This window comes from Phyllobates terribilis, unplaced genomic scaffold (genome assembly GCF_046119375.1).
Source record: "Phyllobates terribilis strain yellow unplaced genomic scaffold, ASM4611937v1 Scaffold_7__3_contigs__length_470593459, whole genome shotgun sequence".
Lineage (NCBI taxonomy): Eukaryota > Metazoa > Chordata > Amphibia > Anura > Dendrobatidae > Phyllobates > Phyllobates terribilis.
The window spans coordinates 145,981,767-146,051,369 of NW_027362767.1; the positions used below are offsets into that span (position 1 = coordinate 145,981,767).

At 42.0% G+C, this 69,603-nt stretch overlaps 1 protein-coding gene across 2 annotated transcripts; it reads right to left on the reverse strand.

The window, feature by feature from the left end:
• Window positions 1-22,288: 22,288 nt before the first annotated feature.
• On the reverse strand, window positions 22,289-59,823 carry TMOD4 (tropomodulin 4). 2 transcript variants are annotated; one of them, XM_073639390.1, is made up of 10 exons: window positions 59,672-59,823; window positions 34,741-34,894; window positions 32,186-32,342; window positions 31,555-31,677; window positions 26,718-26,807; window positions 26,158-26,288; window positions 25,949-26,056; window positions 24,290-24,433; window positions 23,382-23,526; window positions 22,289-22,934 (listed from the first exon to the last, which is right to left on the reverse strand). In XM_073639390.1, the coding sequence occupies exons 2-10, from the start codon at window positions 34,858-34,860 to the stop codon at window positions 22,906-22,908; spliced, it is 1,047 nt and encodes a 348-aa protein (XP_073495491.1). In that variant the 5' UTR covers window positions 34,861-34,894; window positions 59,672-59,823; the 3' UTR covers window positions 22,289-22,905. The 2 variants fall into 2 exon arrangements, with proteins under 2 accessions (XP_073495491.1, XP_073495492.1); XM_073639391.1 differs by lacking the exon at window positions 59,672-59,823 and adding an exon at window positions 38,537-38,689.
• Window positions 59,824-69,603: the final 9,780 nt, after the last annotated feature.

Genomic DNA, 69,603 nt, shown 5'->3' on the forward strand with positions numbered 1-69,603 from the left:
ACAGGCATAGGCAGATTATATTGAGGGCAATCTGGGCTACCTCCCAGGGGCCAATGCTCCGGGTGGCCCATGGCCAGATTGCCCTCATCATAATGTAATGTGCTTAGTAGTGTTGCGTGAGGATGCTCAGATAACCCTTTCACCGAGCACGCTCGGGTACTCGCCAAGTATTTTCAGCGTGCTCGACAGCTATATTCGAGCCGCCATAGCTGCATGTGTCACGGCTGTAAGACAGCTGCGACACATGCAGGGATTGACGGTTTATTAGGCAATCCCTGCATGTGTCGCAGCTGTCTAACAGCCGCCACACTTGCAGCCGCGGCGCCTCAAACATAGTTGTCGAGCACCCCGAAAATACTCGGGCAGCACCTGAGTGTGCTCGGTGAAAGGGTTAACCGAGCGCACCCGCTCAACACTAGTGCTTAGCCATCAGCGGCACACATCTCCGCGCAGGGAGCTTTCCTGGAGCTCCACGGCCGGCAAAACAGAACAGCAGTGCAGCTCCAGGAGAGCTCCCTTCACCTTTTTTGTGACGTGATTCAACTCGCGACAGCACCTGCGTGATGATCTCATCACATATGCGCCTGCATGCATACACTGGCTGTCAAAAGTGGAGCTGCAGAGGATGGTATAAAGAGGTAAGTATAATTTATTTTAATTTTTAAAAAAAAATGAATTAAATAGGGGCCGAGGAGAGCAAATGATGCTGTATTGATTGTGGGGGAGAGCAAATGATGCTGTATTGAGGATGGGGGAGAGCAGATGATACTGTATTGAGGGTGGGGGTAAGGGAGAGCAAATGATGCTGTATTGAGGTTGGGGGAGAGCCAATGATACTGTATTGAGGGTGGGGGAGAGCAAATTATACTGTATTGAGGGTGGGGGTGAGGGAGAGCAAATGATGCTGTATTGAGGGTCGGGGGAGATCAAATGATACTGTATTGAGGGTGGGAGATGGGGACAGCTAATTATGAATTGAATGTGAGGGGTGGGGAGAGAGCAAATGATGAATTGAGGGTGTAGGAGAGAAAATGATGTTGAAGTGAGAGTGTCAGGGCAGCAAATGATGATGAATTGAGGATGGGGGACAGTAAAGGATTATGTATTGATTGTGGGGGAGAGCAAATGATGCTGTATTGAGGATGGGGGAGAGCAGATGATACTGTATTGAGGGTTGGGGTAAGGGAGAGCAAATGATGTTGTATTGAGGTTGGGGGAGAGCCAATGATACTGTATCGGGGGTGGAGGTGGGAGAGAGCAAATTATACTGTATTGAGGGTGGGGGGAGATCAAATGATACTGTATTGAGGTTGGGGGAGAGCCAATGATACTGTATTGAGGGTGGGGGAGAGCAAATGATACTGTATCGGGGGTGGAGGTGGGAGAGAGCAAATTATACTGTATTGAGGGTGGGGGTGAGGGAGAGCAAATGATGATGTATTGAGGGTCGGGGGAGATCAAATGATACTGTATTGAGGTGGGAGATGGGGACAGCTAATTATGAATTCAATGTGAGGGGTGGGGAGAGAGCAAATGATGAATTGAGGGTGTGGGAGAGAAAATGATGTTGAAGTGAGAGTGTCAGGGCAGCAAATGATGATGAATTGAGGATGGGGGACAGTAAAGGATTATGTATTGAGTGTGGGGGAGAGCAAATTATAATGAATAGAGGGTGGAGGTGGAAGAGAGAGAAGACATGACATAATGAATTGGGTGGAGGGGGCATGTACATTTAATGAACTGGGGGAGCAGGATGAACAGATTGGGGGGCATTAAGGATGCAGGAATGTGCCTGGTAATGAATTGGAGGAAAGAGTACAGGTGCTAATTAATTTATATATTTATTAGGTGGAGAAAAGTGGCTATTTATAGTTAGTGGGGGTGCAGTGGGGGATTACAATTTATATTTGAAATAGTGGGTTGCATAATAAGTAATTATATATTAATAGTGGGTGCACACATATCTGGCATACACACACAGGCATAGGCGGATTATAATGAGGTCAATCTGGGCTACATCCCAGGGCCCAATGCTTCGGGGGGCCCCTGGCCAGATTGCCCTCATCATAATCTAATGTGCTTAGTAGTTTTGCGCGAGCATGCTCAGATAACCCTTTCACCGAGCACGCTTGGGTACTCACCAAGTATTTTCAGCGTGCTCGACAACTATGTTCGAGCCACTGTAGCTGCATGTGTCGCTGCTGTTAGACAGCTGCGACACTTGCAGGGATTGCCTGTTTGTTAGATTATGTATTGAGTGTGGGGGAGAGCAAATTACAATGCATAGAGGGTGGAGGTGGGAGAGAGAGAGGACATGACATAATGAATTGGGTGGAGGGGGCATGGAAATTTAATGAACTGGGGGAGCAGGAGGAACAGATTGGGGGGCATTGAGGATGCAGGAATGTGACTGGTAATGAATTGGAAGAAAGAGTACAGGTGCTAATTAATTTATATATTTATTTGGTGGAGAAAAGTGGCTATTTATAGTTAGTGGGGGTGCAGTGGTGGATTACAATTTATGTTTGAAATAGTGGGTTGCATAATAAGTAATTATCTATTAATGGTGGGTGCATACATCTCTATTCAGCGGCACAGTGCAGGGGATTTCTTATTCAGAAAACACATGTGTACATATATGTGACCTTTTTTATTTTTAGGGGCGCGGTGATTAGTGCAGAAAACTGCAATGACTGAGTCCCAGTGTTGGGACGTCAACATGAAAGTTTGACAAGATGAAGAAGAAATAGACTTGAAATCAGACAAGACGTTAGTGGTGAGTTACTGCTGGATACAGATATTTATTCTGTATAGGGGTATGTTTACACAGAGCCATCAGCGGCTCTAAACGACCACCAATCGGTAAACCATTACTGATCGGTAGTCGTTTACTGTGGTCTGTCTGTTTAAACAGGCTATTAATGGGGTGGTCAAAACTAAATTTTATTTAATATCATAATCTAATCTTTTTTCGAATACACTTTAATTAAACATCCTAAAATTAAAATGACTCTTCATTTGAGAATCCCAGTGCATGCTGGGATACGCAAACGAAACGTCAGTGATCGCCGCAACCTCATCCCCCTCTCTGAAACTAAGCGTCATCAGTGATGTCCATTTCAGGGTCTGGGCTAGTCCCTGCTCTACTGAGCATGTGCCGATTGCCTATTACGATGTTTGCTCAGTAGATTCCTGTCACTGTGCACTATTTTACCCAGCCTTACCGTGGCTGCAGAGTCCACAAGAATTGGCCAATTTATGCGCTAAGTATTATAATTTTTTCCTATTATCTAGAGCAGTAATGCAATTCAAATTTTATATATTTAATGTTAGCATGCTATAGCGCTACAGAGTGCTGCTTTATTTGTTAGTTAAAAAAATAAAGCATTTAGATTGTGTAGTTAGGGAAGGATGCAATTTTTTTAATTACAGTATATTGGAACAAAGATTAGATTATGACATTAAATAGAGTTTAGGATGGAAATATAATTTAATTTCGGACCACCCCATTAACGTTGAAGGTGGTTTGCACGTTAATTACCAGGCCAATTTTAACAATTCTGACCAGTGTCACTTTTTAAGGTCATAACAGTGGAACGCTTCAACGGATCCCCCTGATTCTGAGACTGTTTTTTTGTGACATATTGTACTTCATGATAGTGGTAAAATTTATTCGATATGACTGGCGTTTACTTGTGAAAAAAATCAAAAATTTGGCGAAAATTTTGCAATTTTCTAAATTTGAATTTTCATGCTCTTAAAGGGGTATTCCCATCTCCAAGATCCTATCCCAATATGTAGTAGGTGAAATAATAAAAATATTAGCAAATATCTCCCATTAGACTTGTAGTATCGTATTTTTCATTCGCTATCTCTCTTACCTCATGTGCAGGGAATTCAGGACCTTAAGTATCCATGGTTACGACCACTAGCAGCCAGCTAACTAACTATGACTTTATCAGTGGACGTAACCATGGATACCCCATATGTGGGGGAAAACCACTGTTTGGGCACACGGCAGGGCTTGGAAGGGAAGGAACGTAATTAGACTTTTTGAATGTAAAATTTGCTTGAATAATTAGTGGACGCCATGTCATATTTGGAAACCCCCCACAAGTGACACTATTTTGTAAACTAGACCCCTCAGGGAACTTATCTAGATGTGTGGTGAGCACTTTGAACCCACAGGTGCTTCACAGAAGTTTATAACATTGAGCCATAAAAATAAAATGTTCCAATTTTACATTTTCATAAGGGTAACAGGAGAAATTGCACCATGCAGTTTGTTGTGCAATTTCTCCTGAGTAAGCAGATACCCCATATGTAGGGGAAAACCACTGTTGGGCGCACGGCAGGGCTTGGTAGGGAAGGAGCGCCATTTGACTTTTTGAATGTAAAATTTGCTTGAATAATTAGAGGACGCCATGTTGCGTTTGGGGAGTCTCTGATGTGCCTAAACAGTGGAAACCCCCCACAAATGACACCATTTTGGAAACTAAACCCCTCATGAAACTTATCTAGATGTGTAGTGAGCACCTTGAACCCCCAGGTGCTTCACAGAAGTTTATAATGTAGAGCCGTGAAAATAAACAAATCTTTTTCCACAAAAATTATCTTTTAGCCCCAATTTTTTTATTTTCACAAGGGTAAGAGGAGAAAATGAACCCCAAAAACTGTTGTGCAATTTCTCCTGAGTATGCAGATACCCCATATGTGGGGAAAAAACAGTGTTTGGGTGCACGGCAGGGTTCAGAAGGAAAGGCACTGTGTGACTATTTGAACGCAAAACTGGATGGAATCGAGAGTGGACGCCATATAGCGTTTGGAGAGCCCCTTATGCGCCTAAACAGTGGAAACCCACCCAAGTGACCCCATTTTGGAAACTAGACCATTCATTCTTAACTGGTCTTCAGAATGAATGGAGCTGAGGTGCCCTTGCTCTTGAGACCCATGTTCTTGGGATCGGTAGGGATTCTAGCAGTTAGACCCTCATCAATCAGGAAGTTATACTCTATCCATTGGATGGGGGTTCACTTTCAAACTTGACTGCAATAAAAAGTGGAATGTAGCACCTTCTTTAGATAACAAGGAAAAAGAAAAAGAAAAGGCGGTTTGGAAGGAGCGCCAAATAGCTAGGATGAGGCAAATAAGTGGGATTAAAAAAATTTATTTATTAATCACAACGCTTTTCAGCGGAAAAAAACGCCTTCATCAGGTGATCTTCTTTACATAAGCAGGAGGAGTGAACATTTTGAACCCAGAGGTACGACAAAAAATTTGATAACATTAGGTCATCATATTGAATAAGTTGTTATTAGTCTTGAGTGCAAGTGCTCGCTACTTGAGTTTTCATCGGGAGCTCGGGTATGCACCAAGTATCGCAAGTGCTCGAGTGACATGTTTGAGTCCCTGCTCCGCATGTTTCACCGTTATTAGACACCCCCAAAAAAACATGCAGGGATTGCCCGTGCATGGCAGGCAATCCCCGCATGGTTTTTTTGGCTGCATAACAGCCGCGAAACATATGGGGCAGAGACTCGAGCATGTCACTCGAGCACCCACGATACTCAGTGCATACCCGAGCACCCGATGCAAACTCAAGTAGCGAGCACTTGCGCTCAACACTAGTCGCCATATGGTCATCATTTTTTTTTCTTTACTTTTGAAAAAATCCCAACCCCAACACAACCCTAACCCTAGCCCAACCCTAACCCTAGAGTTTATTTTTTTACGCCGTTCCTCGTGCGGTATAAGTGATTAGATGACTTTATTCTTCAGGTCGGTGTGATTACAGCAATACCAGAATCATATCGGGTTTTTATGTTTGGCAGCTGTCACACACTAAAAGACGCATTTTTTTTTGCAAAGAATTGTTTTTGCAATCATTTTTCCATATTTCGGTCGACAGAGTCATGTCACGGCTTGTTTTTTTGGGGACAAATTTAAGTTTTTATTGGTATCATTTTTGGGCAAATTACATTTTTTGATCGCTTTCTATTCCGATTTTTGGGAGGCAGAATAAACAAAAAAGCAACAATTCAGGAATTTTTATTTTTTTTTTTATGTTCCGCGTGTGGTAAAATTGATAAAGTAGCTTTAGTCTTCAGGTCACTACGTTTACAGCGGTACCACATTTATATTGTTTTTTTTTATGTTTTGGCGCTTTTACACAATAAAAACTATTTTATAGAAATAAGAATTTTTTTTTGCATCGCTTTATTCTGAGGTCTATAACTTTTTTATTTTTCGGCTGATGGAGCTGTATGGTGGCTTGTTTTTTGCGGGACAAGATGACGTTTTCAGCGGTACCATTTTTATTTACATTTATCTTTTTGATCGCGTTTTATTCCATTTTTTGTTTGGTGGTATGATGATAAAGCACCATTTTTTGCTTCGTTTTTTATTTTATTTTTTTACCCGGTTCACTAAAGAGGTTAACTAGTGGGACAGTTTTATAGGTCAGGTAGTTCCGGATGCAGCGATACCAAATATGTGTACTTTTATTGTTTTGTTTTTTTTCATAATAATATTTATGGGTACAGTATATGTATATATGTGTGTATGTATATATATATATATATATATATATATATATATACAATTTAAAAAAAAATGTTTTCACTTTCTGACACTTTATTTGCACTTTTACACCTCCAATTCAAGGTAAGAGGGGTGCTCTTACCCTTGCCTGATCTGGAAATGCTGAGATTGACTTCAATCTGATGCAAAAGCCACCAAGATGTTTGCAGGAAGTACATCCTTAAAAACAAACCCTCCTGAGATGTGGAGATGGAGGATTGGTCCGGAGCGGTCACATGTTCCTGAGAAATGCTTTATAAGAAAGTGAAAGAAACTCTTGGAATTCTCTCACCCCCCATTTCTGCCCCATAGTCGAAAGGGAACGGTAGTGCAGGGACTAAGACATTAATTACTCGCTCCTAACAAAAGTTTATACCTTTTTAATTATTTTTTTTAGACATCTTACGGATTATGGAGTTAGATAAGATCAAAGAGGAGCTGAAGTGCCCCATATGTCTTCAGATTTTTTACCAACCAGTGATGATGGGATGTGGCCATAGCTTCTGTTTTCGATGTATTCGGGAAGCCATGAAAAAAATAGAAGAATCCAAGGAAATGCCCTTCTGTCCGGACTGTGGGATGGCGCTGCGAGAGCCCCGTATGATGCCCAGGAATATCATTTTGGAGAATATAACTAATATCTTGACTAATAACCCAGAAGAGAACAACCTCCACCTTGACTGATACCAGAGCTGCTCCTACAGATATGACTCTACTGGTATTTATGTGTTTTTTTTAGTTATAATTGTATTTACTTTTAATCTATTTTTTAAACCGATATTAATTATGGAGTTTACACTTTCTTACGATTAAGGAATTGTCCCCCTCTGATGCCATTTTATTCACCAGAGTTGAGTGCAGATATTTTGGGCTAAAAATTATTTTTGCAATTTTTTATTTTTTTTTTACATTTTGTTCCATCTCCGATGCTTAACAAAGGACTAAACCCTGTATCTAAATACACTGGCCGGAGCAAAGTGACTTGTTGGTGCCCCCCTGGCATCTAAAACCCAAAGGACATACAACCCTGTCCAAGACCACGAGATCCCTGAACACATTAAGACATTTATTTAAAGATCTTGGACTGCTGCAAAATTACTTAATAATCAAGCACGTTATGGGGAGGTAAAAGAAGAAGGCAAAGGCGACTATTGAACGTTTTGATGCCTTTATAATGTGTTTTGTAATGTTGTATGACTCAATTGTGTAATATATTTTCTTTTGAACAGAGTTTCTGTATTTTTATTCACTATTTAGACTTCGTAAGATAAAACCTCCACACAACTATTTGGTGTCCACTAATATCATTAACTGTGACAATTCAATACCATAAAAAAATACGTTTGTCACAATCAGTGAATTATGGGAATGTCTGTAGATTCTCAATCTGGATTTTCGGGCAGAAATTTACAGCATTTTACAGTATTATGCACCTAAATATTATAGAAGTATAATGTATGGTGAGACACCGGTAGAAAATGACTCAAAATGACTCAATACCTATCCACAAACTGCTGGAATAAAAATTGAGTTGGTTCAATACTATATTTTACCGAAATAAAACAAGAGCAGAGTTAAAAATACAGGGAGGATGTAACACAGAAAAAAGCAGAAGCAAATGGGTTCAGTAAAAATATATAATGTCTATCACAAGTGCTGGGTGCCAAGGAGTATATGAGTATATGTATATATAATATATATATATATGTATATGTATATATATATATATATATATATATATATATATATATATATATATATATATATATATATATATACTAGCTATTGAACCCGTTCTATTCCCGGGTGGTGAGCATTTTTATTGGTATATGGTCTCCCATGCTGGTATGTGCTGTCCCCCTCCTGCTATGTGCTCCCCCCCCATCCTGGTATTTGTGCTGCCCCCATCCTGGTATGCATGGCACCCCTCACCCCCTATCCTGGTATGCATGGTACCCCCTCATCCCTATTCTGGTATGTATGGTACCCCCCCAATCCTGGTATGCATGGCACCCCTCATCCCCAATGTTGGAATGCATGGCACCCCTCACCCCAAATCCTGGTATGCATGGTGCCCCTCACCCCCAATCCTGGTATGCATGATCCCCTCACCCCCCAATCCTGGTATGCATAGTCCCCTCTCCCCCAATCCTGGTATGCATGGCACCCCTCACCCCCAATCCTGGTATGCATGGTCCCCTCACCCCCCAATTCAGGTATGCATGGTCCCCTCACCCCCAATCCTGGTATGCATGGCACCCCTCATCCCCAATTCTGCTATGTATGGTACCCCCACATCCCTATCCTGGTATGTATGGTATCCCCTCACCCACCACTCCCAATCCTGGTATGCATGGCACCCCTCATCCCCAATTCTGGTATGTATGGCACCTCTCACCCCCCAATCCTGGCATGTATGGTACCCCTCATCCCCAATGCTGGTATGCATGGCTCCCCTCACCCCTCAATCCTGATATGCATGGTCCCCTCACCCCCAATCCTGGTATGCATGCCCCTCACCCCCAATCCTGGTATGCATGCCCCTCACCCCCCAATCCTGGTATACATGGTCCCCTCACCCCCAATCCTGGTATGCATGACCCCCTCACCCCCCAATCCTGGTATGCATGGTCCCCTCACACCCCAAACCCTGGTATGCATGGTCCCCTCATCCCCTAATCCTGGTACGCATGGTACCCCTCACCCCCCTATCCTGGTATGCATGGTACCCCTCACCCCTCAATCCTGGTATGTATGGTACCCCTCATCCCCCAATCCTGGTATATGTGGCCCCCTCATCTCCCTAACCTGGTATGCATGGTCCCCACACCCCCCAATCCTGGTATGCATGGCCCCCTCACCCCCCAATCTTGGTATGCATGGTCCCCTCACAACCCAATCCTGGTATGCATGGTCCCCTCACCCCCTAATCCTGGTATGCATGGTACCACCTCATCCCTATCCTGGTATGTATGGCACCCCTCACCCCCCAATCCTGGTATGCATGGGACCCTCATCCCCCAATCCTGGTATGTATGGCACCCCTCACCCCCCAATTCTGGTATGCATGGTCCCCTCACCCCCTAATACTAGTATGTATGGCACCCCTCATCCCCCAATCCTGGTATGCATGCCCCCCCCAATCCTGGAATGTATGGCATCCCTTACCCCCCAATCCTAATATGCATGGTCCCCTCACCCCCCAATCCTGGTATGCATTGTGCCCTCACCCCCCAATCCTGGTATGCATGGTACCCTTCATCGCTATCCTGGTATGCATGGTCCCCTCAACTCACAATCCTGGTATGCATGGTACCCCTCATCCCTATTCTGGTATGCATGGTCCCCTCACCCTCCAATCCTGTTATGCATGGTCCCCCTCACCCCCCAATCCTGTTATGCATGGTACCCCCTCATCCCTATCTTAGTATGTATGGCACCCCTCACCCTCCAGTCCTGGTATGCATGGCACCCCTGACTCATCAATCCTGGTATGCGTGATCCCCTCACCCCCAATTCTGGTATACATGGTCCTCTCATCCCCCAATCCTGGTATGCATGGTACCCCCTTATCCCTATGCTGGTATGCATGGTCCCCTCACCCCCCAATCCGGGCATGCATGGTGCCCCCTCATCCCCATTCTGGTATGCATAGTCCCCTCACCCCCCAATCCTGGTATGCATGGTAACCCCCTCATCCATATCCTGGTATGTATGGTACCCCCTCACCCCCTGACCCTGGTATGCATGGCACCCCTCACCCCCAATCCTGATATGCATTGCACCCCTCACCCCAAATCCTGGAATGCATGGCACCCCTCACCCCCAATCCTGGTATGCATGGTCTTCTCTCCCCCTAATCCTGGTATGCATGGCACCCCTCACCCCCAATCCAGGTATGCAAGGTCCCCTCATACCCCAATTCAGGTATGCATGGTCCCCTCACATCCCAATTCAGGTATGCATGGTCCCCTCACACCCCCAATCCTGGTATGCATGGTACCAATTATCCCCAATGCTGGTATGCATGGCACCCCTCACCCCTTAATCCTGATATGCATGGTCCCCTCATCCCCCAATCCTGGTATGCATGGCCCCCTCACACCAAAATCCTGGTATGCATGGTCCCCTCTCACCCCAATCCTGGCATGCATGGTCCCCTCACCCCCCCAATCCTGTTATGCATGGTACCCTCACCCCCCAATCCTAGTATGCATAGTACTCCCTCACCGCCCAATCCTGGTATGCATGGTCCTCCTCACCCCCAAATCCTGGTATGCATGGTCCTCCTCACCCCCCAATCCTGGTATGCATGGCACCCCTCACCCCCCAATCCTGGTATGCATGGCCCCCTCACCCCCCAATCCTGGTATGCATGGTCCCCTCACCCCCCCAATCCTGGTATGCATAGTACCCTCACCCCCCAATCCTAGTATGCATAGTACCCCCTCACTGCCCAATCCTGGTATGCATGGTCTCCTCACCCCCCAATCCTGGTATGTATGGTACCCCTCATTGCTATCGCGTTGCACACACATACAAAAAATTAAATAAAATGGCGCCGGATAGCATAATGCGCATGCGCCGATTCCGACGCCTCACTTCTCCACCCGGCCTCCGGACCAAACAATTCGACATTAGACACCATATGTCTTGTGGCACGAGTAATGTGATCTACTATGCCACTTGTGATTGCCCATTGGTATATATTGGTTTTACATCATGCGAATCGAGGGTAAGTGTGCGTGAGCACGTGCGGCACATTGGTGCGGCCAGGACAGCGGCCGACATCACTGAACTTAAGACGATCCCGAGACATTTTAGGATCGCACATAACTGCGATCCCAGCACCTTTAAAGTCCGTGGGATCAATGTGATTCATATGGGTGCTCGGGGTGGTAATGTCAAAAAGGTTCTGGCTCAAGTTGAGGCCAAATGGATTGTGATGCTAGGTACCTTGACACCAGGTGGTCTCAATGAATCTCTCTCATTTTCTTCATTTTTGTAATGCCGCTAGTGATGAGCGAGCACTAAAAGGCTCGGGTGCTCGAAGCTCGGGTCGAGCAAATTGGAATACTCGGGTGCTCGACCCGAGCAACGAGCCCAATGTAAGTCTATGGAAAACTCAAGCATTTTTCTGGTGGTCCCCCCCAGCGGTCTGCAAAAGGTCAAAAATTGCCCAAATCGATGAGAACAGTGCTCAATTAAACGTCAGGCAGGCAGAATATATAGGCAGACAGGCTGGCAGGGTATATAGGAGGGTGCATGAAAAACATAGCAGGGCACTTGGAACACACTAGTGCCCTCCAATTTTCATGCACCCGTCTCTTTAAAAAAGCCGGCTGGCAATTCATCAGTAGCATTCACCGATACCCGACAATTTAGAACAGAAAGAATAGAGCATCACACATAGATTAGATAGATAGAAACATGTTAGTCACATATATAATAAGTACAGTGACAGTGTTGGTTACTGTACTTGCTATTTAGTGTTAAAATAAAGGAGTTATTAAAAAAATAATAGTGTTTTTGTCTCTCTAAAAAAGCCGGCCGGCAATTCATCAGCGGCATACACCGGTACCCGACAATTTAGAACAGAAAGAATAGAGAATCACACATAGATTAGATAGATAGAAACATGTCAGTCACATATATAATAAGTACAGTGATAGTGTTGATTACTGTACTTGTCATTTAGTGTTAAAATAAAGGATTTATTGAAAAAAAAATTGGCGTGGGGTTCCCTGTAATTTTAGTCTTTAGTCACTAGCGGAGGTTAAGCAGATGGCTGGGGCAGATGTTTGAAGCCTGGGAAGGGGGTAATACCCACGGAGCTTCCCAGGCTACTAATATCAGCCCCCAGCTGAATACCTAGCCTTTACCAGCTATTAAAATGGCGGACCCCCCAAAATAATGACGTGGGGTCCCCCTATTTTAATAGCTAGCAAAGGCTAGGCAGACAGCTGAGGGCTGATATTAATAGCCCAGGAAGGGTGCCATGAATATTGGCCCCCTCCCAGGCTAGAAACACCAGCCGTCAGCTTCCCCAGAAATGGGCACGGTGTTGGGCTGTGAGCACAACCCCCATCTGTGGACGTCGGGCCCTCATACCACCCTCATGGAGTCGGTTTCTAACCGTTTGTGCAGACACATTCACATTTGTGGCCTGCTGGAGGTCGTTTTGCAGGGCTCTGGCAGGGCTCCTCCTGTTCCTCCTTGCACAAAGGCGGAGGTAGCGGTCCTGCTGCTGGTTGTTGCCCTCCTACGGCCCCCTCCAAGTCTCCTGGTGTACAGGCCTGTCTCCTGGTAGCACCGCCAGCCTCTGGGCACTACGCTGACAGACACAGCAAACGTTCTTGCCACAGCTTGCATTGATGTGCCATCCTGGATGAGCTGCACTACCTGAGCAACTTCTGTGGGTTGTAGAGTCCGTCTCATGCTACCACGAGTGTGAAAGCACGACCAACATTCAAAAGTGACCAAAACATCAGCCAGAAAGCATTGGTACTGAGATGTGGTCTGTGGTCCCCACCTGCAGAACAACTCCTTTATTGAGGGTGTCTTAATAATTGCCAATAATTTCCATCTATTGTCTATTCGATTTGCACAACAGAATGTGAAATTGATTGTCAATCAGTGTTGCTTCCTAAGTGGACAGTTTGATTTCACAGAGTTTTGATTTACTTGGAGTTATATTCTGTTGTTTAAGTGTTCCCTTAATTTTTTTGAGCTGTATATATATATATATATATATATATATATATATATATATATATATATATATATATATATATATATATATATATATATATATATATATATATATATACACCTGTCTATATAAGACCTCACAGCTTACAGTGCATGTCAGACCAAATGAGAATCATGAGCTCAAAGGAACTGCCCAAGGAGCTCAGAGACAGAATTGTGACAAGGCACAGATCTGGCCAAGGTTATAAAAGAATTTCTGCATTGCTCAAGGTTCCTAAGAGCACAGTGGCCTCCATAATCCTTAAATGGAAGAAGTTTGGGACCACCAGAAGTCTTCCTAGACCTGGCCGTCCAGCCAAACTGAGCAATCGTGGGAGAAGAGAGAACCTTGGTGAGAGAGGTAAAGAAGAACCCCAAGATCACTGTGGCTAAGCTCCAGAGATGCAGTAGGGAGATGGGAGAAAGTTCCACAAAGACAACTATCACTGCAGCCCTCCACCAGTCGGGCCTCTATGGCAGAGTGGCCCAACAGAAGCCTCTCCTCAGTGCAAGACATATAAAAGCCCGCATAGAGATTGCTCAAAAACACATGAAGGACTCCCAGACTATGAGAAATAAGATTCACTGGTCTGATGAGACAAAAATAGAACTTTTTGGTGATAATTCTAAGCGGTATGTGGAGAAAACTAGGCACTGCTCATCACCTGCCCAATACAATCCCAACAGTGAAACATGGTGGTGGCAGCATCATGCTATGGGGGTGTTTTTCAGCTGCAGGGACAGGACGACTGGTTGCAATTGAAGGAAACAAGAATGCGGCCAAGTACAGAGATATCATGGATGAAAACCTCTTCCAGAGCGCTCTGGACCTCAGACTTGGCCGAAGGTTCACCTTCCAACAAGACAATGACCCTAAGCACACAGCTAAAATAACAAAGGAGAGGCTTCAGAACAACTCTGTGACCATTCTTGACTGGCCAGCCAGAGCCCTGACCTAAGCCCAATTGAGCATCTCTGGAGAGACCTGAAAATGGCTGTCCACCAACATTCACCATCCAACCTGACGGAACTGGAGAGGATCTGCAAGGAAGAACGGCAGAGGATCCCCAAATCCAGGTGTGAAAAACTTGTTGCATCATTCCCAAGAAGACTCATGGCTGTACTAGCTCAAAAGGGGGCTTCTATTCAATACTGAGCAAAGGGTCTGAATACTTATGACCATGTGATATTTCAGCTTTTCTTTTTTAATAAATTTGCAAAAATTTCTACATTTCTGTTTTTTTTTCAGTCAAGATGGGGTGCAGAGTGGACTTTAATGAGAAAAAAATGAACTTTAGAATTTACCAAATGGCCACAATGAAACAAAGCGAGAAATGTAAAGGGGTCTGAATACTTTCCGTACCCACTGTATGCTGAAATTTAGCCTGGTGTCTGTAAAGGGAAGTGTCCTAGGTTGTACATGTATATATGTATCTGTATGCTAGCCATGCTTGCAGATAAGTATACATGTATATATTGGCCCCCATCTCCTTATGTGTTTCAGTCTGTTTGCTGCTGTTGGGGGCAGAATCAGCAAAATGTCCAGCCATATACTAAAACAGTTTTTGCGAGTATGGCTGGACATGTACAAAGACCTTAGCCAGTGGGCGGGGAATACCACCTCATTTCCTGTGCAGGACTAAAAAACCCCAGAGCACTCATGTGCTGGCCCTCTTTGCTTTTTGGACTGTTGGAGAGATGGAGAGATGGACATAACACATGGCTGAGTATCTCTCTTCCCCTGTAACTCTTTACTTACTAGCCCTACATACATTGTACTAACCTTACTATCCTTGTATCTATCTATCTATCTATCTATCTATCTATCTATCTATATATATATATATATATATAGGGAAAGAAGTTAGTATAGTTGGGTGGGCTGATATTGCATGAGTGATTAGGAAACATGGGTGGAAAATAGGTAATTGGGAATTGTATATTGTTATTATATCCATATTGTGTACTGTGTTAGTGGGATAAATAGTAGTATATTAACTGTCGACTTTTGTGTAATAAATACCTTTTATTAGCACACGGTTTTGTCTCAGTTGGTGTATAGTATAAGGCACAGATAACGTTAGTGGATATTAATTATTAATAATCAAGTTTAATGTTAATAGTTAATATCGGACCTCAATAGAGGTGTAGGAGAGTTCCCCATTAATTACTGATATTTGTGGAGGGAAAACCTCGCCCTTTTACATTGGTGAGCCAGGCCCAACTGTTGTGATTTTGTTTTTCGTGTTTTGCGCTGTGATTATCTGTCGTTGTTGTTTGTGAACTGATCAGGCCAGGGGGACATGGACAGATTACATTGATACAGAGTGAACTGTTGTGTAATTCTGTGTGTTCAGAGCACTGAAAGTTCAGAAGAATGACACAGCTTTTCAGCACGAGCTGTACACGGGACAAAATCTATAACAGAGAACCCAATCTTTTGTTTTCTTCTGATTTTAACGTTTTTCTGTTTGCTTTACAATCTTTGAGCATTTGGGGTGATCTATACCAAGGCATTCTTCCAAAGAGGCATAGTCGTTCTCAAGAGAAAGTCCAGCTGGTCAGGAAAAGGCGTTCTGGAGGTAAAAGGACCTTTTTCAAGCAGCACAGAAGGGACCAGGAGGATGACCGTGATGGCTCCAGGAAGAGTGAGTATGGATTTATCCACCCTGAAATGCTTGGAAAAACACAGTAAATTTAACCCAGTGCACCCAAATCTGCAGAATTGCTGTGGTCTGCTCTATTGGAGCAAGCATGTGCTCATGATAGCATGTGTATAGACAGACAGCCTGTTTTGAATAAAACAAGCAAACGGCTCCACATGCTAGCAAAACTGATTTGTGTATATGAGGACTCACTGTGTAAGGAAGATCCCCCAAAGTTTCACTGCCAGTGTTGTGTAACAAATTTGCAGAGAGTTTGTGCCTTACAGACACAACTGGCAGAGAATGGTAAATGTGATATGGATAGAGATAAGCAGATCTGCATGCTTGAATCGCAACTGCTTGAGATGAAAAATCATTGTCTTGATATTGGTGCACAGCTGACTCAGTCTGGGGCTGAGATCAAAGCTTCTAAGGACAAGGCAGCAGCTAGTGATGCCATAATCAATCAGATGAGTGTTGATCTTGATACTAGATCCCAACTGATTAAAAATTTGCAAAATATCATCAATGATTTTTCAAACATGGTGCCGGCCTTCTCTTTGTCTCTGAGACCAAGGCCAGATTCTCTACCAATTGTGCCCTGTGCAGGGCAAAAAGGGGGGAGTGATGGATCTAATATTTCATCAAATTTTGATCCAATCAATAAATGTAACGACAAATGTAAAATAATGAGAAAATGCAAACGTAAAATTGTTAAAAGTGCATCCCTAGTGATGGAACAGTTTAAAATATCCAAACAAAAGGAAGTATGTTCTGTTAGGGGCCCTACATCAAGCATGGCATCCATTAGATGTTATACCTGTGATGACTCAGGTCATATTGCCAGGTACTGCAAATTGTCAGGTACAAGGAGAGAGGGGAAATATTGCTCTGTTAAATGTTTTAAATGTGGTCACTTTGGACACATTGCAAGGAATTGTCATTGCACAATTAATTGTGAGAAGTCCAGCATGGAGAACAGACATTTACAGAGACAAAATAGTATTTTCTCTCAGTCTCATGTGCCCCACCATGTGCAGATGTGTCAAAATGGCTGACTGCAAGCAAGGGATGAAAGGGTAAATTTTGCTCCCTAGTAAGGCCTTGATTAAACTCAATCAGCAGAGTTTCTAACAGACCTGTACTGTTCTTTATGTATACAGTTGTTTGTCTTATTAGTTTATTTTACTGTTCTGTTGGTTACTAGGTTTGTTCTTTTAAAATTTAAATATATCATTAGACCTGTGAGGCTCCGAGAGGTGGCAGAAAGGCTTTATATGAGGCTCAATGTGTATGCAATGTATAACAGGATTTGTTAGTATGCTGGTTGTTTTCTGTTTTCTATCAGACCCCCTGTCAAGTAAATGAAGTTTATTTGCTGGTACTTTTATTTTTAGCTCCAGTTTTTCCATAGAATTCATAAGGTTAAGAGTAGCACAGATCGCAGGAATGTGTATTTTATTTTTTTTTGTTTTCATTTGGTAATAGAGCCAGATCCGTGGATGAGCTGGTTTTTCGGCATGGACTAAGATAGGTAGAGAGGTGTGGACAGGTATATTGTGCACCTAGGCCTTGAAGTTCAGGCGGATAATTTGTTACGTGAGCTAAGACAGGCAGAGAAGCATGGACAGGTAACTGACGTACACGATGGAGTGTCGTGTTATACTGTGTGCTTAGACCTTGAAGTTTGGACGGATAACCTGGTTTTGTTTAAATCTTGATGCAGAATACAACTTAAAACAGTGAACCTTAGTTTGACATTTAGTCTTCCTAAGCGTATTAACATTTTCCCTTTGATAATAGAGCCAGATCCGTGGATGAGCTGGTTTTTCGGCATGGACTAAGATAGGTAGAAAGGTGTGGATAGGTATATATTGTGCACCTAGGCCTTGAAGTTCCCGCTGGTTGTGGTTGCCTACATATCTTAATAGGTAGTATGTGGCAACGGGGAGCACCGAACCCAGGGATGGGCAGTTTCATGATGAGGCATGAGGCTGGCAAACTGGGATGTTACTCCAGAAATCCTGAATTAGTTCAAGCCAACTATACACGATGAGCCTTTGTCTCTGTGTAGTCTGTTTGAAGCTATGTATAGGAGAATAAGTAGCTGCGAGGGCTGTGTGTTACTCTTTTGTATTGTGAAAAACTGGAAGGGGTGTCTGTATAGGAAACAGAGGCAATTGACTAGGAGCATACTAAAGAAAAATTGCATTCATTTTGTGGGGTTCAAGAGAGTCAAGCCATTACCTATGCAATAGGAACTTGCTAGGCAGCTCAAGAAAGGTTAACAGGGGGAGGTCACCCTGAAGGAACGGGAGTTTGATGGGACAGGGAAGATCAAAATAAGGGAGGTTATCCAGTGTCAGGATGTTGAATAACTGCACCGGGAGAACTCCCAGGAGCGTATTGTTCCCTTAATCCCATTTTAGGTATCGATGTAGCAGAGCATAGTGCTGAAGAACACCTATCACTCCTGAGAGAAGTCTTGACCTTCACCCAGATACCCCTGAGAGACGCCAGAAGACCCCTCTTGTGTTGGCACAGAGCTGAAACATCTCTCATATTTCAGCCATGAAGAGGAGACTGTAATAAAGCCCCAAAGCTGCCTCTTCCATTCATTGTCTCCTGGTCGTAATCCTATATATTGGACTGTTTCTGATTTGCAGGAGGATCAAAAGACTGTCTGCCCAACTGCACAGAAGTCAGGCTGGGCACCATGAGCTCAGCCAGAGACGGGGGTTAAGGACATAAGACAAACACAGTCCTTTACCCCAAATCCAATATATGTTGTGTATATATAATTTAATGTAAATTTAAGTTTTACTGTATACTGAAATTCCATATGTGTGCATATAGACACTTTAGGTGTAAGTGCAGAACTACCTGTGCATGGACATACTCAGTCCACAGTAAGGGTGTTAATGTGACGGTGTTCATGCATTTGCAGATGGTAGTTACTCCAATTGCACATGGGTCAATGATCTGCATGTGTTCTGTGGATCAGTTAGAACACATGCTATTTTAGCTCAAGTCTGTATATGCATTCAAACCAAAAGCTTATTTTGGAATGGAATTGTAATGAGTGTTCTGTGTGAATGGGGGAATAGAGTTAGGTTTCTCTAGGGACAGGTCCCCTCACTTTATAAGGTATTTGCCACTTCAACCCTAACAATTGTGAAGTTCGTAAGGGATGGATTGAATGTCTGTTAGAATCAGACGGTGTTTCTTCCCGCAGTCAACTTAGGTATTGTGACATCACTCCCTACTCGAGAAATTCTGACCTGCCTAGTAAAGATCTGCGTATCTATCCATGGAAGAAACTCATCAACGATCTTCAATCAAGACTACAGGAAAATTGCCTGATGAAAGTCGTGCCTGAGGGATGTCGTGCCTCTACTGAAAGACCACGATTGACTGTACTCCAAAAAGAAGGAGGTGCTCAAAGAAACTACGTGGTGAGGCCCAACTACACACTGTGACACCCAGCAGTCTCATCACGCCAGGAGAACTCATAACCCCGCAGAAGCAAGCTGCGGGAGAGGACTAGAAAGACTGGCAGGGTGAGGGGTGTACACAAGATAGTGACTCGGGCCAACCTATACACTGAGGGTAAAGCAATCCCAGAGTCTGACCAGCAAGACGACTTTGGGGTAGGCAGATACCTGAAGACTGGCAACGACAGGACCACAGCAAAAAGACTTTAACAACAAAAAGACTTTGATTAAAGACACAAGAAAGAAGCAGAGTGTATTCTGTGGAGGGATGCGTTGGATTACGGTGAAAGGCAGGGAAGAGTTGATGGCCGTAATGGCTGATGTCTAGGTACCTAAGTGCAGTATTATACTTCATTCCATCCTGAACTGTCACAACTTATAAATGGGGCTTGAGTAGGCAAATATATCCCAGTACAACACTTCCCTCAAATTTCATTGTCGTGTTCTCGACAACAGGGGGATTGTAAAGGGAAGTGTCCTAGGTTGTACATGTATATATGTATCTGTATGCTAGCCATGCTTGCAGATAAGCATACATGTATATATTGGCCCCCATCTCCTTATGTGTTTCAGTCTGTTTGCTGCTGTTGGGGGCAGAATCAGCAAAATGTCCAGCCATGTACTAAAACAGTTTTTGCGAGTATGGCTGGACATGTACAAAGACCTTAGCCAGTGGGCAGGGAATACCACCTCATTTCCTGTGCAGGACTAAAAAACCCCAGAGCACTCATGTGCTGGCCCTCTTTGCTTTTTGGACTGTTGGAGAGATGGACATAACACATGGCTGAGTATCTCTCTTCCCCTGTAACTCTTTACTTACTAGCCCTACATACATTGTACTAACCTTACTATCCTTGTATCTATATATATATATATATATATATAGGGAAAGAAGTTAGTATAGTTGGGTGGGCTGATATTGCATGAGTGATTAGGAAACATGGGTGGAAAATAGGTAATTGGGAATTGTATATTGTTATTATATCCATATTGTGTACTGTGTTAGTGGGAGAAATAGTAGTATATTAATTGTCGACTTTTGTGTAATAAATACCTTTTATTAGCCCACGGTTTTGTCTCAGTTGGTGTATAGTATAAGGCACAGATAACGTTAGTGGATATTAATTATTAATAATCAAGTTTAATGTTAATAGTTAATATCGGACCTCAATAGAGGTGTAGGAGAGTTCCCCATTAATTACTCATATTTGTGGAGGGAAAACCTCGTCCTTTTACAGTGTCTCTGGACCATAAAATTCACAAAAAGGATTGATCTGCAGGATGGTCGATTTCCCAGCCACACATGATCCTATCTATCTGAACTAGCTGACTGACAGTTAACCGCCTAGCTAACTATCTGACTATGCAGTAGCAGCAGCAGCCTCTCTGCGCTGTTACACTGACAAAATGGCACCAAAACAACATGTCCGCTTTTTATATGGAGAGGGACATGTGACTTCGGCAGCCAATGACACAAGCCCTTGTGTCTGGACGTGGTGGATGGTTCCTGCGCCCTGATTGGCTGCCGGAATCTCCACACATTAAGTTAAGGAAAAAAAATAAATAAGAATAACAGTCGGCCGCTCCTCTGAGCGCTCACCACCCCAACCCCTCATCATACAGCACCGCTATCCGAGCCAAAGTCCTAACATAAGCTTTAGTGGAAAAGTGATCATTTACCGTACTTCGGCCGAATTTTGCTGATTTTGAGTAAAAACGCTCAGAGGTCCGAACAAGTATCCGAATGTGCAATGTTTGACTTTGAGATTGGCTAACGTTTTCCGAACAAGTTCGCTAATCTCTAGCTATTAGTGCCCACCCTATGGGGTTTTTGGGTCCTCTGGATCAACATATTAGGCTATAGGTTGAAGTCAACTGAATTATACCTACCTTCAACTTTAAAAACTATGAAACCTCTGCGGTGGAGGGTCCCCACTACGGCACCCCAGCAGTTTAAGCACCACCCTGAATAGTGAAAGTCATACAAAAAAAATGACCAATAGTTTGACTTAAAAAAAACAATAAAAATAAAAAAACCTTTTCATATTCAAATTCACTTTCCATACTGATTACTAGGCCTAATACTAGCCTCACCCGTCCTCTTCTGTACAGATGGCTTTTCAGCAGTCTCATTGTCATCACAGACAGGATTACAACGACTGATAACATTTATGGAAAAATAGATTTGACATAAAAACCTGATTTAAACAGTACATCATTTTCTAAAGACACATTCCCCTCAAATAAGAGTCAATGCCCTGAAAATGATTTCACCGGGGATTACTCTAGTGTGGTCCTGGCGTTGTGGTGCATCTGTGGACGTCTAGTTAAATCGGTAAGAGAGGATGGGTGAAAGTCTAATATAGATGTCGGACTGAAGAGCTGAAATGGCTACTAAACGGCAGCCCTGAATAGATGTCTGACGTCTCATAGTCTGTGCAGCTTGTCTGTATACTCTGTGAAGGTCGGCCCGTCTAAGAGGTCATTTCTGGACAGGTAGGACAGCTAGTTAATGAAATATATATAAATGTGATAATTGTATCTTTCAGTTTAAATAATAAATGTTATTTACTGGTTTCAACTCTTTGACGGTAAGGATTCTTTTCACTCACAGCACACTACCTGTTACCATCTCCACCAGAAATGGTAATGCCGTCACCACAAAGGTCCGGGAGGGCAATAATGGGACATAGTCATCACCTACAAGTTGAACCAGGTTGGTCCAGTCCTTACTCCAATCCGTGCCACACATTTATACCCCCCTTTACAAGAAGATACAAAATCAGATGTCCACGTAAATCCAAAGAACGACTCCGGCGATACAGGTCAAAGTCACTTTATTTACAGATTTGATTACAATCATTGTAGTATTCTTCCAGTATGGCTCCCGTCCCCTCTGTCACCACTCTCCCCAAGAGATGTACAGATGGAGTCAGATCTTTGGTTAGGGGTAGAGAAGTTTAGATTTCATGTGACGTCACACACACAACCGAGGCGCCATGCTGTGTCCCAAATATACACACATGAAATTGTGGTTTGAAATCCGTCGCCATCGATGAGGATTAAGTGAGATTTACAAAGCTGACCAGGGACGTAGTTATAGGGGTATACAGGTAGCAGTCATACCCCCAGAGCTAGTAAAAAGAAAGGTGGACTGGACGGTCACACTCACAAAATGGCTTTTTTCCAATAGTTTGGTAAATGATGAGTAAAACTTTAAGACAATCAGTGGCAGTGTTACTAAAGAAGAAGGTTGGAGGAGGTATGAGACACTTGCGGAGGAACGATGGAGATAACAAGGACATATAGGGAAGGGGAAAGATCCTTAGATGAGATGTACTGAAATAAAGTCCCCAAAACTCGAGCAAAAAATGGGACATGGACACCAGCTACGAGATGAACCAGGTTGGACCAGGTTTTGGGACACATAACATTATTTATTGGGCAGACTTTTTCTTCTTTCGACCTGTCATGGGGAAATAGAAAAAGTTGAGGTTTTCAGTCAGGGTATGCTACACTTCCATATCTAATAGTAATTGTTTCAAGTCATAACCACTGGGCACAAGGGACAGAAGAATGATCACTGGGCACAAAAAACTGAGGCATGACCACTTTGCACTAAGGAATGAGCCGCGGAGGGACCACTGGGCACAAGGGACTGAAATATGACCACTTGGCACTAGGGAAACTGGTATTGTTTCGTTTTTTTCTTGGCAGACTGGACAGGAAAAGTCATCCAGAGCAAGGGATACTCTTTGTATCTGTTCTCAGCTTTGGCCAAGACATGAGGATTCTGAGTGCTATACGCTATACCTTCTAGAAATTCCTAAAAATCTTTTTTTCTGAACTGGACCCTGGAGCCTTATGTTATTTTTGTCATAGCAATATAACTTTTCAGAAGAATTAAACTTACGTGTCTCCAAATTTCTAGTGATGGCATTTGAAGACCGGGCTCTTGGTCCCTGCTGTGTAAAATGGTACCCAAAGCGTATAACAGAAGGACAGTTCTCCAGCATGGATGCCATCTCCATCTCTACAGTGTCTCCAAGGTTCTGGTGCTGCAAACAATGGGAGGAAGAAAAGATCATGGTCAGAGGTGAAGGTGGACTTTTCCACATCCAAGACTTTAGCAGTTTATATTAAACAGGTTCTTTGAGAAATGAACATAAAAGGGCCATCAATGTATAATTGGTTGGAGTTCCAGTTTTTCGGGTAGCCAATCATTAGTCCAGAGAAGGAACTCCATCAGTTAAAAAACAACAATTGTACATTGGGGTTCCAGTATTGAGGTCCACCAAAGAGCAACCCAGTGAAGAACCCTGCTGGTCAACCACCCACTCATTCAAATATTTGAGGTATTAGTCTTGATGGACACCAATGATCAGCCAAACGACATACCTCTGGTGGTCAAACACCCAATCAAACACTGAGGTTCTAGTCTTGACAGTCATCAGTGACCAACCCAATGACAAACTTCTAGTGCAAAAAGACCCTCTCAAAGTTCTAGTCTTCACAGTCACTAATGATCAGTCAAGTGAACAATCTCTGGTGGTCAAACCATGACCAATCAAACGTTGGGGTGCCAGTCTTGAGGGTTACCCATTATTGGTCTAGTGAAGAACTCCTGATAGTCAAATCCCCATCAAACATTAATGACCTATTGAATGGATAGGTCGTCAACATATTTTCCTACAGAACACTTTATGGTGCTTCAGTTATGGGACCCAGTCTAGCCAATTGCATAGAGCAAGTATTTGTTTGAGTCAGGCTTAGAGATTCAGGCTTCGAAAACCATTCACAACCAATTGATTAAAGTTTTACCTGGTTATCCACCTTAAGTTCAGTCAACGTAGAATTATTTTTCATGGCCTGAATTACAGCCAACATTCCAGCACTAGAGATGAAGTTTGACTCGATGTTTAGGGTCTCTAGAGTCTTATTTTCCTTGATCATTTCGGCCACAGCCTGCGGAGAACCAGAGTATTGTTAGGTAAGGGTAGATGGAAGAAGTAGACGTTCTCACTTTTGGGTGTAATACAGTAGACACAATTGTGCAGTCAGTCCCAAATATGTCCTCATTGAGGGTCAGGTCAATATGGAGATAAACTAAGAAATGAGAATGACCTGGAGGTTATTCTCATCATTACAATCATTATTTTTTTCTAATAATTTGTTGGCTGCACGTACAGATTTTACAACGTAATGATGTTCAGGTTGGGCACTGGCAAGTAAGCAGACACATGGATAGTTTCGGGATCACCAAGTTCACTATTATTGTACCTATTTAAGTTGCACTTCTCCGAAAATCTGATGAGAGAAGAAGGTGCTTTGTCCAGAAGAGACAGAAAGTGGTTTTGATATTTTTGACCACCATTGACCTGATTTTAGTGGCCTTTACCCATCCCGATAGCTCCACTTTCACGTTTTGAGTTTGCGATACCCCGAGAGCAGCCCCCTTTCTCTGGGCATCATTACATAATTTAGGGGGCTGTCTGTCTCACTATGTATGGAATGAGAAATAAAAAAAATTGTTGGATGCTGAAGGCCAAATTAGCCTGCATCTGTTCTCCGTATACGTCTGCTAAGAGCACCGCTTCTAAGATAATACCGCCATATATACGGCTCATAGACCAGCCATACGGCTCACTACAAGGCAGCCGTACAACCTTCCTCCTATCTTCCGTCAGAACATCCTCACATGCGGTCACTCCACATTGTAGAAATCATTATAAACTTGGTGACCCTATGGAATGAATATGTTATTCTGTAGATTTAACGTCATTTACGGCATTAATGGATCTTGAAATTACCCCAGTTTTTCTTTCACACGCAGTAATAGATCATACTTAACCCATCACCATTATGGGCCGACTAATGGACATAATGGACGGAAGACAGATTTACAAAGTGGGCCATTTTCTGAGCGTGGTCCTGTCGTTACACGAGGTACGCTTTTATTACTATGTGTTATGCGCTTCCTTTACGCTTTCTTGTGTTGCTGCAGTTCTGTGCTGCCATCTGGAGGTGGTGTCGCAGTATCGCAGGTGAAGTTGTACATTTCGTCAAACGCTCAGAAACGTAATTGTATGGTGGCGCTGAATTTGAGACGCAGATCTACCAATAATAATTGTCTGTTGGACCAAATGGAGCCAGGCGTAACGCAATTAAAATACGGGTCCTTAAAGGGGGGGGGTTTTCATTTTTTTTTTTTAACTTTATGCCAACTATACTAACTTGGCAAAACAAACATTTTTCTAAATAACATCTATTTAAAAAAAAATGTACCCTTCCGGAGTTATCGCATCTGGTCACCTGACGTTGCGCTTTTAGATTGGAGTATGCTTGTGGTGTCAGCGAGTGTCACGTGACCTGCTCATGCTCTCCCCTCCTGGCCAATGAAATGAGGAAGGTGGGGAGAAAGAGGACGAGGGTGGACCGTGCTCTACATAAAGGGGTGGAATAGATTTCACAACGACTTACATAAGCCACCGGATCATTGCTGCGGGTGGCTACTAAACTCAGCTGCTTTACATGCGTGTTTGCTTTCATGGCTTCACAAATCCCCTTTAACGTCGGTATGGGAATGTCCTGCAAATGAAAGGTACAGAATAGATATAAAAGAGATCCCTTTAAATTCAGGCCATAATTTAGGGTCTAAATCTCCCGATATTCTGTGTAGGGGTAATTACATGGATATTATTTAGATTCACTTCCACCAGGTCTGATGCGTTGCTCTTGATCTTCTGCAGTGTTTCTTCCACGTTGGTTGGATTTGGGGGCTCGTCTGGGATGGGCTTATATTTGTCCGGTTGTACAACGCCTGTAAGGAAAGGATACAGATGCCGCATTGATATGGGTCGTATTAAAAGAACTCATTCCCGTTCTGTAGGTCCATATTTTTGGACTATATTATGTTAATGAGGCCAACTGGAATGGCATAAGGTCTCTCATTCCTGAAGGCTTGGAGCTCCACACAACATCTTCCTGACCTGAAGCCACCAGACTTCACTGTCCTTCCGGTCGACTCTTACGGGCTACCTCTCGCCAAACATTGCAGAAAATGCTCAGACACCCACATGGCCACCATCTCTGCCTCCTCCTCTGTGTCTCGGGTGCTTCTTATAGTCCAAAAAGTATGGCAGCTCCCAATTATTGGCCACAATTTCGTAAGAAGCCAATTGACTTGCTAGAAAAATTTTTGTCACAATGTTCTAGACATTGAAATCTTGAGACTCAGACTTTTACTTACTGTTGATGCCCTCTTTGTTAATAATGATCCCAGAAGTGATGGCGTCGTAATACTGCTTGTTACTCATCAGCGTATACATCCCCAAGATGGCTGAAAAAGAAGAATACATGGTGTCAGTCAGTCATAGGTCCACATAGCGAGACCTCCACCAATATTATAAGCCTTAGATAGTAATAAAATACAAGAAAATCCAAAATTCAGATCTACACCGAGCTTTGTCGTCATCTCTTGTCCTGATAAGCAGCCGCGATTGATATATGGAAGTAACTACTACTTTGGGAATCCATGATTTCCTAGGAAATATACTGGAGGGTCACATTATACCTCTTGGTGGCACCAAAGCTCGGTGATAAAAAAAAAAAAAAAAGGTTATTATACCACGTCCTGATCCTGGATACACAGCGTAAGAAGATAGCCCCTCGGTCTATTACTCTCCCATACTAAATATAGCACTTGACTCAAGTCCAAATCCTTGAAGTTCTGCTGACTGGAGGGAAAGGGTGCGGGCTCAGATACTGGTGCAGAAGAAACATAACCCTCTAACGACTAAAAACCAGACTTACCCACTCTTCGAAAATATTCAAGAGGTTCCAGAGAAAAAAAGAGGAAGCCTATGGTACGTCTGGAAGAGTTCGACATTTCCTATGTACCACCAAAGTGCCCCGAACCCTCACGGAAAGCTTGGAAAGTTGTGTAGAATAGCAACTATGATGTTCCCCCATACATAGTGCACACCAACATGAGGGGCTCCCGTCTCTCTATCTAGCTCATGACACAGCATCATGGAGGACATTACAGAGCAGCATTCAGCAGTGCAGCTGTGAATCCTGTACTGGGTTGAGATAAAAGTCTTACTTGAAAGCAGCAGCATTGAGGAAATGTAATAGCAGTGCTGACCAGTGTAGCTGTGAATACAGCACTGGGATGAGATAAAACACTTACTAATAGCAGTAGCATAATGGAAGACATTGTGCAGTACAGCTTTGAGTACAACACTAGGATGAAATAAAACATTTAATCGAAAGCAGCAGCGTTAAGGACATTCTATAGCAGTGCTAACCAATGTAACTGTGAATCCAGTATGATAAAACACTGACGAGATGAAACATTTACTCTAAAGCATCAGCATGCTGAACATTACAGTCATGGCCAAAAGTTTTGAGAATGACACCAAAATGATATTTTCACATGATCTGCTGGCCTCTGGTTTTTATTAGTGTTTGTCTGATGTTTATATCACATACAGAAATATAATTGCAATCATATTATGAGGACCAATAGGTTATATTGACAGTTAGAATGAGTTAATGCAGCAAGTCAATATTTGCAGTGTTGCTCCTTCTTCTTCAAGACCTCTGTAATCCTCCCTGGCATGCTCTCAATCAACTTTTGGACCAAATCCTGACTGATAGCAGTCCATTCTTGCATAATCAATGCTTGCATTTTGCCAGAATTTGTTGGTTTTTGTTTGTCCACCCGTCTCTTGATGATTGACCACAAGTTCTCAATGGGATTAAGATCTGGGGAGTTTCCAGGCCATGGACCCAAAATCTCTATGTTTTGTTCCATGAGCCATTTAGTTATCACCTTTGCTTTATGGCAAGGTGCTCCATCATGCTGGAAAAGGCATTGTTGGGCGCCACACTGCTCTTGGACGGTTGGGAGAAGTTGCTCTTGGAGGACATTCTGGTACCATTCTTTATTCATGGCTGTGTTTTTAGGCAAGACTGTGAGTGAGCCGATTCCCTTGGCTGAGAAGCAACCCCACACATGAATGGTTTCAGGATGCTTTACAGTTGGCATGAGACAAGACTGGTGGTAGCGCTCTCCTCTTCTTCTCCGAATAAGCTGTTTTCCAGATGTCTCAAACAATCGAAAAGGGGATTCATCAGAGAAAATGACTTTGCCCCAGTCCTCAGCAGTCCACTCCCTGTACCTTTTGCAGAATATCAGTCGGTCCCTGATGTTTTTTCTGGAGAGAAGTGGCTCCTTTGCTGGCCTCCTTGAAACCAGCCCTTGCTCAAAGAGTCTCCGCCTCACAGTGCGTGCAGAAGCACTCACACCAGCCTGCTGCCATTCCTGAGCAAGCTCGGCACTGCTGGTAATCCGATCCCGCAGCTGAAACAGTTTTAAGATACGGTCCTGGCGCTTGCTGGTCTTTCTTGGGCGCCCTGGAGCCTTTTTGACAACAATGGAAGCTCTCTCCTTGAAGTTCTTGATGATGCGATAGATTGTTGACTGAGGTGCAATCTTTGTAGCTGCGATACTCTTCCCTGTTAGGCCATTTTTGTGCAGTGCAATGATGGCTGCACGTGTTTCTTTAGAGATAACCATGGTTAACTGAAGAGAAACAATGATACCAAGAACCAGCCTCCTTTTAAAGTGTCCAGTGATGTCATTCTTACTTAATCATGACTGATTGATCGCCAGCCCTGTCCTCATCAACACCCACACCTGTGTTAATGGATCAATCACTAAAACGATGTTAGCTGCTCCTTTTAAGGCAGGACTGCAATGATGTTGAAATGTGTTTTGGGGGTTAAAGTTCATTTTCTGGGCAAATATTGACTTTGCAAGTACAGTAATTGCTGTTAAGCTGATCACTCTTTGACATTCAGGGGTATATGCAAATTGCCATTACAAAAAATGAAGCAGTAAACTTTGGAAAAATTACTATTTGGCTGAGTTCACACGATGCGTATTTCATGCGTTTCCGCGGCGTTTTTGCAGTTGCGTAAACGCCGCGGAAACGCATGAAAAACGCATGGTAGAAGGGAAGCAATGTTCCCCAATTGAAATCCGCATGTGCTGTGCCCATGATGCGGATTTTTCCGCAGCGTAAACGCTGCGCTCAAAAATCCGCAGCATGTCATTTAATTTTGCGGAAACGCGGCGTTTTCGCCGCCATTGACTTGCATTAGAATGCGCCAATTCCGCAAGACTGCATCTGTACTTGCGTTATTGGCGCGTTCTAATGTGCGGATGGTACCCGAGTGTGGAGGAGAGGAGAGTCTCATCCACACCCAGGTACCATTAAAAAAGCTGTAAAAACAAGAATAAAATAAAAAATATATATATACTTACCATCTGTCGGCCCGCGCAGCGCTCCTGCTTGGTTCCCGGCACTTGCAGTGAGTTGTAGGACCTGCGGTGACGTCAGAATCATGTGACGGGTCACGTGACGCTGACGTTGGCAGGTCTTTCAATTCAAAGTTGCCGGCAGCCGGGAGAACGGAGTGAGCAGGACAGCGCGGGCCATCGGAGGTAAGTATATACACTCTCTCGGGTCACACTATATAAATCCATGCTGTTTGCATGGATTTATATAGTGTGACCTAGTTGTCAAGCACTTTCCAAGTGATGCTAAAATCGCCTGGAAAGCGCTTGTCAATCTGCATGCGGAAACGCATGTGAATCTGAATGTGGATCCGCATGTATTCTGCAGGAAAAACGCATGCACAATCTGCATGTACAATCTGCATGCGTTTTTTCTGCCAGGGAGATGCAGAAATGATGCAGAAATTTTCTGCTTCATTTCTGCATCGTGTGCACATAGCCTTTGTCTCATTCTCAATACTTTTGGCCATGACTGTATACAGGAATTTGGAACAGGTTAGCTGTGCTTCCAGCTCTGGGGTTACTCGAAGAAGTAGCAACACAAAGGAAATTATTCAGCAGTACTGAGCAGTGTAGATGTGTATTCAGCTTTGGATTGAGATAAAACACTTACTAGAAAGCACCAGTATTGTTTGTGCCTCTCTGTGCCCCTAACCTCCTACCTGCTAGCCTTTAATAGGCAGCTGTAATCTGATCCATCAGTAAGCTGGATGATGAATTTTAGCAGTTTTTAAAAGTTAATAATGAGTACGGGATGAAGGGAAGGGAGAAGAAGTGGCTTATAAGTGGAGAAAGAATCAAATTGTCTGTTATATGTCACAAAGTTTGTTCTATTCCATGAGTCCTGCAGTAATTGGGTCCTGAAAAAGCCGGTATAAGACGAGGATACATTCCCAGAATCAGTGCAGGGAATTTGTTTTAGAGTTAGGGGTAAATCTCAGTCACCACCACCCCTTATTGATCAGGTTGAGCTGTGCCAGATGACCAATTTGCTTTTCTTCTCACCGAATGTCATGAGTGAAAGATTTATGTAATCGTCTGTGGGGGCGTTTGACATGAGGCGTCCAAGAGATGGAAATAGCTCCTCAATGAGGTCACACTGGAGCTTCTGACACTTAAGTCTTAAGAGTTGGATCATAAACTGGATTATGACCCCCTGTATCCCAATCTCAATTAATATCATGTACTCATCCGGCACAGATGTCCATAAGTTGCAGAGTAACATGTTCCCAGGCCGCAGCGATCACACAAGAAACCAAGGTCCATGATGTTGAGCTCCTTGGAAGCCAAATTTACGATGGTGACCTTCTAAAATGCATCAGGTGGCAACCAATGTCAAGCCTTGGCTGGTTCTTAGGTCACATGTCACTGTACACACTAAAGGGGGACGCCACTTATCATTTTCCTGCCAAATTTAAGTCAAGAGGACCCAAAATATATAAATTCAGTAGATATTAAATATGACAATATCGATTCTAAACAAAAAGATTTTTTTTTCTAATTTTCCTAAATCCCTTTACGTGTCCCTGCTGCCTCCCAAAAGCACCCGCTAAGCTCTGGTGCTGGTATGATCTTCATTCTTGGCCGGCGCTTCTGATGCAGGCTAGTCCCCGACGCACGTCTAATGCCATTAGTCCCTCACCCCATGTTTGGAAAAAAGCTACAGAAGTTTTTAATCTGGATTTACAGAGGAGCCGATGTGGTCTGCACGGCATCTTACCTGCAATGTCGCACATCTCCGCGTCGGTGGCGTTGGCCAAAGCCTCCTCCAGCTCCGGTTCTAGTGTGATCTGCTCCTCCTTAGGAATTTCCCTTTTTGGATTTTTGGGGATGAAAGGTTTTCCTGTTGATAAAATAGAATAAGACTTGAGGTTTAGTGATTGGTCTGACACTCGTCTCTGGAGCGGCATTCACGATTCTGATGACTCCCTGAAATTCAACTGTCTCCAATTTAGCTGAGGCCCCCCAATACAAAACATTATGGGAGATGCAGGAAACTGTAAAGGGGGCAGCTTATCGAAATGCATATTCCTGAGAGTTAACAGTAAATGAGCAGAGTTTTGAATGCAGCTCTGGAGGCATTTTGGATACATTACATACTGTAGGTATACAGTGTACAAATCCTTGCATTACAGCATGAACTGGTGGAGCGGGGAAGGGTCAGTAAATTCAACAGCACGAATATAGCCTGCACCTGTCTACGCCTGTCCAGTGCTACGGGGGAAGGGAACTGAAGGAAAGGAGCAGAAGCTACGCTCCACAACAGTACAAAAATACTTGGCCAAATTTTTGTAAGCTCGATATACTAGAACGCTGCAGACGAGTCCGATAAAGGATTGCACTTTATTTACCCTTCTTCTCCCCAGTGTACGGGACAAGGTCTTCTCTCTCCTTGGCATCCAGGGCCTCCTTCTCCAGATGTTGTAAGAGGGCGTCTCTGTCCAATGGACCAGTTGCGGTCTTTTTGGTTTGGTCTTTTTGGCGCATTCCAGCCGGGAGGAGGATATTCTAGGATATCATAGAGCATTCATAAATCTGTATGTGTTACATGTATGACAGAACCCAACTAATCATCTCCTCAAATAATAAAGGGCATATGCAGTCACCATCGATATCAAGATAATATGATGGAGAAACCAGTCGTAAATTAACAAGCTAAAATACTATTATAATACTGCCCCCTATGTACAAGCATATAACTGCAATAATACTGCCCCTATGTGCAAGAATATAACTACTATAATACTGCCCCCTATGTGCAAGAATATAACTACTATAATACTGCCCCCTATGTACAAGAATATAACTACTATAATACTACCCCTATGTACAAGAAAATAACTACTATAATACTGTCCCTATGTACAAGAATATAACTAGAATAATACTGCCCCTATGTACAGGAATATAACTACTATAATACTGCCCCTATGTACAAGAATATAGCTACTGTAATACTATCCCCTATGTACAAGAATATAACTACAATAATACTGCTCCCTATGTACAAGAATATAACTACTATAATTCTACTCCTATGTACAAGAATATAACTACTATAATACTGCTCCTATGTACAAGAATATAACTACTATAATACTATCCCCTATGTACAAGAATATAACTACAATAATACTGCTCCCTATGTACAAGAATATAACTACTATAATTCTACTCCTATGTACAAGAATATAACTACTATAATACTGCCTCTATGTACAAGAATATAACTACTATAATACTGCTCCCTATGTACAAGAATATAACGACTATAATACTGCCCCCTATGTACAAGAATATAACTGCTATAATACTGCTCCCTATGTACAAGAATATAACTACTATAATACTGCCCCTATGTACAAGAATATAACTACTATAATACTGCTCCCTATGTACAAGCATATAACTACAATAATACTGCTCCCTATGTACAAGAATATAACTACTATAATACTGCCTCTATGTACAAGAATATAACTACAATAATACTGCCCCCTATGTACAAGAATATAACTACTATAATACTGCTCCCTATGTACAAGAATATAACTACTATAATTCTGCTCCTATGTACAAGAATATAACTACTATAATACTGCCTCTATGTACAAGAATATAACTACAATAATACTGCCCCCTATGTACAAGAATATAACTACAATAATACTGCTCCCTATGTACAAGAATATAACTACTATAATACTGCCTCTATGGACAAGAATATAACTACAATAATACTGCCCCCTATGTACAAGAATATAACTACTATAATACTGCCCCCTATATACAAGAATATAACTACTATAATACTGCTCCCTATGTATAAGAATATAACTACTATAATACTGCCCCTATGTACAAGAATATAACTACTATAATACTGCCTCTATGTACAAGAATATAACTACTATAATACTGCCCCTATGTACAAGCATATAATTACAATAATGCTGCTCCCTATGTACAAGAATATAACTACTATAATACTGCCTCTATGTACAAGAATATAACTACAATAATACTGCCCCCTATGTACAAGAATATAACTACTATAATACTGCCCCCATCTACAAGAATATAACTACTATAATACTGCCCCCTATGTACAAGAATATAACTACTATAATACTGCCCCCTATGTACAAGAATATAACTACTATAATACTGCCCCTATGTACAAGAATATAACTACTATAATACTGCTCCTATGTACAAGAATATAACTACTATAATACTGCTCCTATGTACAAGAATATAACTACTATAATACTGCCTCTATGTACAAGAATAAAACTACTATAATACTGCTCCTATGTACAAGAATATAACTACTATAATACTGCCACTATGTACAAGAATATAACTACTATAATACTGCTCCTATGTACAAGAATATAACTACAATAATACTGCCCCTATGTACAAGAATATAACTACTATAATACTGCCCCCATGTACAAGAATATAACTACTATAATACTGCCCCTATATACAAGAATATAACTACTATAATACTGTCCCCTATGTACAAGAATATAACTACTATAATACTGCCCCCTATGTACAAGAATATAACTACTATAATACTGCCCTCTATGTAAGAATTCGAACACTACATTTACAATTCATAATTAATTTATAATTAGAATTTATAATTTATTTCAATATTAATATGTATTTACAAGCCTCTATAGAAGAGGAAGGTATGGCCCTTTCCTGGCAATAGTGAATTAATTTGGTAATAGGACACAAAGGAGATGGGTCATGAAGGGTCTATTGTTAAGGCAGACAGAAGGGATCGCATTAGTAAGCAGAACACAGCAGATATTTTTGAGAGGCCTGGAGAACGTTTAAGTGTGTGCACCCCAGAACGGATATTTCTCATGCTTCTAGTCATCGGTACCTCAGGGTCCATCTCTTGCAGCTCAAAGTCCAGTTGGGCCAGCTCCTCAGCTGACATCCCTCTCATGAGCTCATCTTCATCTACGTCCCGATACTTCTCCAGCTCCTTCTGGTAAGACATGGTGAGGGAGGTGGTGGTGGCTTTTCAGCCTCTTCTACGAAAGAAGTAACAAAAAAGTTTGAGGGAAAAAAAACACTAGAGGAGTTTCTCCAAAGTAGTCATATTCTTTGGGTCCTTCATAAACTTTTCAAATCGTAGTCATTATCATTTAGTTTGAACATCAGAAGAAAGGTCTCATTATGGGGGCTAAATGGGTTTTACCCCACCATCATGTAACATCAGCTGAGATCATGTTCTACCAGGACTGGACTTCATAAACATGGCCACCAAAAAAGATCAATCACTAGTATGGAAGACCTTAATATGGAGGCTAGATGAGATTTATCCAACCACCATGATAGGTTATAGGTTGAACGCAATGGACTTATGTCTACCTTCAATGTTAAAAACTATGAAACTATGCAACATCAGCTGAGATCTTGTTCTACCAGTTGGGATTTAACCTCCACTATATAATATCAGCTGAGATCATGTTCTACCAGGTCTGATACTCACAAAGATGGTCATCAAAAACACCATTACTTGTAAGGAATACCTTGATCATGGGTGCTAGTTGGGATTTAACCCTCCACCATATGACATCAGCTGAGATCATGTTCTACCAGGTCTGATCCTCTCAAAGATGGTCATCAAATACACCATCACTTGTAAGGAATACCTTAATCATGGGTGCTAGTTGGAATTTAACCCTCCACCATATGACATCAGCTGAGATCATGTTCTACCAGGTCTGATCCTCTCAAAGATGGTCATCAAATACACCATCACTTGTAAGGAATACCTTAATCATGGGTGCTAGTTGGGATTGAACCCTCCACCATATAACATCAGCTGAGATCATGTTCTACCAGGTCTGATCCTCACAAAGATGGTCATCAAATACACCATCACTTGTAAGGAATACCTTAATCATGGGTTCTAGTTGGGATTTAACCCTCCACCATATAACATCAGCTGAGATCATGTTCTACCAGGTCTGATGCTCACAATGATGGTCATAAAAACACCATCTCTTGTAAGGAATACCTTAATTATGGGTGATAGTTGGGATTTAACCCTCCACCATATGACATCAGCTGAGATCATGTTCTACCAGGTCTGATCCTCTCAAAGATGGTCATCAAACACACCATCTCTTGTAAGGAATACCTTAATCATGGGTGCTAGTTGGGATTTAACCCTCCACCACATAACATCACTGAAATCATGTTCTCCTAGGTCTGGTTCTCACAAAGATGGCCACTAAAAAGGATCAACTTCTTATAATGAAGGTCCTAAATGTTTACAGTACAGTCAACCTGTGCATGGGTTGTGTCTGGTATATCTGACGATATCGGGTATATTCCAGCATTAGTAAATTTAGAATGATATTTCTATGTGTAGGCTAGGTAGACCTTGGCCACCATGGAGTTGAGACCTGTTAGCAGTCCAGACCTTAGTCATCTCTCTGTGTTATAGGATAAATCCTGGAGTTGACCCTTTAAGGCTTTATACGTCATACACAAACACATGAACCTCAGCCCTATCTTATCAAGTTGTCCCATGTTATTAAGCCCCATTCACTACAACCGGTGGGGGCATGGTGCCAGTCATCTACTGCCCAAAATGCTCTTCACTTTAGTTTCGCTGCCATCAAATCTCTATAATACAGGGTAGCAGCAGCCGCGGTCCGGCCCTCTCGTAATAATGAAGGGGCACAAACTCAAGTGGGCAGTCACGGCATACTGCATAACATCACACAGAGAATAACACCATTCAGTATACACTGTGTGCAGAATTATTAGGCAAGTTGTATTTTAGAGGATCATTTTTATTATTGATCAACAACTATGTTCTCAATCAACCCAAAAGACTCATAAATATCCAAGCTTAATATTTTTGGAAGTTGGAGTGGGGTTTTTTTAGATTTGGCTATCTTAGGAGGATATCGGTTTTTGCAGGTAACTATTAATGTGCAGAATTATTAGGCAACTTAATAAAAACTAAATATAATCCCATCTCACTTGTTTACTTTCTCCAGGTAAACCAATATCAGTGCACAAAATTTAGAAATAAACATTTCTGACATGCAAAAACAAAAATCCAAAAAATTAGTGATGAATATAGCCACCTTTCTTTATGATGACACTCAGCAGCCTCCATCCATAGATTCTGTCAGTTGCTTGATCTGTTTTCGATCAACATTGCGTGCAGCAGTCACCACAGCCTCCCAGACACTGTTCCGAGAGGTGTACTGTTTTCCCTCCCTGTAGATCTCACATTTTATGATGGACCACAGGTTCTCTATGGGGTTCAGATCAGGTGAACAAGGGGGCCATGTCATTATTTTTTCTTCTTTTAGACCTTTACTGGCCAGCCACGCTGTGGAGTGGTTGGATGCATGTGATGGAGCATTGTCCTGCATGAAAATCATGTTTTTCTTGAACGATACCGACTTCTTCCTGTACCACTGCTTGAAGAAGTTGTCTTCCAGAAACTGGCAGTAGGTCTGGGAGTTGAGCTTCACTCCATCCTCAACCCGAAAAGGTCCCACAAGTTCATCTTAGATGATACCAGCCCATACCAGTACCCCACCTCCACCTTGCTGGCATCTGAGTCGGAGTGGAGCTCTCTGCCCTTTACTGATCCAGCCTCTGGCCCATCCATCTGGCCCATCAAGAGTCACTCTCATTTCATCAGTCCAGAAAACCTTTGTAAAATCAGAAGATATTTCTTGGCCCATTCTTGACGTTTTATCTTATGTTTCTTGTTCATAGGTGGTCATTTTTCAGCCTTCCTTACCTTGGCCATGTCCCTGAGTATCGCACACCTTGTGCTTTTTGATACTCCAGTAACGTTGCAGCTCTGAAATATGGCAAAACTGGTGGCGAATGGCATCTTGGCAGCTTCACGCTTGATTTTCCTCAATTCATGGGCAGTTATTTTGTGCCTTTTTTGGCCAACACGCTTCTTGCGACCCTGTTGGCTATTTGCCATGAAACGCTTGATTGTTCGGTGATCACGCTTCAAAAGTTTGGAAATTTCACGACTGCTGCATCCCTCTGCAAGACATCTCACAATTTTGGACTTTTCAGAGCCGTCAAATCTCTCTTCTGACCCATTTTGGCAAAGGAAAGGAAGTTGCCTAATAATTAAGCACACCTTATATAGGGTGTTGATGTCATTAGTCAACACCCCTCCTCATTACAGAGATGCACAGCACCAGATTTACTTAATTGGTAGTTGGCTCTCAAGACTATGCAGCTTGGAGTAGGACAACATGTATAAAAAGTATCATGTGAGCAAAATACGCATTTGCCTAATAATTCTGCACGCGGTGTATTAAACATAGCCTACAGTTATAACGTCATACAGTTCACAACACTAAAGAGAGAATACCGCCATACAGTACATAAATAATGTACAGTACATCACACCATAGAGTACCACCATACGGTATATTAATACTGAAATGTAATGCATAATCCCATACAGTACATTGATAAAAGCAGCATAAAGTGCATAACACCATAGAGGACAAAGCATCCAAAAGAAGCAGTAAAAATACAGGGCCCTTGGGGGCATATGGTTCACAACCCACATAAAAACAGAAGAAAGAACAACCTTCAATGGCCCCTAGTCTCCAAGAACCTATAACATGGGCCTGCTTATATTACCTACAGACTCGTATACACACCAGGTAGTCCACATGCAGGGTCTTCAGTGAAAGATCTTATTAATCCCCCAAATCTGAAAAATTTCGAGCAGAGACGTCGCTGTCACTATCCCGAACTGCATCTGTCTGCAGCCAACAAACAGTTAATCGTCTCTAGGCAGGACACTGACTCAGCTGGGGCCACCAAAAGCATGGTGAGATAGTCATCTAAACTGCCAGAGGCCAGACTGATACCCACAACACCCAAAATACAGAAGAAATGGCACTGTGCAGTGTATATATACAGATACTGAGAATTACACCCAGTATACAGGACAGGAGAAGTGGTACTGTGCAGTGTATATACAGAATAATACAGATACTGAGGATTACACCCAATATACAGGACAGGAGAAGTGGTACTGTGCAGTGTATATATACAGAATAATACAGATACTGAGAATTACACCCAGTATACAGGACAGGAGAAGTGGTACTGTGCAGTGTATATACAGAATAATACAGATACTGAGGATTACACCCAGTATACAGGACAGGAGAAGTGGTACTGTGCAGTGTGTATATACAGAATAATACAGATACTGAGAATTACACACAGTATACAGGACAGGAGAAGTGGTACTGTGCAGAGTATATATACAGAATAATACAGATACTGAGAATTACACCCAGTATACAGGACAGGGGAAGTGGTACTGTGCAGTGTATATATACAGAATAATACAGATACAGAGAATCACACCCAGTATACAGGACAGGAGAAGTGGTACTGTGCAGTGTATATACAGAATAATACAGATACTGAGGATTACACCCAGTATACAGGACAGGAGAAGTGGTACTGTGCAGTGTATATATACAGAATAATACAGATACTGAGGATTACAGCCAGTATACAGGACAGGAGAAGTGGTACGGTGCAGTGTATATACACAGAATAATACAGATACTGAGAATTACATCTAATGTACAGGACAGGAGAAGTGGTACTGTGCAGTGTATATACAGAATAATACAGATACTGAGAATTACACCCAGTATACAGGACAGAAGAAGTGGTACTGTGCAGTGTATATATACAGAATAATACAGATACTGAGAATTACACCCAGTATACAGGACAGGAGAAGTGGTACTGTGCAGTGTATATAAACAGAATAATACAGATACTGAGAATTACACCCAGTATACAGGACAGGAGAAATGGTACTGTGCAGTGTATATATACAGAATAATACAGGTACTGAGAATTACACCCAGTATACAGGACAGGAGAAGTGGTACTGTGCAGTGTATATATACAGAATAATACAGATACTGAGGATTACACCCAGTATACAGGACAGGAGAAGTGGTACTGTGCAGTGTATATACAGAATAATACAGATACTGAGAATTACACCCAGTATACAGGACAGAAGAAGTGGTACTGTGCAGTGTATATATACAGAATAATACAGATACTGAGGATTACATCCAGTATACAGAACAGGAGAAGTGGTACTGTGCAGTGTATATAAACAGAATAATACAGATACTGAGGATTACACCCAGTATACAGGACAGGAGAAGTGGTACTGTGCAGTGTATATATACAGAATAATACAGATACTGAGGATTACACCCAGTATACGGGACAGGAGAAGTGGTACTGTGCAGTGTATATAAACAGAATAATACAGATACTGAGAATTACATCTAATGTACAGGACAGGAGAAGTGGTACTGTGCAGTGTATATACAGAATAATACAGATACTGAGAATTACACCCAATATACAGGACAGGAGAAGTGGTACTGTGCAGTGTATATACAGAATAATACAGATACTGAGAATTACACCCAGTATACAGGACAGGAGAAATGGTACTGTGCAGTGTATATATACAGAATAATACAGGTACTGAGAATTACACCCAGTATACAGGACAGGAGAAGTGGTACTGTGCAGTGTATATACAGAATAATACAGATACTGAGGATTACACCCAGTATACAGGACAGGAGAAGTGGTACTGTGCAGTGTATATATACAGAATAATACAGATACTGAGGATTACAGCCAGTATACAGGACAGGAGAAGTGGTACGGTGCAGTGTATATACACAGAATAATACGGATACTGAGAATTACATCTAATGTACAGGACAGGAGAAGTGGTACTGTGCAGTGTATATACAGAATAATACAGATACTGAGAATTACACCCAGTATACAGGACAGGAGAAGTGGTACTGTGCAGTGTATATATACAGAATAATACAGATACTGAGAATTACACCCAGTATACAGGACAGGAGAAGTGGTACTGTGCAGTGTATATAAACAGAATAATACAGATACTGAGAATTACACCCAGTATACAGGACAGGAGAAATGGTACTGTGCAGTGTATATATACAGAATAATACAGGTACTGAGAATTACACCCAGTATACAGGACAGGAGAAGTGGTACTGTGCAGTGTATATATACAGAATAATACAGATACTGAGGATTACACCCAGTATACAGGACAGGAGAAGTGGTACTGTGCAGTGTATATACAGAATAATACAGATACTGAGAATTACACCCAGTATACAGGACAGAAGAAGTGGTACTGTGCAGTGTATATATACAGAATAATACAGATACTGAGGATTACATCCAGTATACAGAACAGGAGAAGTGGTACTGTGCAGTGTATATAAACAGAATAATACAGATACTGAGGATTACACCCAGTATACAGGACAGGAGAAGTGGTACTGTGCAGTGTATATATACAGAATAATACAGATACTGAGGATTACACCCAGTATACGGGACAGGAGAAGTGGTACTGTGCAGTGTATATAAACAGAATAATACAGATACTGAGAATTACATCTAATGTACAGGACAGGAGAAGTGGTACTGTGCAGTGTATATACAGAATAATACAGATACTGAGAATTACACCCAATATACAGGACAGGAGAAGTGGTACTGTGCAGTGTATATACAGAATAATACAGATACTGAGAATTACACCCAGTATACAGGACAGGAGAAATGGTACTGTGCAGTGTATATATAGAGAATAATACAGGTACTGAGAATTACACCCAGTATACAGGACAGGAGAAGTGGTACTGTGCAGTGTATATACAGAATAATACAGATACTGAGGATTACACCCAGTATACAGGACAGGAGAAGTGGTACTGTGCAGTGTATATATACAGAATAATACAGATACTGAGAATTACACCCAGTATACAGGACAGGAGAAGTGGTACTGTGCAGTGTATATACAGAATAATACAGATACTGAGAATTACACCCAGTATACAGGACAGGAGAAATGGTACTGTGCAGTGTATATATACAGAATAATACAGATACTGAGGATTACATCCAGTATACAGAACAGGAGAAGTGGTACTGTGCAGTGTATATAAACAGAATAATACAGATACTGAGGATTACACCCAGTATACAGGACAGGAGAAGTGGTACTGTGCAGTGTATATATACAGAATAATACAGATACTGAGGATTACACCCAGTATACGGGACAGGAGAAGTGGTACTGTGCAGTGTATATAAACAGAATAATACAGATACTGAGAATTACATCTAATGTACAGGACAGGAGAAGTGGTACTGTGCAGTGTATATACAGAATAATACAGATACTGAGAATTACACCCAATATACAGGACAGGAGAAGTGGTACTGTGCAGTGTATATACAGAATAATACAGATACTGAGAATTACACCCAGTATACAGGACAGGAGAAGTGGTACTGTGCAGTGTATATACAGAATAATACAGATACTGAGAATTACACCCAGTATACAGGACAGGACAAGTGGTACTGTGCAGTGTACATATACAGAATAATACAGATACTGAGAATTACACCCAGTATACAGGACAGGAGAAGTGGTACTGTGCAGTGTATATATACAGAATAATACAGATACTGAGAATTACACCCAGTATACAGGACAGGAGAAGTGGTACTGTGCAGTGTATATATACAAAATAATACAGATAATGAGGATTACACCCAGTATACAGGACAGGAGAAGTGGTACTGTGCAGTGTATATAAACAGAATAATACAGATAATGAGGATTACACCCAGTATACAGGACAGGAGAAGTGGTACTGTGCAGTGTATATATACAGGACAGGAGAAGTGGTACTGTGCAGTGTATACACAAAATAATACAGATACTGAGAATTACACCCAGTATACAGGACAGGAAAAGTGGTACTGTACAGTGTATATATACAGAATAATACAGATACTGACAATTACACCCAGTATACAGGACAGGAGAAGTGGTACTGTGCAGTATATATATATAGAGGACAGGAGAAGTGGTAGTGTGCAATGTATACACAGAATAATACAGATACTGAGAATTACACCCAGTATACAGGACAGGAGAAGTGGTACTGTGCAGTGTATATATACAGAATAATACAGATTCTGAGGATTACACCCAGTATACAGGACAGGAGAAGTGGTACTGTGCAGTGTATATATACAGAATAATACTGATACTGAGAATTACACCCAGTATACAGGACAGGAGAAGTGGTACTGTGCAGTGTATATATACAAAATAATACAAGTACTGAGAATTACACCCAGTATACAGGACAGGAGAAGTGGTACTGTGCAGTGTATATATACAGAATAATACATATACTGAGAATTACACCCAGTATACAGGACAGGAGAAGTGGTACTGTGCAGTGTATATATACAAAATAATACAAGTACTGAGAATTACACCCAGTATACAGGACAGGAGAAGTGGTACTGTGCAGTGTATATATACAGAATAATACAGATACTGAGAATTACACCCAGTATACAGGACAGGAGAAGTGGTACTGTGCAGAGTATATATACAGAATAATACAGATACTAAGAATTATACCCAGTATACAGGACAGGAGAATTGGTACTGTGCAGTGTATATATACAGAATAATACAGATACTGAGAATTACACCCAGTATACAGGACAGGAGAAGTGGTACTGTGCAGTGTATATATACAGAATAATACAGGTACCGAGAATTACACCCAGTATACAGGACAGGAGAAGTGGTACTGTGCAGCGTATATATACAGAATAATACAGATACTGGGAATTACACCCAGTATACAGGACAGGAGAAGTGGTACTGTGCAGTGTATATATACAGAATAATACAGATACTGAGAATTACACCCAGTATACAGGACAGGAAAAGTGGTACTGTGCAGTGTATATATACAGAATAATACAGATACTGAGAATTACACCCAGTATACAGGACAGGAGAAGTGGTACTGTACAGTGTATATATACAGAATAATACAGGTATTGAGAATTACACACAGTATACAGGACAGGAGAAGCGGTACTGTGCAGTGTATATATACAGGACAGGAGAAGTGCTACTGTGCAGTGTATATATACAGAATAATACAGATACTGAGAATTACACCCAGTATACAGGACAGGAGAAGTGGTACTGTGCAGTGTATATATACAGAATAATACAGATACTGAGAATTACATCCAGTATACAGAACAGGAGAAGTGGTACTGTACAGTGTATATATACAGAATAATACAGATACTGAGAATTACACCCAGTATACAGGACAGGAGAAGTGGTACTGTGCAGTGTATATACAGAATAATACAGGTACTGAGGATTACTCCCAGTATACAGGACAGGAGAAGCGTTACTGTGCAGTGTATATATACAGAATAATACAGGTACTGAGAATTACACCCATTATACAGGACAGGAGAAGCGTTACTGTGCAGTGTATATATACAGAATAATACAGATACTGAGAATTACACCCACTATACAGGACAGGAGAAGTGGTACTGTGCAGTGTATATATACAGAATAATACCGGTACTGAGAATTACACCCAGTATACAGGACAGGAGAAGTGGTACTGTGCAGTGTATATACAGAATAATACAGATACTGAGAATTACACCCATTATACAGGACAGGAGAAGTGATACTGTGCAGTGTATATATACAGAATAATACAGGTACTGAGAATTACACCCAGTATACAGGACAGGAGAAGTGGTACAGTGCAGTGTATATACAGAATAATACAGATACTGAGAATTACATCTAATGTACAGGACAGGAGAAGTGGTACTGTTCAGTGTATATATACATAATAATACAGACACTGAGAATTACACCCAGTATACAGGACATAAGAAGTGGTACTGTTCAGTGTATATATACAGAATAATACAGATACTGAGAATTACACCCATTATACAGGACAGGAGAAGTGGTACTGTGCAGTGTATATACAGAATAATACAGATACTGAGGATTACATCCAGTATACAGGACAGGAGAAGTGGTACTGTGCAGTGTATACATGCAGAATAATACAGATACTGAGAATTACACCCAGTATACAGGACAGGAGAAGTGGTACTGTGCAGTGTATACATGCAGAATAATACAGATACTGAGAATTACACCCAGTATACAGGACAGGAGAAGTGGTACTGTGCAGTGTACATACAGAATAATACAGATACTGAGAATTAAACCCATTATACAGGACAGGAGAAGTGTTACTGTGCAGTATATATATACAGGACAGTAGAAGTGGTACTGTACAATGTATATATACAGAATAATACAGGTACTGAGAATTATACCCAGTATACAGGACAGGAGAAGTGGTACTGTGCAGTGTATATATACAGAATAATACAGATAATGAGAATTAAACACAGTTATACAGGACAGGAGAAGTGGTACTGGGCAGTGTATATCTACAGAATAATACAGATACTGAGAAGTACACCCAGTATACAGGGCAGGAGAAGTGGTACTGTGCAGTGTATATACAGAATAATACAGATACTGAGCATTACACCCAGTATACAGGACAGGAGAAGTGTTACTGTGCAGTATATATATACAGAATAATACAGATACTGAGAATTACACCCAGTATACAGGACAGGAGAAGTGGTACTGTGCAGTGTATATATACAAAATAATACAAGTACTGAGAATTACACCCAGTATACAGGACAGGAGAAGTGGTACTGTGCAGTGTATATATACAGAATAATACATATACTGAGAATTACACCCAGTATACAGGACAGGAGAAGTGGTACTGTGCAGTGTATATATACAAAATAATACAAGTACTGAGAATTACACCCAGTATACAGGACAGGAGAAGTGGTACTGTGCAGTGTATATATACAGAATAATACAGATACTGAGAATTACACCCAGTATACAGGACAGGAGAAGTGGTACTGTGTAGAGTATATATACAGAATAATACAGATACTAAGAATTATACCCAGTATACAGGACAGGAGAATTGGTACTGTGCAGTGTATATATACAGAATAATACAGATACTGAGAATTACACCCAGTATACAGGACAGGAGAAGTGGTACTGTGCAGTGTATATATACAGAATAATACAGGTACCGAGAATTACACCCAGTATACAGGACAGGAGAAGTGGTACTGTGCACTGTATATATACAGAATAATACAGATACTGAGAATTACACCCAGTATACAGGACAGGAAAAGTGGTACTGTGCAGTGTATATACAGAATAATACAGATACTGAGAATTACACCCAGTATACAGGACAGGAGAAGTGGTACTGTACAGTGTATATATACAGAATAATACAGGTATTGAGAATTACACACAGTATACAGGACAGGAGAAGCGGTACTGTGCAGTGTATATATACAGAATAATACAGATACTGAGAATTACACCCAGTATACAGGACAGGAAAAGTGGTACTGTGCAGTGTATATACAGAATAATACAGATACTGAGAATTACACCCAGTATACAGGACAGGAGAAGTGGTACTGTACAGTGTATATATACAGAATAATACAGGTATTGAGAATTACACACAGTATACAGGACAGGAGAAGCGGTACTGTGCAGTGTATATATACAGGACAGGAGAAGTGCTACTGTGCAGTGTATATATACAGAATAATACAGATACTGAGAATTACACCCAGTATACAGGACAGGAGAAGTGGTACTGTGCAGTGTATATATACAGAATAATACAGATACTGAGAATTACATCCAGTATACAGAACAGGAGAAGTGGTACTGTACAGTGTATATATACAGAATAATACAGATACTGAGAATTACACCCAGTATACAGGACAGGAGAAGTGGTACTGTGCAGTGTATATACAGAATAATACAGGTACTGAGGATTACACCCAGTATACAGGACAGGAGAAGCGTTACTGTGCAGTGTATATATACAGAATAATACAGGTACTGAGAATTACACCCATTATACAGGACAGGAGAAGCGTTACTGTGCAGTGTATATATACAGAATAATACAGATACTGAGAATTACACCCACTATACAGGACAGGAGAAGTGGTACTGTGCAGTGTATATATACAGAATAATACCGGTACTGAGAATTACACCCAGTATACAGGACAGGAGAAGTGGTACTGTGCAGTGTATATACAGAATAATACAGATACTGAGAATTACACCCATTATACAGGACAGGAGAAGTGATACTGTGCAGTGTATATATACAGAATAATACAGGTACTGAGAATTACACCCAGTATACAGGACAGGAGAAGTGGTACAGTGCAGTGTATATACAGAATAATACAGATACTGAGAATTACATCTAATGTACAGGACAGGAGAAGTGGTACAGTGCAGTGTATATACAGAATAATACAGATACTGAGAATTACACCCAGTATACAGGACAGGAGAAGTGGTACTGTTCAGTGTATATATACATAATAATACAGACACTGAGAATTACACCCAGTATACAGGACATAAGAAGTGGTACTGTTCAGTGTATATATACAGAATAATACAGATACTGAGAATTACACCCATTATACAGGACAGGAGAAGTGGTACTGTGCAGTGTATATACAGAATAATACAGATACTGAGGATTACATCCAGTATACAGGACAGGAGAAGTGGTACTGTGCAGTGTATACATGCAGAATAATACAGATACTGAGAATTACACCCAGTATACAGGACAGGAGAAGTGGTACTGTGCAGTGTATACATGCAGAATAATACAGATACTGAGAATTACACCCAGTATACAGGACAGGAGAAGTGGTACTGTGCAGTGTACATACAGAATAATACAGATACTGAGAATTAAACCCATTATACAGGACAGGAGAAGTGTTACTGTGCAGTATATATATACAGGACAGTAGAAGTGGTACTGTACAATGTATATATACAGAATAATACAGGTACTGAGAATTATACCCAGTATACAGGACAGGAGAAGTGGTACTGTGCAGTGTATATATACAGAATAATACAGATAATGAGAATTAAACACAGTTATACAGGACAGGAGAAGTGGTACTGGGCAGTGTATATCTACAGAATAATACAGATACTGAGAAGTACACCCAGTATACAGGGCAGGAGAAGTGGTACTGTGCAGTGTATATACAGAATAATACAGATACTGAGCATTACACCCAGTATACAGGACAGGAGAAGTGTTACTGTGCAGTATATATATACAGAATAATACAGATACTGAGAATTACACCCAGTATACAGGACAGGAGAAGTGGTACTGTGCAGTGTATATATACAGAATAATACAGATACTGAGAATTACACCCAGTATACAGGACAGGAGAAGTAGTACTGTGCAGTGTATATACAGAATAATACAGATACTGAGCATTACACCCATTATACAGGACAGGAGAAGTGGTACTGTGCAGTATATATATATATATATATATATATATACAGAATAATACAGATACTGAGAATTACACCCAGTATACAGAACAGGAGAAGTGGTACTGTGCAGTGTATATATACAGAATAATACAGATACTGAGAATCACACCCAGTATACAGGACAGGAGAAGTGGTACTGTGCAGTGTATATATACAGAATAATACAAATACTGAGAACTACACGCAGTATACAGGACAGGAGAAGTGGTACTGTGCAGTGTATATATACAGAATAATACATATACTGAGAATTACACCCAGTATACAGGACAGGAGAAGTGGCACTGTGCAGTGTATATATACAAAATAATACAAGTACTGAGAATTACACCCAGTATACAGGACAGGAGAAGTGGTACTGTGCAGTGTATATATACAGAATAATACAGATACTGAGAATCACACCCAGTATACAGGACAGGAGAAGTAGTACTGTGCAGTGTATATACAGTTGAAACCATACGTTTACATATACTATATAAAAAGACACACTTACTGCAAAATAAAAAGTTTACATACACTAAGATTACTATGCCTTTAAACAATTCTGGACTGCCCATATGATGATGTTATGTGTTTGGAAGCTTTTTTGGCAACATCTGAATTAATTAGAGACACACCTGTGGATGTATTTTAATGCGCACCTGAAATACATTGCTTCTTTGTGTAGCATCATGGGAAAGTCTAAAGAAATCAGCCAAGATATCAGGAAGAGAATTGTGGACTTGCACAAGTCTTTTTCATCCTTGGGTACAATTTCAAGATACTTGAAGGTGCCTCGTTCATCTGTACTAAAAATTTTACGCAAGTACAAACAAGATGGGAATGTCCAGCCATCATACGGCTCAGGAAGGAGACGGGTTCTGTGTCCCAGAGATGAATGTGTTTTGGTCCGACATTTGCATATCAACCCAAGGACAAAAGCAAAAGACCTTGTGAAGGTGATGATGGAAGCTGGTAAGATTGTGTCAATATCAACTGTGAAACGAGTACTGTATCAACATGGGCTGAAAGGCCACTCTGCCAGGAAGAAGCCATTACTCCAAAAGAAATATAAAAAAGCCAGATTAATGTTTGCAAATGCACACAGGAACAAATACCTTAATTTTTGGAGACATGTCCTGTGGTCTGATGAAACTAAAATTGAACTTTTTGGGCATAATGACCATCGTTACGTTTGGAGGAATAAGGTAGAAGCTTTGAAGCCTAAGAACACCATCCCAACTGTGAAACACGGGGGTGGCAGCATCATCTTGTGGGGTTGTTTTGCTGCAGGAGGGACTGGTACACGTCACAAAATAGATGGCATCATGAGAAAAGAAGATTATGTGGCAATACTGAACCAACATCTCAAGACATCAGCCAGGAAGTTAAAGCTTGTGCAGAAATGGGTCTTCCAAATGGACAATGACCCAAAGCATACTGCCGAAATAGTAACAAAGTGGCTTAAGGATAACAAAGTCAATGATTTGGAGTGGCTATCACAAAGCCCTGATCTCAATCCTATTGAAAATTTATGGGCAAAGCTGAAAAGGCTGCGAGCAAGGCGACCTACAAACCTGGATCAGTTACACCAGTTTTGTCAGGAGGAATGGGCCCAAATTCTGACCAACTATTGTGAGAAGCTTGTGGAAGGAGATCCCAAACGTTTCACCCAAGTCATTCAGTGTAAGGGCAATGGTACCAAATACTAATGAAATGTATGGAAACTTTTGACTTTGCAGTAAGTGTGTCTTTTCATATAGTGTATGCAAACTTCTGGTTTCAACTGTATACAGGATGGTCCAAAAGTAGGTGGACAGAAAATAATTTATTTTGATTTATATATACAATTATATTTACTAACACAAGCATAACATTGACAATTAAATTTTATTCTGAACAATAATACAAAAGCCCTTAAATTTCATCAACGCAGGTTCTCACACTGTTTTCCATTACAATTTGCACAGCTTTGAAGTCTGCCTCTCAACAAACTTTTTTGCACAAGTCTCTTTGGGTATTAATTTCTTGAAATCCATCTCTTATGTAATTTTTCAAATCACTGACACTTTTTGGTTTTCGACTATAAACTTTGTCCTTGAGTACTCCCCAAAAGAAAAAATCCATTGGGGTCAAGTCTGGTGAACGTGCCGGCCAATCAAGTGGGCCTCTTCGGCCAATCCATTTATTGGGAAATGTTTCATCAAGATACTCGCGGACCACTCTTGAATAATGTGGAGGGGTCCCATCTTGTTGGAAATAAAGGTCATTTGAATTAGGCTGTTGCTGTAACTGGGGAACAACTTGATTCATTAGAATTTCGAGATACTTATCTCCTGTGACTGTAATATCAAAAAATATTGGTCCTAAAACACCAAAACTTGAAATACCCCCCCAAACATTGACACCAGACTCATTTAGTTGTTGCTCTAATGTTAAATGCATGTTCTCATTATACCAGTAAATACAATTATGTCTGTTAATATGGCCAGATAAGAAGCTTCATCACTCCACATAATGTCATCTAAAATTACTGGATTTTCTTCATTTTCATTAAGCAGAATCTCACTAAATTGCAGCCGCCTGTCTGGATCATCGTCCAATAAACCATGAATTAGACGTGGACGATAAGATTCCACCCAATAGATTTCAGGATTCGCATGATAGAAGCTCGTGAAATTCCCAATTCCAAAGAGGCTCTTCTGTGGACTTTTTTTGGACTCTGAACAAATGTTTCAGCAACAAGTTGTTTATTATCTTCTGTACAGACTGTTTTGGGTCGAGCAGTTTTTGGAGCATTAAGGATTGAGCCAGTGGCATTGAATTTGTCGCGAATGCGGTAAATGGTTTGTCTCTTTGGGGCTTGAGTACCAAATGTTTCAACCCAATTTGCTCTAACGGTTTCAGCATTTTGAGATTTCCAATACTCTGTTAAAATCCATTTTCTTTGATCTGTATTTAAATTATTTGCCATTATGTGTTATCTGAATTATCTGAAAAGAAAACAGATTTGGGGGAGATCTATCTGTGAAAACTAGATCTGTGAAACTGGCTGAGTTGCCCTTAGCAACCAATCAGATTCCACCTTTCATTTTCCAAAGAGTCTGTGAGGAATGAAAAGTGGAATCTGATTGGTTGCTAAGGGCAACTCAGCCAATTTCACTTTACACCATGTTTGATAAATCTCCCCCTTCATAACCTTATTACACTTTCTGTCCACCTACTTTTGGACCACCCTGTATACAGGACAGGAGGAGTGATACTCTGCAGCATATATATATACAGGACAGGAGGAATGGTACTGTGCAGTGTATATATATAGGACAGCATTAGTGGTACTGTGCAGTGTATATACAGGACAGGAGAAGTGGTACTGTGCAGTGTATATACAGGACAGGAGAAGTGGTACTGTGCAGTGTATATATACAGGACAGGATGAGTGGTACTGTGCAGTGTATATATATAGGACAGGATGAGTGGTACTGTGCAGTGTATATATATAGGACAGGATGAGTGGTACTGTGCAGTGTATATATATAGGACAGGATGAGTGGTACTGTGCAGTGTATATATATATAGGACAGGATGAGTGGTACTGTGCAGTGTATATATACAGGAGAAGTGGTACTGTGCAGTGTATATACAGGACAGGAGAAGTGGTACTGTGCAGTGTATATATACAGGACAGGAGAAGTGGTACTGTGCAATGTATATATACAGGACAGGATGAGTGGTACTGTGCAGTGTATATATACAGGACAGGATGAGTGGTACTGTGCAGTGTATATATACAGGACAGGATGAGTGGTACTGTGCAGTGTATATATACAGGACAGGATGAGTGGTACTGTGCAGTGTATATATACAGGACAGGATGAGTGGTACTGTGCAGTGTATATATATAGGACAGGATGAGTGGTACTGTGCAGTGTATATATATAGGACAGCATGAGTGGTACTGTGCAGTGTATATATATAGGACAGGATGAGTAGTACTGTGCAGTGTATATATATATATATATATATATATATATAGGACAGGATGAGTGGTACTGTGCAGTGTATATATATAGGACAGGATGAGTGGTACTGTGCAGTGTATATATATAGGACAGCATGAGTGGTACTGTGCAGTGTATATATATAGGACAGCATGAGTGCTATTGTGCAGTGTATATATACAGGAGAAGTGGTACTGTGCAGTGTATATACAGGACAGGAGAAGTGGTACTGTGCAGTGTATATACAGGACAGGAGAAGTGGTACTGTGCAGTGTATATATACAGGACAGGAGAAGTGGTACTGTGCAGTGTATATATGCAGGACAGGAGAAGTGGTACTGTGCAGTGTATATATGCAGGACAGGATGAGTGATACTGTGCAGTGTATATATACAGGACAGGATGAGTGGTACTGTGCAGTGTATATATACAGGACAGGAGGAGTGGTACTGTGCAGTGTATATATGCAGGACAGGATGAGTGGTACTGTGCAGTGTATATACACGACAAGAGAAGTGGTACTGTGCAGTGTATATATGCAGGACAGGATGAGTGGTACTGTGCAGTGTATATACACGACAAGAGAAGTGGTACTGTGTAGTGTATATATAGAGGACAGGAGGAGTGATACTGTGCAGTGTACAGTACAGACCGAAAGTTTGGGCACACCTTCTCATTTAAAGATTTTTCTGTATATTCATGACTATGAAAATTGTACATTCACACTGAAGGCATCAAAACTATGAATTAACACATGTGGAATTATATACTTAACAAAAAAGTGTCAAACAACTGAAAATATGTCTTATATTCTAGGTTCTTCAAAGTAGCCACCTTTTGCTTTGATGACTGCTTTGCGCACTCTTGGCATTCTCTTGATGAGCTTCAAGAGGTAGTCACCGGAAATGGTTTTCACTTCACAGATGTGCCCTGTCAGGTTTAATAAGTGGGATTTCTTGCCTTATAAATGGGGTTGGGACCATCAGTTGTGTTATGCAGAAGTCTGGTGGATACACAGCTGATAGTCCTACTGAATAGACTGTTAGAATTTGGATTATGGCAAGAAAAAAGCAGCTAAGTAAAGAAAAACGAGTGGCCATCATTACTTTAAGAAATGAAGGTCAGTCAGTCCGAAAAATTGGGAAAACTTTGAAAGTGTCCCCAAGTGCAGTTGCAAAAACCATCAAGTGCTACAAAGAAACTGGCTCACATGAGGACCGCCCCAGGAAAGGAAGACCAAGAGTCACCTCTGCTTCTGAGGATAAGTTTATCCGAGTCACCAGCCTCAGAAATCGCAGGTTAACAGCAGCTCAGATTAGAGACCAGGTCCATGCCACACAGAGTTCTAGCAGCAGACACATCTCTACAACAACTGTTAAGAGGAGACTTTGTGCAGCAGGCCTTCATGGTAAAATAGCTGCTAGGAAACCACTGCTAAGGACAGGCAACAAGCAGAAGAGACTTGTTTGGGCTAAAGAACACAAGGAATGGACATCAGACCAGTGGAAATCTGTGCTTTGGTCTGATGAGTCCAAATTTGAGATCTTTGGTTTCAACCACCATGTCTTTGTGCGACGCAGAAAAGGTGAACGGATGGACTCTACATGCCTGGTTCCCACCGTGAAGCATGGAGGAGGAGGTGTGATGGTGAGGGGGTGCTTTGCTGGTGACACTGTTGGGGATTTATTCAAAATTGAAGGCATACTGATCCAGCATGGCTACCACAGCATCTTGCAGAGGCATGCTATTCCATCCGGTTTGCGTTTAGTTGGACCATCATTTATTTTTCAACAGGACAATGACCCCAAACACACCTCCAGGCTGTGTAAGGGCTGTTTGACCAAGAAGGAGTGTGATGGGGTGCTACGCCAGATGACCTGGCCTCCACAGTCACCAGACCTGAACCCAATCGAGATGGTTTGGGGTGAGCTGGACCGCAGAGTGAAGGCTAAAGGGCCAACAAGGGCTAAGCATCTCTGGGAACTCCTTCAAGATTGTTGGAAGACCATTTCCGGTGACTACCTCTTGAAGCTCATCAAGAGAATGGCAAGAGTGTGCAAAGCAGTCATCAAAGCAAAAGGTGGCTACTTTGGAGAACCTAGAATATAAGACATATTTTCAGTTGTTTCACACTTTTTTGTTAAGTATATAATTCCACATGTGTTAATTCATAGTTTTGATGCCTTCAGTGTGAATGTACAATTTTCATCGTCATGAAAATACAGAAAAATCTTTAAATGAGAAGGTGTGTCCAAACTTTTGGTCTGTACTGCATATATACAGGACAGGAGCAGTGGTACTGTGCAGTGTATATATACAGAACAGGAGAAGTGGTACTGTGCAATGCATATATATAGAGAGAGAGAGAGAGAGAGAGAGAGAGAGAGAGAGAGAGAGAGAGAGAGAGAGAGAGAGAGAGAGAGAACAGGAGGAGTGGTACTGTGCAGTGTATATATACAGGAGGAGTGATACTGTGCAGTGTATATATACAGGAGGAGTGGTACTGTGCAGTGTATATATACAGGAGGAGTGATACTGTGCAGTGTATATATACAGGACAGGAGGAGTGATACTGTGCAGTGTATATATACAGGAGGAGTGATACTGTGCAGTGTATATATACAGGAGGAGTGATACTGTGCAGTGTATATATACAGGAGGAGTGGTACTGTGCAGTGTATATATACAGGAGGAGTGATACTGTGCAGTGTATATATACAGGACAGGAGGAGTGATACTGTGCAGTGTATATATACAGGAGGAGTGATACTGTGCAGTGTATATATACAGGAGGAGTGATACTGTGCAGTGTATATATACAGGACAGGAGAAGTGGTACTGTGCGGTGGTAGCTCAGTTCTTGAAGTATGTGTGTTGGGAGCAGGAAAAATGGGTAAGTGTAAAGAAGCCAAAACACATAAAATAGTTGTCAGCTAAATAAAGGAGACTCATCTGATAACAGCTTATCTCTGCATAAAATGAAAGGATTGGGTGTCAGTTTATACTGCTCTATCCTTTGGTCCTCCATACTCCTGGAGATGGCACAAGGCCATGAGGAGACTAGCAGCAGGGCAGTGTGATAGGACGATGCTCTGCGGGCAATGGTTGGGTCCTGGCATGATGTGGATGTGACAGCGGGGCTCCCCAATCGCAGGACTGTAATAAGCCGCCATCATCTGCTATATCCTCCCCACTAAGCTCAGGACAGCCCAGGCCCCACACTGTGTGGTCCCTCAGGGAGGCATCAGCTTTTACTGTCACTGAGGGCAGTGGGATATTTTGGGGATTGCCCCTCGTTTCACTTCTTGGGGGGGGGGATTGTGGAGCTTTGTGGACACACAAGGTGCAGGATGGAGAGAGATGTGAACAGAGCAAAGGAGCGACAGCCACTGCACCTGTCAGTCATATTACCCCGACCCCCACCGCAAGAGGGCGGCCGAGACCCTGCAAGAGCCCCCGACCAGCCTTACTCATAGATATAGATACCCGGCTGTGGGCAACTATCACTCCAATTATATGTTATGTACCATGTATCTAATCCCATCCTGTGTGATACTGACCGCTGAGCAGTGTATCTAATCCTATCCTGTGTGATACTGTCTGCTGAGCAGTGTATCTAATCCTATCCTGTGTGATACTGTCTGCTGAGCAGTGTATCTAATCCTATCCTGTGTGATACTGTCTGCTGAGCCGCGTATCTAATCCGATCATGTGGGATAGTGTCTGCTGAGCTGTGTATCTAATCCTATCCTGTGTGATACTGTCTGCTGAGCTGTGTATCTAGTCCTACCCTGTGTGATACTGTCTGCTGAGCCGCGTATCTAATCCTATCCTGTGTGATACTGTCTGCTGAGCTGTGTATCTAATCCCATCCTGTGTGGTACTGGCTGCTGAGCCGTGTATTTAATCCTATCCTGTGTGATACTGTTTGCTGAGCCGTGTATCTAATCCTATCCTGTGTGATACTGTGCTCTGTGCATCTAATCCTATCCTGTGTGATACTGTCTGCTGAGCCGTGTATCTAATCCCATCCTGTGTGGTACTGTCTGCTGAGCTGTGTATCTAATCCTATCCTGTGTGGTACTGGCTGCTGAGCCGTGTATTTAATCCTATCCTGTGTGATACTGTTTGCTGAGCTGTGTATCTAATCCTATCCTGTGTGATACTGTCTGCTGAGCTGTGTATCTAATCCTATCCTGTGTGGTACTGGCTGCTGAGCCGTGTATTTAATCCTATCCTGTGTGATACTGTTTGCTGAGCTGTGTATTTAATCCCATCCTGTGTGGTACTGTCTGCTGAGCTGTGTATCTAATCCTATCCTGTGTGGTACTGGCTGCTGAGCCGTGTATTTAATCCTATCCTGTGTGATACTGTCTGCTGAGCCGTGTATCTAATCCTATCCTGTGTGATACTGTGCTCTGTGCATCTAATCCTATCCTGTGTGATACTGTCTGCTGAGCCGTGTATCTAATCCCATCCTGTGTGGTACTGTCTGCTGAGCTGTGTATCTAATCCTATCCTGTGTGGTACTGGCTGCTGAGCCGTGTATTTAATCCTATCCTGTGTGATACTGTTTGCTGAGCTGTGTATCTAATCCTATCCTGTGTGATACTGTCTGCTGAGCCGTGTATCTAATCCTATCCTGTGTGATACTGTCTGCTGAGCCGTGTATCTAATCCAATCATGTGTGATACTGTCTGCTGAGCCGTGTATCTAATCCTCTCCTGTGTGATACTGTTTGCTGAGCTGTGTATCTAATCCTATCCTGTGTGATACTGTCTGCTGAGCTGTGTATCTAATCCCATCCTGTGTGATACTGTCTGCTGAGCTGTGTATCTAATCCAATCATGTGTGATACTGTCTGCTGAGCCGTGTATCTAATCCTCTCCTGTGTGATACTGTTTGCTGAGCTGTGTATCTAATCCTATCCTGTGTGATACTGTTTGCTGAGCTGTGTATCTAATCCCATCATGTGTGATACTGTCTGCTGAGCCGTGTATCTAATCCTATCCTGTGTGATACTGTCAGCTGAGCCGTGTATCTAATCCTCTCCTGTGTGATACTGTCTGCTGAGCAGTGTATCTAATCCCATCCTGTGTGATACTGTCTGCTGAGCCGTGTATCTAATCCTATCCTGTGTGATACTGTGTGCTGAGCCGTGTATCTAATCCTATCCTGTGTGATACTGTCTGCTGAGCTGTGTATCTAATCCCATCCTGTGTGGTACTGTCTGCTGAGCCGTGTATCTAATCCCATCCTGTGTGATACTGTGTGCTGAGCCGTGTATCTAATCCTATCCTGTGTGATACTGTTTGCTGAGCCATGTATCTAATCCTATCCTGTGTGATACTGTCTGCTGAGCCGTGTATCTCATCCTATCCTGTGTGATACTGTCTGCTGAGCCGTGTATCTCATCCTATCCTGTGTGATACTGTCTGCTGAGCCGTGTATCTCATCCTATCCTGTGTGATACTGTCAGCTGAGCCGTGTATCTAATCCTATCCTGTGTGATACTGTCAGCTGAGCCGTGTATCTAATCCTATCCTGTGTGATACTGTCTGCTGAGCTGTGTATCTAATCCTCTCCTGTGTGATACTGTGTGCTGAGCCGTGTATCTAATCCTATCCTGTGTGATACTGTCTGCTGAGCTGTGTATCTAATCCCATCCTGTGTGGTACTGTCTGCTGAGCCGTGTATCTAATCCTATCCTGTGATACTGTCTGCTGAGCTGTGTATCTAATCCTCTCCTGTGTGGTACTGGCTGCTGAACCGTGTATTTAATCCTATCCTGTGTGATACTGTCTGCTGAGCCATGTATCTAATCCTATCCTGTGATACTGTCTGCTGAGCCATGTATCTAATCCTATCCTGTGATACTGTCTGCTGAGCTGTGTATCTAGTCCTATCCTGTGTGATACTGTCTGCTGAGCTGTGTATCTAATCCTCTCCTGTGTGGTACTGGCTGCTGAACCGTGTATTTAATCCTATCCTGTGTGATACTGTCTGCTGAGCTGTGTATCTAATCCTATCCTGTGTGATACTGTCTGCTGAGCTGTGTATTTAATCCTATCCTGTGTGATACTGTTTGCTGAGCCATGTATCTAATCCCACCATGTGGGATACCGTTAGCTGAGCGTTACTGAGGATGCCGCCATTTATGTCAGGTCTGGAGGACATGGCCGCTGGTGTGTTACTGGGTCCGTGCTGCCCAGAGCTGGAGATTATCAGTTTCCATCTGCACCGCTGCGTCCAAAGAAGTCACCCCGACTATTAACCCATTGAGTGCCATGGTCAACAGCTGCCGCCCCCTCAGGGCACAACGGAGCGTTAAGGTGGCAGAAATCCACTAAGGCCAAAACACATCAGCGACAAATCTCTCTCTCAGTTCGTCACAATATGTCGGCGCAGATTCAACACTGTGACAAAGCCACAGTTGAATGGACCAATCACACAGCAGTTTTCATTTTGGCAGAGCAGTTTAAAAATTGAAATCTGAGCTCTGATTGGTTGTAATAGGTAAAGGCAGGATTTTACTGTCTAAAAGATAAACACTCTCCACAGCAACCAATCACAGCGCAGCTTTCATTTTACCAGGGCAATTTTAAAACTAAAAGCTGAGCGCTGATTGGTTGCTAAAGGCAACAGAAGACGGTAGTGATAAATGGAGGGGGATCTCTCCCCACGCTGGCAGTATATATAACCACCTGTCTGCGTCCAATCCCCCGAGGGGGGCCGTTGTTAAAAATAATCCCCCGAGCAAGGCCCTTAAATCTGTAGGACAACACAGCAGCTGCATTGTGAGCCGAGCGCTTGCCCCATAGGGATTCTTACTGTAAGGACGGCGGCATGCACCGGGATTTACACCATTTACGTCCCAAAAAATATATATTGGAAGAATGAAAACAAATGAAAAAAAATCCAAAATATAGGTAATGGATTGAGATGGTAAAATGCAAGCTGTGGTCGGAGCATATCAGTCAGACATGGGGCAGAGCGGTCACCGGCCCCTCAGAATGCCATATTTGTGGCAGCACACCCCCCACTATTAGTAGACAAATACTTCACCATAAGCATATATCGCAAAGAAAAAATGAAATGGAAATTATTTTTTTTAACAAATTTCATAACTTAAAAAAATCACACAAAAAAAAAGAAAAACGTTTTGAACGACGTGGAATTAAAAGGATTAATCGTATAAAAATAATAAAAAAAAAATACAAATTCTAAACTTGAAAAGTATAAAAAAAAAAAGCGACTCCAAAGGGAAAAACAAAAACAGCAAAAAGAAAAAGCAAAAAAACCCTAAATTTGGGATCCTAAACCGAGCACCTTACCTTGTCACGCTCCTGCCTGCTGTGACATGGGGGTCTGATGAAGCCTCAAAAGGGGATCCTTGTGGAAGGGGTGTGACCCTGCTGTCATTAGGCTACAGATGGCTTCCGAATTTTCATGTGCCCCTGTAGACACCTAGGGGCGCTTACGGATAACTGCACCCGGCATACCCAACTACCTGCTAAAAAAAATCACATAATAATAATAATAATAATATTTTTTTATTTCTATAGCGCCAACATATTCTGCAGTACTTTACATTTTAGAGGGGATTAGTACAGACAATAAAAGGCATTACAGAATAACAATAATCACATAAATCAGCAGATACCAGGAGGAGTGAGGACCCTGCTCACAAGCTTACAATCTATGAGGAAATATGGGAGACACGAAAGGTGGATGGTAATAATTGCTCGCACGGTCCAGCCATTAATATAATAAATAGGTTTTTCACATAATCATGCATGAACCAGTCACCAACCAGTGTGTGTATGGACACAGACGACAATTAAGTACATGGAGGGTGCGAACAGATGCTACAAGGGTCCTGGTTTTCAAGAAAATCTTGTAATGGCAAAACAGAGACAGTTAGATAACTATGGTTAGGCGATAGGCCAGTCTAAAGAAATGGGTTTTTAGGGCAATCTTAAAACTGTGCGTATTGTGGATTAATCAAAGTGATCAGGGTAGTGCGTTCCAAAGAATTGGCGCAGCACAGGAGAGGTCTTGGAGACGGGAGTGGGAGGGATTATTGAGGAAGGTAATCTTAGGTCATTAGCAGAACGGAGGGCACAGGTAGGGTGGTAGACTGAGACGAGGGAGGCGATATAGGGTGGTGCTGAAGCATGGAGCGCTTTGTGGGTGAGAGGGATGAGTTTATCTAGAACTCTGTAGCAGACAGGGTAGATGACACGAGCGAGTGATCATATGTGAGGAGTGAAGGAAAGATCTGAATCAAGTATGAACCCAAGACATCGGACATGTTGCTGGGGAGTAATGGTGGAGCCACATACGGAAATGGCAATATCGGGCACAGGTCGGTTAGTGGAGGGAGGAAATACGAGGAGTTCAGTTTTTGACAGATTCAGTTTCAGATAGAGAGAGGACATAATGTTAGAGACAGTGGAAAGACAATCACTGGTATCTTGTAGTAATTCAGGGGTGATGTCAGAAGATGATGTGTATATTTGGGTGTCATCAGCATAGAGATGGTACTGAAAACTGAATCTACGGATTGTTTGTCCAATAGAGGCGGTGTACAAGGAGAAGAGGAGGAAGCTAGGACTAATCATTGAGGAACCCCGACAGTAAGGGGAAGGAGAGAGGAGGAGGAGCCGGCAAAAGATACAGTGAAGGAGGGTCAGAGAGGTAGGAGGAGAACCAGGAGAGAACAGTGTCCTTGAGGCCAATAGAGTGGAGCATAGTGAGGAGGAGCTGGTGATCCACAGTGTCAAATGCTGCAGAGAGATCCAGGAGAATCAGCAGGGAGCAGTGACCATTAGGCTGTGTGCCTACGATGCGTTTTTCAAGCGTTTACGCTGCGGAATTTCCGCAGCGTAAACACTTGGGAAACGCTTGGTAAACCTTCCCCCATGGTCTCCAATGCAATTCCGCACTTTCAATGCCCATGCTGCCTATTTTTCCGCAGCGTTTATGCTGCGCTCAAAAATCCGCAGCATGTCCATTAATTTTGCAAATTAAATAGAATAAAATAAAAAATAAAGATTATATTCACCTTCCGATGGCTCCCGGACTCCTTCCCAGTGCTTGCCTACAGATCGTGCAGGACTGAAGGACCTGCGATGATGTCACAGTCATGTGACGGCAGGTCTTTCAGTACAGCGTACCGCGATTTGCAGGCAAGCACAGGGACGAGCGCAGCAAGACTGCGGGGGTCATCAGAAGGTAAGTATAGGTTTATTTTTTTATTTTTAACCATTCTCTCGGGTCACACTATATAAATCCATGCCGTTTGCATGTGGAAATGCAAGTGAAGAACGCTTCACATCCGCTTGTCCCTGGCAGGAAAAACGCATGTACAATCCGCATGTACAATCCGCATTCATTTTTTTCTGCCAGGGAGATGCAGAAACGCTCAAAAAAAATCCGGAGCATTTCTACATCGTGGGCACATAGCCTTACATTTAGCTGTTAGTAGATCATTAGAGACTTAAGTGAGGGCAGTTTCAGTAGAATGTAAAGAGTGGAAACCAGATTGTAAAGGGTCAAGAAGAGAGTTATCTGAGAGATAGCGGATTAGACAGGAATGGACCAGGCGTTCCAGGAGTTTAGAGATGAAGGGAAGATTAGAGACAGGTCTGTAGTTAGCAGTGCAGTTTTGGTCGAGGGATGGCTTTTTAAGTAATGGATGCATGCTGGAGTGTTTAAATGAGGAGGGAAAGATACCAGATGAGAGAGATTAAATATTTTAGTTAGGTGAGTGGTGACAGCCGAGGAAATGGACTGGAAGAGATGTGAGGAAATAGGGTCACTGGTGCAAGTAGTAGGGTGAGAAGATGCAAGGAGCCTGGTCACTTATTTTACTGTGACTGGTTCAAAGACAGAGAGTGGGCTAGATGCAATGTGAGAGAGAGGACCCAGCATGATATTAGGGGATTGTGAGAAAATTTCCTGTCGATATGGTAATTTTTTTCTTTTAAATAATTGGGCAGATAGTCAGCGCTGAGATCGGTGGTCGGGGCTTTCACTCTTGGATTGAGGAGGGAATGAAAAGTGTCAAAGAGACATAAGATTTTAGAAGAAAAAAGTTTTTATCATGGTGTATTTGGTTAAAAGAAGTTTTAAAAAATTACATTAATAACTATTTTAAATAAATGATAATAAAATACATTTTCCTAGATTAAAAAAAAAAAGAAAAACTAAAAAAAAGTATTAAGTTATAATAAATTAAAATTAAAATGAATAACAATAAATTTAAAAAAATCAAATAAAATTGATTAAAAAGTTTGGAATTTTTTTATCAAAAAGAAAATTGTATTAAGTTATAATAAATGAAAGTAAAAATAAATCACAATAAAATAATTTAAAAAAACTCATAAGTTAATTAAAAAGTTTGGAATTGTTTTCCAAAAAGAAAATTATACGAAGTTATAATGAATTAAAATGAAAATAAATGAGTGAAAAGTGTAAAATTTGCTCACCTGAAATTTTAATTTCCCGGAGTCCGTAGCACATAATGCGTTAATACTTTACCTCTCTCTAGAAATAGAAAACATGTTAATAAGCAATTAAAAAAATTAACCACAAGTAATCGATCACTCCCTTATCCAAGGTGGCAAGAGCTTGGATGTGCGATTTGACGGACAGGGCAGAGTCGAGCGTTACTCTGAGCTAGCAGACTTGCGGTACAGGTGAGAGCATGATATAATTTATTGTGATAGATAAATCAGGTAGGAGAGTTACGTGAGATGGAAGAAAGATGATGAGTTCAGTATTGTCCACATTGAGCTTTAGGAAGAGAGAGGAGAAGAAGGAGGATATGGCTGATAGACACTCTGGGATTTTGGACAGCAGAGAGGTAGATCTGAGTATCATCAGCGTATAGATGGTACTGGAAGCCATGGGACTTTAGCAGTTGTCCCAGGCCAAAGGTATAGATTAAGAAGAGTAAGAGTCCTACAACAGAGCCTTTAAGGACACCAACAGAGAAAGGGCGGGATGAGGAGGTAGTGTGGGAGTGGGAGACGCTAAATGTGCGGTTGGAGAGGTATGAAGCGATCCAGGAGAGGGTGAGGTCTTTGATGCCAAGGGAAGAGAGCAGGAGGAAGTGGTCAAGTGTGTTGAAGACAGAGGAAAGGTCTAGAAGATGTTTATGTAGCGCCGGCGTCCCTGCCCTCTGCTAGGCAGGGACCCTGTTCCCCTCACCCCTCTGCTCCGAGCCCGGCGTCCTCTCCTGCTCTGCTGGCAGCGCGCGCTCCTTCCCGGCCACTGTGCTTAGGGCGCACGCGCTCCCTCCCTCTTAAAGGGGCCGCGCGCGCCGTCCTAAGGAGTCCCCGGCCAATGGCCGGAGGACTTCACCATATATAAGGCACCTCCTCCAAAATGGAGGTGCCCGAACAATGTTGTTGCACTGTTCACTACTCTGCTTCAGCCCTCAGGTCCCGTTGCCTGTTACCTGCCTGTTACCTGCCAGTTTCCTGCCAGCTTGCTGCCTGATTCCTGCCTGTCATCCGCTTACCTGCTTGCTAGCCTGAGTTCCGACGGTCTGCCTTCCGACTCCTGTCAGTCTGTCTATGGACCAGCTTGCCCGCTCACCTGGGAGCGCTCACCTGCTACCTGTCTGTTAGCCTACCTGGAGGCTCCGCCGTCACATGCTGTGACCACCTGCTTATCCAGAGACTCTCGCCTGCTCTCCTGGGAGCACTCATCTGCATCCGCCTGTTAGCCTACCTGGAGGCTCCGCCGTCACATGCTGTGACCACCTGCTTATCCAGAGACTCTCGCCTGCTCACCTGGGAGCACTCATCTGCATCCGCCTGCTAGCCTACCTGGAGGCTCAGCCGTCACAGGTCGTACCTACCCTATACCCAGAGACTGTCCCGGTCACTTGCTGTGACCTCCTGCCCGTTCACCCAGAGACTGCCCCGGTCACTTGCTGTGACCTCCTGCCCGTTCACCCAGAGACTGCCCCGGTCACTTGCTGTGACCTCCTACCCGTTTACCCAGAGACTGTCCCAGTCACTTGCCGTGACCTCCTGCCCGTTTACCCAGAGACTGTCCCGGTCACCTGCTGTGACTGCCTGCCCGTCTTCCCTGGTCACCACCCGCTTCCTTACAAGGACCGCCCCCTTGTATAGTAGCTCAGAGGTTCCGCCTCCCAGACCCGTTACAGTTTAGATAATTGTCTGTTGGCTTTGGCAGTGAGTCGATAGTAATTTTGATCAGGGCAGTTTCAGTGGCGTGGTGGGGACGGCAACCGGATTGTAGGTTGTCAAAGAGTGAGTTAGATGAGAGATGGGAGGAAAGTTCAGCACAGACATGCTGTTCGAGGAGTTTGGAGGCGAACAGGAGCAGTGATACGGGGCGATAGGTGGATGTAGAGGTCGGGTCGAGGGATAGCTTCTTTAGGATAGGCGATTGAGGCATGTTTGAAAGCAGAAGGGAAGGTACCAGAGATTAGCGATAGGTTGAAAATATGGGTTAGGGCTGGGATAAGTGTGATGGTGAGGTTGGGGAGGAGGTGGGATGGGGTCAAGTGCACAAGCGGTGAGGTGCAGTTTGGAGAGGAGATTAGTGAGCTCTTCTTACGTGATGATGGGGAGGAAGGTTATGGGGAGGGGCAGTGGTCTTTTGTACATGGGGTTGTGGTGGATGGGCAGTAAAGACTTGCCTTGTTTGGTGGACATTAGTTTTGAAATGTGCAGCGAAGTCTTCAGCAAAGGTCAGGGAGTTCAGAATGGGCAGTGGAGGGCAGAGGAGGAAGTTAAAAGTGTTGAATAAAGAAAATACAAGGGGTATGAAATAGACCTGTTTTGCAGAGGTAAGGGCCAATATGAATGTGAAAGTTGATGTTTTGAATGTGGTGAAGTCTTCTTGAGAGTGTGTTTTCCTCCAACGCCGCTCCGCAACCCTGGACACATGCTGGCATCTAATAAATGTAATTGCTGTTGCTCATCCCCCTTCAGGATTTGGGATGAGGACCGACAGCACCATGTCTTGACTGATGTTAAAAATCCGAATTCACTTTTAGAATAAATCCTGGCATAAGCCTTAGGACAATATGATCTGGAAAGATACATAAGTAAGTGTCTGAAGATAAAGATTGAATCCCCCCCACCCTCTTAGGGGTTGTAACAGCTACCATAAACAGCGTTTTCCATGACAGATCTTTCAAGGATGCCCGATCTGCTGGTTCAAAAGGAAACTCCTGCAAGGGCTTCAGTACCAATGCCAAATCCCAGGAGGACACCGGAGCCCGGAATGGAGTTCTAAGGTTCTTGATTGCCTTGAAGAAAGTACTTAATACACAGTGTCACCAAAATGATTAGCCTCTACAGCAATAATCAAAAACACATTAACGGAGCTCCCATAGTGTCTCTATTAAAATGAGGCATAAATTAATTGTTAAAAATTTTAATTTTATTATGAATAAATATAAAAAATACATAAAATAAGCAAAGGTATCAGAATATGTAGCAATCAGGTAGCAAAGCATATGACAGATTAGATTTTTTTTGTATTAAATGTTTTTTAATCCTCCCTAAATGAAATTCAATTCTGAAATTTAAATATGCTAATAGATGTAGCATAATTTGAAATTAAAATTAATGGGCCAGTTCCTACATAAACCAATATACTAATAGGCGTAAATTCATCTAATAATGTGTATAAAAAAAAAAAAAAGGAAGAGTACAAAAGAAAAGAATACATAAAAAGGAGGGCAGAAAAAAATGACGCCTATTAGTATATTAGATACATCATAGATACACTATGAGGTTATGCCCCTTTTGAAAAAGCCAGGGCGAAACGGCGTCGTCGGGGTGGTGGCCGGGTAGCAAAGCTCCTCAACTACAACATGTAAGTAGGAATCATGTTTGATCTTTGACAATTTACATTTATATTCAAACTCCTCCATGTGCAATACCCGGAACAGCTGAAAGAATGGGTTAAAATGAAATAAACTCAGGCACTTGCATCTTACTCATTTATGCTCTGACACATATTGGCACTTTGCACTTTTTTCATTACTTATTGCTGCTATTAGATATAGGGAGTATTTGATATTTATGATTAAAGCACTAGCACCTTCAAAATTATTATAGCATCTCGCTCATCTACATCTATTAGCATATTTACATTTCAGAATTGAATTTCATTTAGGGAGGATTAAAAAACATTTAATAATATAAAAAAAAATCGAATCTGTCGTATTCTTTGCTACATGTTCTGATACCTTTGCTTATTTTATGTACATTTTATATTTATTCATAATAAAATTACAATTTTTAACAATTTACGCCTCATTTTAATAGAGACACTAGAAGAAAGTAAGTATAAGATGATGACCTGAAAACGAGCAATTCAGATATGCATTGATCTCTGAAAACTGAGACTTTTTAACCCCTTCTGAAATCCCGATTGCAGGAACTGTAGAATGGAAGGTAGAGCTCTCTGACGCCATTGTTCAGAAGAACACCAGGAAGAATAGATCCTCTGTATCCTAGCATAAATCTTACAAGTACCCGGTTTTCTGGCCGCAGACAAGATCATAAACCCTTGATCAGAGAGTCCCTGAGCCACTAGATTTTCCCAGATCACCTCCATGCCGTCAGATGTGTCATAATTGTGAGGATTTATGGAAGGCTGATTTATTCTTTGCTAATTCAGTCTCTGGTTTTGGCTCGGACTGCCTCCTTCCTGTATAGTTTCTTCTAAGCCTGGGGGACTTTCTTATTTGAGAACAAAATGGCTTAAAACATCTCTTAGATTGCGGAAAAGAGAATCCTTTACCTTCACTCAAAGATTTGAGTATGTCTTCTACTTGTGGACCAAAACAACCTGAAGGTTGAAAATGTAGGGAACAAAAATGTGTTTTTTTTAGATAGAACATCACCTGACCACTGCTTAATCCACATCGCTCTCCTTGCAACATTGGCTGTGGCTTGAGCTCTTGAAGACCACCTCAGAATATCAGGGGGAGCATCAAAAAGTCTGAGGGCCTCTTCCCCGGCCACCCCCTACTCCAAATCATTAGACAACTGGTTAAGCCAGATTCTCACAGCTCTGGCAACTGGGACAGATGCTAAGGCGATTTTAGAGGCAGACGTAGACACCATGTAACTCTATTTCTGTCCATTGGGTCCTGGAAAAGGGAAGACTCTTCTGAGGGAAAAATCAATTTCTTTGACAATCTTTCCACTGGCAGGTCCACCTTAGAAGGTGCCTCCCAGTATGCTGTAAGTTTAGGATTGACTTTATAAATAGCCTTGAACCTGACTCCTAGGTCCAGCTTTTGCTCCGGTTCTGCCCACTCTTTCTGCAAACACTCAATCAGTATAAAGTGTACTGAAAAAAGTCTGTCATTTACTGGAGGAAAATAAAACAATATCTGCTTCTTTGCCTTGTGATCTATGTTTTTGTTGGGATCCACTGCCTTTTTAACAGCTTCCATAAGGGATGGCGCAGACTCACTGTACAGCAAGTACAGGTCTTCCATAGAAAAGTCCATCAAAGTATCTGAAGTGGTATCGCCCTCCGAGTCAACTGATGAAGAGAAAGACGCTATACGCTGAGGTGTTGCTCCTCTATGCCGCTTCCTTGGTCTTTCTTTTTTAGCAGAACCTTGAAATTTCAGAAAGACATCGGACAACTGAATCTTAAACCTGCTGAGAAAGATGGAAGCTTCAGGCTGAAGGGAGGTGGGCACTTGAGGAGACTGACAGGTGGAACACGTCTTGAGCATAGGTATCTGCTAATGGCTGATAACAGGAGGAGCAGAGTCTGTATACATTTTCTCTTCCTTTTTTGAGGAGCAGACATCTAGAAAACAAAAAGCACACCATTAGCAGAACAATACCTCATGTGTAGGGGTTCACGTCATCCACAGGCACACAAATACCTCTGAAAACAGAGGGAACCGCTGCCTGACAAGAACGCACGGAGTACCAAGCAGTGACGCTTTAAATAGGACGTCACACTAACGCCATCGGTGGTGCGTCCGCACGCGGAAATTAAAGCAGGACGCGCGTCGGACACACACTGGGCACATGTGCAAATTACCTGACTTTTGTCCTTCTTGTACAGTATCGAGCACGCGCGATACTCCTCCCACCGGTTCCTGGAGAAAAAGATCAGGTCAGTAGCGATTACAAGACAGGAGAAGGAGGTAGAGGTAAAGTATTAACAGATTATTTGCTGCCGTAGGTAGTCCAGGAAAAGAAATATCCTAAACAGATTAAAAAGTTTGGAATTTTTTTTTTCCAAAAATAAAATTGTATTAAATAAAATAAATCTTGTGCTATTTTACCTCCTTTTTTTTTTATTTTATACAGAGGGTAACATCAAATTTCTTTTTTTTAATAAGATTGAAATTGTATTAATAAAAATTAATAAAAATTTACAATGCAAAAAGTAAAAAAAAGTCTATATTTTTTTGTAATAATAAAAAAAAAAAAAAGGTTGGAAAGATTTTCACAAATAAAATTGTATTAAATTATACTAAAAAAAATAAATGACTCTTTTCTCACATTGATTCCTTCAATCATTTGGAAAGCAGAGGAGCAATTATAGAAGTGGATTTCACAATGCCAGAGATGTCGGACTCATTATATGCCGGTTGGTGTTACTGTATTTCTCTTGTTTTGTGTATTTGAGAATAAGAAAAATATACTGAATGCAAAAAAATAAAATTAAAAAAAATAAATAAAATTCTCCTAAGAATATCTCCTTCCTATATTTATACAGGGGTCAACCTGTCCTTTGGTCATAAATTAAGGAACATTTACTGGAGGCAGGATGTATTTAACAATCCATAGATGGATCACAATTCCCGACCTGAATTTACAGACTACGACACCTAAGTAAGGAGAACAAGGGACAGTCCGGGCACTGCGATCCGTATACACACCGTGAAACACGATTGTGTGAACTAGGCTTTAACGTGTGAGGTGGCGCCATTTTGTTTCCTGTTTTTAGGGCAACTATAATGCCCCGGACATATGCCCCGATGGGACCCACCAACTCAATGTGAAAGCACCCTTACACATAGGTAGTGCGGAGCATCATTCAAGCCATCAAATGGCAGCATGCTCAAGTTAGTAGTTTTTGGGAAGAAAAAAATTCCCCAAAAATACGACTAATATTTGGTATTGTAAAACTAACTTCTCTTCCGTGTGGGGCTGCTCATAATAGACAACATCTGGGGTTCTTCTCTTCATAGCTGGCTGCTAAAGCACCACGCTGGCAGACAGCCGCG

Bases quoted from the DNA above. Each gene is read 5' to 3' on its own strand.
- TMOD4 (XM_073639390.1), bottom strand. From the start codon at position 34,860: ATGTCTTACCAGAAGGAGCTGGAGAAGTATCGGGACGTAGATGAAGAT. The intron at 26,057-26,157 runs GTAATTACCCCT...TTTCATTTGCAG, and splicing joins TGAATCTAAATAATATCCAT to GACATTCCCATACCGACGTT. The intron at 23,527-24,289 runs GTAAAACTTTAA...CATTGTTTGCAG, and splicing joins AACTTAAGGTGGATAACCAG to CACCAGAACCTTGGAGACAC.